This window comes from Euleptes europaea, chromosome 2, assembly GCF_029931775.1.
Source record: "Euleptes europaea isolate rEulEur1 chromosome 2, rEulEur1.hap1, whole genome shotgun sequence".
Taxonomy (NCBI): Eukaryota; Metazoa; Chordata; class Lepidosauria; order Squamata; family Sphaerodactylidae; genus Euleptes; species Euleptes europaea.
The window spans coordinates 134,557,267-134,618,214 of record NC_079313.1 but is presented as its reverse complement, the minus strand read 5'-3'; the positions used below and the strand labels follow the sequence as shown (position 1 = coordinate 134,618,214).

At 49.1% G+C, this 60,948-nt stretch overlaps 1 protein-coding gene across 1 annotated transcript; it reads right to left on the bottom strand.

Moving 5' to 3' along the window:
* Positions 1 to 216: 216 nt before the first annotated feature.
* ZNF512B (zinc finger protein 512B) lies at positions 217 to 32,925 on the bottom strand. The gene is made up of 18 exons (XM_056844762.1): positions 32,802 to 32,925; positions 32,027 to 32,106; positions 29,250 to 29,378; positions 25,297 to 25,475; positions 24,399 to 24,655; positions 23,677 to 23,748; positions 22,454 to 22,615; positions 19,656 to 19,780; positions 19,003 to 19,095; positions 16,892 to 16,993; positions 15,833 to 16,028; positions 15,670 to 15,684; positions 14,336 to 14,399; positions 13,603 to 13,804; positions 12,081 to 12,182; positions 7,156 to 7,218; positions 3,573 to 3,671; positions 217 to 510 (listed from the first exon to the last, which is right to left on the bottom strand). The coding sequence occupies exons 1-18, from the start codon at positions 32,923 to 32,925 to the stop codon at positions 217 to 219; spliced, it is 2,358 nt and encodes a 785-aa protein (XP_056700740.1).
* Positions 32,926 to 60,948: the final 28,023 nt, after the last annotated feature.

Genomic DNA, 60,948 nt, shown 5'->3' with positions numbered 1-60,948 from the left:
TGGGGAGAGATTTCAATGGAGGAATCAAATCCGCCAATCCTGTGAGTGTGTGTGTTTTCTTTTCCTCTTCCAGTGTGAAAAAAAACATCCACGATTACGCCTTAAAGTGGTTTTTCCATTGAAAAAAAAAAAGGGAGGAGCGGAGGGCAAACCAGGAGCCGCCCTCGCCTGGATACCCTGGGCTGTAAACCAATGGTCAGAGAGTCGTTCCACGGATTATTTCTCGGGCATCTTACTGGCTCCCCCTTTCTTGCTGTGGGGGGGCTTGCTGCCAGACTCTCTCCCGTCGGGGTTGCAGTCTGCGGTCTGCCACGACCCTGCCGTTTTCTTGTGGTTAGTCTTTTCCGCTGTGCTCTCTTTGCCTTTGCAGGAAGCTTCCGGGGGTCTCTCCTTCGGCTTTCGGCCCCTTTTCTTCCCGTCCGTGCTTTTCTTTTGCTCTTCGCCGTCGGGCGCCGTCTGCTCTTTGCTCTTTTTTTTCGGGACGGTCTCTGTAGAGGTTCGGAACCAGTTCTGGATTCCGAGGGGAAGGGGGAACGGAAACAGATATCTGAGTTAAAGCATCCTTAGAGCCTAAAGCGATATCAGTTGTAAGGGTGGGTGTGGAAAAGGGGCAGGAATCTGAACACCGTGACTGGGGTCAGTTTGGAAGTGTCCCCTGGGGAAAATGAGCTAATAAGCTTTAGAACTGGATGCTCCATCACATGTACAAACCACCCCACCACACACACAGGAAACGAGATACTAGACAGAAAGGTAGGGTTGCCAGGTCCCTCTTTGCTATCGGCGGGAGATTTTGGGGCGGAGCCTGAGGAGGGCGGGGTTTGGAAGGGGAAGGACTTCAATGCCATAGAGTCCAATGGCCAAAGCGGCCATTTTCTCCAGGTGAACTGATCTCTATCGGCTGGAGGTCAGTTGTAACAGCAGGAGATCTTCTGCTATTATCTGGAGGTTGGCAACCCTAGAGAAAGGCCTACTATGACATGCTTCTTTTCTATGAGTAGAAAGGTTCCCCACATAGGACAATATTCAAACATGTGCCCACGCTTACATGTTTAAATGCTATCCAACGGGTTCACAAATGCATTAACATCAAGGCCTCTATATCTAGTTTGTTGGCCCTTCTTCTGCTGGCCTCCGTATTGTCCCCCCTCCTGTTATATTGTTAATGTCAACTGAGGAGTAACCTGCTTTGAATATCCGGCAACACGAGTAGTGTTTACGCGCCGTCTGTAGTTTTGTAGTTTTAAATTGGGATTTTGTTGTTTTAAATTTAGATTTTGTGGTTAATTTTATCATTGATGTATTAATGCTTTTGTACAATGTTGCCCACCCTGAGCCGGCTTCGACAGGGGAGGATGGGCTATAAATCACAAAATAAATAAATACATAAACTGACTGGCTATTGCGTGAAACGTATCTGACAAAGGGAGATTTGTCCCTCGAATGATCATACCCTGAAAATTTTGCTGGTCTCTACGGTGCTATTGGACTAGAACAGAGGTCCCCAAACATTTTGAGTCATGGAGCACATTTCAGGAGAGAAATTAGTCACAGAGCACTAATTTTCACCGAGCACCTATATACGAAACCGAATGACAGTAGTATTTTTCTTTCCAATATCTTCACGGAGCACTAGGAGATGTTTCGCGGAGCACCAAGTGCTCCACGGAGCACAGTTTGGGAACCTCTGGACTAGAATACAGCTGTGAGAAACAGGATGCTGGACTAGATGGACCACCGGTCTGATCCAGCAGGTTCTTCTGATGTTCTTATGTTCATGGAAGTCTGAAGTTGTACAGTACAGGAATAGTTTTATTACGTGATCTATTGGGATATTTGGGGAGGGAGGGGGAAATGTCGTCTTCTCCTATAAGGAAATATGAGGTCTACCTATCAGAGCATTCTGTTTCCAAGAGTTTAGCCAGAGGCTTCTGAGAGCCCAGAAGCAGTTGATGGGAGCAACGGGACAGCGTTCCCCTGTACCCAGCGTTTGATATTTTATCTCTGTTTATAGATTGTTTTATTGAATGTTGTGAGCCCCCCAGAGCCCTGTGACCCAGGGGCGGGGCAGGGTATAAGCCTAAAAACAAGAAAACAAACAAACAAAATATTCAGAACAAGAAGTTGCAGGCCTGAGAAGAGGGAATCCATGCCTGGGAAATATCCCTTCCATCATACTATACTTTCTCAAAACAGGGGAAGAATTTTCTAACAGTTAGAGCGGTTCCTCAGTGGAACAGGCTTCCTCGGGAGGTGGTAAGTGCTCCTTCCCTGGAGGTTTTTAAGCAGAAGCTAGATGGCCATCTGTCAGCAATGCTGATTCTATTAGGCAGATGATGAGAGGGAGGGCGTCTTGGCCATCTTCTGGGGATGGAGTAGGGGTCACTGGGTGTGTGTGGAGGGGAGGTAGTTGTGAATTTCCTGCATTGTGCAGGCTGTTGGACTAGATGACCCTGGTGGACCCTTCCAACTCTATGATTCTATTATTCTAAATCGTGGCCTGGGGTTCAAATTCAGCCCGCAAGGGTTTCATCCAGCCCTCAAAGCACTTAACTATTTATCAGGTGTGTCCGCCTGCCAGAGGGCCGGTGTTCCCCAAAAAAGTGCAGCAGAAAGGCAGTGTGCCATTAAGAAAAACAGGCGAGAGGACACCATGTCTCTGCCCACTTTTGAGGGCTCTGAGTCGGATGCCATCTCCTCCTCTAGCAAGACTGGGAAAGATCTCGACATGGGATCTTGTGTCCATCGTGGATGAATCCTCTTTGGAGGGCAATGTGCTCATCTTCACATCTCTTTCAGGCCAGCAGTCCCATCAGTCACACCTCCCAAGAGGCGTTCTATTGACTTGCGCGTACCCCTACTGAGCCAAGCCTAGGGACAGCCCTGACTAAGAGTAGTAAGGTGATTTTCAAACTAGGCTCTGGGGAATCCTCTGAAGCTTATCAGGGGTTTCGCAAGCTCTGACAGATGAGCCTGCCTGATCAAAAGCTTGGCTGTCGCTACTATTCTTCTTCTGGAAGAAGAAGAAAAAGAAGAAGAGTTGGTTTTTATATGCTGACTTTCTCTACCACTTAAGGGAGAATCAAACAGGCTTACAATCACCTTCCCTTCCCCTCCCCACTACCCTGTGAGGTAGGTGGGGCAAAGAGAGCTCTAAGAGAGCTCTGACTAGCCCAAGGTCACCCAGCTGGCTTTGTGTGTAGGAGTGGGGGAACAAATCCAGTTCACCAGATTAGCCTCCGCCGCTCATGTGGAGGAGTGGGGAATCAAACCCGGTTCTCCAGATCAGACGCCACCGCTCTAAACCACCGCTCTTAACCACTACACAATGCTGGCTCATCAAGCAAGCTGATGTGCTGATCGACAGACGGTGCCCTGAAGGGAGAAAAATCTGAAAAACCCTCCAAGAGCACTACAAGAAAAGAACCAAACAAAGAGAACGGCACAAACCCAGCCGGTCCCAATCGAGCTCACCATGACTGCAATCACAACTCTCTAGTCCTCAAGAGGGGCTGGAGTAACTGACAGTGTTTCCGGCATAAAGTCCTCCGCCAGCAAAACCCGGCACTTACCTCCGAGTGGGTCTTAATGATGTGATACTTGACTCCACTTTCTGAGCTAAACTCCTTCTGACACAGAAGACATCGATATTTTCCCACCGAGTGGTCCCCCTGTAAAGAAAACACTTGTGCTGTAGCTTCCACTCTGGAAACTTAAGAGCTCATCTACACAAAACGCAGATGAGAGAGGAAAACTTGTTTTTGGACTGCGCTGCTACAGACAGCAGGTGAAGGAATCGTGTGCTTGAAAGCACCAATAGATGGATGGACAGACAGACAGATATCCTTGCACACAGAAATCTAGATCTCAGTGAGAAAGAAATCTAGCAGGTCAGAGGGAAGACAAAGTTAGAATCTATGTGCAGAAAGATTCCTCCCCATAGGTGAGCATTTAAACAGGTGTGCATATGCACGTATTTAAAGCAAGATCCGAGTCCAATACACAAACTCACAGAAGTCTGAAGTTGTACGGTCCAGAAATTATTTTATGACATGCCCTGCTGTTAGTGTAGATTAGACCGGCAGTTACCATAATAACCCATATGCAAACGTGATATCTTTTGAGCCTAGTGATATAGAGGTTCCATCTGCCGCGGAGATTTATCACAGGGTTGCTATGTTTGTGTGCGTGAGAGAGATGGGACTTCTGTCATGGATATACAGGCTGCTAGAGTCACCGCTGTATTGGCACAGTAGCACATGGATCGAGATATATTGAGATATATCAGTCCAGAATATCAATACTGCACAGTAAGAGCAAAGTGTGCATCCCTTGGGTTTATGCGTACCTGCGGGACTGTCTCTCCCAACAGACCCCTCAAAGAATGCTACGTTCAGCTGGGAACATCTTGCTGGTGGTCCCTGGCCCAAAGAGCACCTGGCTGTCCTCAACCAGAGTCGGAGCCTTTTTGGCTCTGGCCCCAGCCTAGTGGCTCTCTCTCTCTAGTGACTTGATGCAATTTCCCAGGACCTGCAATACCAATATGTTCCGCCAGGCCTACGGTTAAGGACAGTGATGGGTTTCCATCTAGCTGGCCTCCCTTCCTGTTCTTCAGTTATGATATTATTATTTACATGTTGCTTATTCCTAATCCTGATCCCTTTCTTATTCCTTCTTTTATTCCTTTCTTATTCCTTATTCCCTTCTTTTACTCCTTTGTTCCCCACTACTGTGATAGCTTTAAGGGTGCCGGTAGAATTTTTAACAGATACTGGAGAATTTCAATTGTAACTTATATGTTTTAATTGTTGGAATATGTTGTAAGAAGACGACAACTTGGTTTTTATATGCTGATTTTCTCTGCCTTTTTTAAGGAGTCTCAAAGCGGCTTACAATCTCCTTCTCTTCCTCTCCCCACAACAGACACCTTGTGAGGTAGGTGGGGCTGAGAGAGTTCGGAGAGAACTGTGACTGGCCCAAGGTCACCCAGCAGGCTTCATGTGGGGAAACCAACCCTGTTCACCAGATTAGAGTACATCGCTCATGCGGAGGAGTGGGGAATCAAACACGGTTTTCCAGATTACACTCCACTGCTCTTAACCCCTTCACCACGCTGGCTCATAGAATCATAGAGTTGGAAGGGGCATCTAGGGTCATCTAGTCCAACCGCCTGCACAATGCAGGAAAGTCATGCAGGCTCATACAGGAAAAGGCATCCCTTAAATTAAAGTGTTGTACATTCTAGTGCTGGTGCATTTCAAACCTTAGTAATCAAATTATCTTGTTTTGTTATTTGTTATTTGTTTTTACAATTATCCATTCCCTAATTTTAAGATCTATCCATCCACACCCACACCCACACCCCGTAAAGTCACATGATCATCTGACTTACGGCAACCCTGTAGGGTTTTCAAGGCAAGAGACATTCAGAGGTGGTTGCCATTGTCTGCCTCCACGTCACGACCCTGGTATTCCTTGGAGGTCTCCCATGCAAATACTAGCCAGGGTCGACCCTGCTTAGCTTCTGAGATCTGTCGAGATCAGGCTAGCCTGGGTTACGCAGGTCAGTGTGTGTGTGTACATATAAAATCTATTTTTACATTAAATATTGCTAGCAACACACACCACTCCCAGAAGTCAGCAAGTTCAATCAGTGATATAAACAATTGAGGTGAGCAGGGACTTTTTCTAATTTATGGCCAAGTCGGATCAATAAAGGCTTTCAGTAATTTCTCTTTTAGGTTGTTGAGCAGCTAATTAAAACACTTGATTTCTGCCATCCGTGACCTTGTGAAAAAACAAATGAGCTTTCAACTCTGCCCTGATCAACCAGGAAAGAGCATAATATATTCTCCATTGACAAGAATGTAATGGACGATCTCCCTGAAGGGATAAATGGCCAGATTTGTTTGCAACTGAATCTGTGGTATAGATTTGAAGCAAGAAGGTTTTTGTTGTATTGGGTGCATCTTTCTGGAGCAGCTGAACCAACAAATCGGCCACTCACTGGTCCTTCTGAAAATGCAGCAACGGTTACCAGCTCCAGCAGCTTTCAAAAAACCTATCTGGTAAATATTAGAGTTAAGCTGCTCTGACCCGGACGGCCAAGGTGAGCCAGATCTCATCAGATCTCAGATGCTAAGCAGGGTCGGCCCTTGTTAGTACTTGGATGGGCGACCACCAAGGAATAGGGCTAGCCAACTCTAAGTTGGGAAATTCCTGAAGTTTGGGGGTGGAGCCTAGAGGAAGGCAGCTATTTTGGGGACCTCCAAAGCAGCCATTTTCTCCAGGGGAACTGATCTTTGCAGTCTGGAGAGCAGCAGTGATTCCAAGAGATCTCCAGGCCCCACCTGGAGGTTGGCAACCAGACTAAGGAAATCCAGGGTGCTATGCAGAAGGAGGTCATGGCAAACCACCTTTGTTCACCTCTTGCCTTGAAAATCCTGGAGAGCCAGCGTGGGGTAGTGGTGAAGAGCGGTGGTTTGGAGCGGTGGACTCTGATCTGGAGAACCAGGTCTGATTCTCCACTCCTCCACATGAGTGGTGGAAACTATTCTGGTGAACCGGGTTTAATTCCCCACTTCTACACATGAAGCCAGCTGGGTGACCTTGGACTAGTCACACTCTCTCTGCCCCACCTATCTCACAGGGTGTCTGTTGTGGGGAGGGGAAGGGCAGGTGATTGTAAGCCGGTTTGAGCCAACTACAGCAGCATTGTCCTGCCTGTGTTCCACAGCACCCAATATATTCGGCATGCTCCTCTGATCCTGGAGAGAATAGGTATGCAGCATGACTAGTCTCCATTTTTACTAGTAGCCATGAATAGCCCTCTCCTCCATGGATTTGTCCACTCCCCTCTTAAAGCCTTCCAAGACAATCATGCTAGGAAAAGTTGAGGGCAGCAGGAAAAGAGGCAGACCCAACAAGAGATGGATTGACTCTATAAAGGAACCCACGCCCTCAATTTGCAAGGCTGTTAAGGATAGGACATTTTGGAGGGCACTGATTCATAGGGTCGCCATGAGTCGGAAGCGACTTGACGGCACTTCACACATACAATGCTCTTGGGGTGTGTGTGTACCAGGAGACCTATTCAAGACGACTCACTAAGTTAAAATTAAAAAAGGAAAAAAAAAACACCCTTGAGACTCTTACCTTGTTGCAGTTTGCGAGGTGGGCTTTTAAACCAGACACGCTGGAATAGATGGCGGCGCAGCACTGAGAAGGAAAACAGAAAGGCAGATGGTGAGTGGGGCTGGCCTGCCCCTCCTTCTCCCTCTGAGGAAGGGGTTCCCTGCATTTCCAAGACCGCATCCCCGCCATTCCCAGGAGGTCCCCTCTCATGTCGAGCGCCGTCTAATCAACACATGGCTATTTGATGGGCCATCCATCGGGATCTCGCCACATGCTTCTCATTAACGCTAATGGGAGTCGTGTGGCTTTGCCCCCGGTAGGCGAAATTTATCCTTAAACAGGTCTTTGAAATGCCTGCATTTGACAAGCGGTTACGGGAGGCCCCGCTGGGCGATTTTACGGCAGCACGGGGAGAGGCTGCTGCTCGAAGAGAGCCAGTGTAGTGTAGTGGTTAAGAGAGGTGGTTTGGAGCGGTGGACTCTGATCTGGAGAACCAAGTTTGATTCCCCCACTTCTCCAAATGAACGGCCGAGGCTAATCTGGTGAACTGGATTTGTTTCCCCACTCCTCCATATGAAGCCAGCTGGGTGACCTTTGGCTAGTCACAGCTCTCTCAGCCCCACCAACCTCACAGGGTGTCTGTTGTGGGGAAGGGAAGGGGAGGCAATTGTAAGCCACTTTGATTCTGCCTTAAGTGGTAGAGAAAGTCGGCATATAAAAACCAACTCTTCTTCGAAGGGAAAGCGGGCTGGATCATCGAGGCAAAGGCTCAGCCCATGCAAAATCCCGTGCCTTGTCAAAAAGCAGGTGGTCAAAACTCATTAGATCTCACATCTCACCCATTCCAAAAAGTACCCCCCACCCCCGGTTTTAAGATTCCTTCCATCCTTTCCATCTTCTTAACAAGCCGTTTCTGTAGATCAGGGGTGTCGAACTCAATTGTTACACGGGCCAGATATGACATAAATGTCCCTTGGTTGGGTTGGGCCATGCTTTGCCAGCCCAGGTCGAGAGTGGGGGGGGGGAGGCTGCCTTGGCTGGCTCGCAGGCCGCATAAGATAGCTCTCAAGGGGCCGGATCCGGCCTGTGAGCCTTATGTTTGACACCCCTGCTGTAGACCATAGATGGCTGACAAAAAAAACAAAAGGGGGAAGAAGAAGAGTTGGTTTTTATATGCCGACTTTCTCTACCTCTTAAGGAAGACTCAAAGCGGCATACAATCACCTTTCCTCCCCCTCCCCACAACAGACACCCTGTGAGGTAGGTGGGGCTGAGTGTGACTAGCCCAAGGTCACCCAGCTGGCTTCGTGTGCAGGAGTGGGGAAACAAATCCAGTTCACCAGATTAGCCTCCGCCGCTCATGTGGAGGAGTGGGGAATCGAACTCGGTTCTCCAGATCAGACGCCACCGCTCCAAACCACCGCTCTTAACCACTACGCCATGCTGGAAGGAAAGACCCAACCTAAACCAAAGCTGGGTACTCAAAGGTTGGGTGGAAAAAGACTCAATTATGTATAGAAATATATTTATTTTAAGGCGCTGAGATCTATATTAAAAACATTTTACAAAATTATATTAAAAGAAAAAACAAAAGGCGACTAATACAGGTTGACAAACTAAAACCACAATCCAGACGAGTTTCGGCCCCCTGGCCTTCATCAGTGGTCTAATAACATCACCTGTAATGCACACCAATACATATTACAACTGTACACCAGTATTATAGCAATATAACAACAACAACCCAGGTATGTCAGCAATGTTGATTCTATGACCTTAGGCAGATGATGAGAGAGGGGGCATCTTGGCCATCTTCTGGGCATGGGGTAGGGGTCACTGGGTGTGTGTGGGGGGGAGGTAGTTGGGAATTTCCTGCATTGTGCAAGGGGTTGGACTAGATGACTCTGCTGTTGCCTTCCAACTCCATGATTCTTTATATATGTAGGGATGTATTCCAATTTGTGCCCAATATATTCTATAACATTTAGAAAATTAAAGAACCTGCTGCAGTGGAATACTTTCTGCTTGTTCTTTTCTGAGCTGTGTTAGCCTTTCAGACAAGGTGTGATTACATGTACCAACCAGATAAACGGCTGAAGGGTGGCTAGGTAAGAAGGATGCCTCGCCCGTTGCCAGGTTGCCTGAGATAACAGCCGAGCGCCACGTCCCACCAGATGCTACAGGGCTGGCGGGGGGCACAGCTGGGAGAATGGAAGTAGCCATCGGGTCACCAACTGGTCATCCTCGCAGCAGATATCAAATCAAATGCTCATATTAGACGTGATATTTTTGAACGAGTCGGATCAGGGTTCCCCAGCTCTTGTTCCCCACAGTCAGGTAACGCCCGTGGGAAATTCATTTCCCCAGCACCCCAGGGGCCCCATTCTGGTAACAAATACTGCACGTGCAGCCCCCCAGCTGGGCAAATAATGCAGCCAGGGGCTGTTCTGGGTCAGGAAAACGGCACCCGGGGAGAGGCAGAAGCCCCTATGCCACACGCACCACGGTCCTGCTCCGAACTGGGGCACTGCAGCGCTTGGGAAATTAGTTCCCCACAGCTGCTGTCTGACAGTGAAGAATGAGAACTGGGTTGGGGGAACTCCAAACTGACTCTTTAAAAAAAAATCGAGCTGAAGGGAGAAGACATACACTGTAGAAACGCATGCAAAAATAGTTAGTGTGTTCCCTTTCCCCCCCCCCCCTCCTTGGTCAAATATGTGTCTGATCTGTTGGGAAGATTAAACGTGACGGCCCTCGAGCGAGTGGAAATCTAAGCATGCAAACAACTAATCAGAACTGCCTGCATGCACAAGACACTTGATTGAAATACCCAGCTCCTCTAATTGCGTCCCTTCGGCTTTAAAAATCAGCGCCGTCTTTCCCCTAATTACGACATATACACAAAATCCCTGCTGAAAAACGCCAGTAACTTCACCACAATACATAGGCTGGCAACATTGGGTTGACTGGCCAGAGCAACCTGCCATGGCTGAGGTGCGAATCGGTGTCAGAGAGAGGGTGGTTCGTCGCTTAGAGAGCCAACAACCCCCTGCCAAGGATGAACCCCAGGGTTGGATTGTGGAGAGTTTCCACACCGGGATGCGAAGTTAACTTGCTGGAGTGTAGCAGGGGGGAAACAAAAATCTCCGCTGATGTGTAGATTCAGGGCCACTTTAAATGTGGCTCAGTGGCTCAGTTTGTAGAGCCTCTGCTTGGCCTGCACAAGGTCCCAGGTTCAATCCCCGCCATCTCCAGTTATTGGGACCAGGCAAGTAGGTGATGGGAAAGACCTCTCCCTGAGACCCTGGAGAGCCGCTGCTGGTCTGAATAAACAATACTGACTTTGATGGACCGAGGGTCTGATTCAGTATAAGGCAGCTTCATGTGTTCACATCTAAACTTGTCATGTTAAAGAACGGAACGAGCATGTCTGCAAACACAGTCAAATCATGTAAGACGGTTTGCTTAGATATATGATCACAGTGGCAAGAGTGATAATTACATCGCTTTGGAAATCAGAAATAATCCCATCAATAAACAACTGGCTGGAGAAACTAGCTGTATATGCACTAATAGCCAAGCTGACAAATATTGTCAATAAAAGACCGATGGAAGAATTTCAAGAGAATTGGAAACCATATTACAAATACATGACTAATCAACCCCCGTGAAACAAGCTAATAGAAGGGAAGTTTTTGTTATTATACAAAGACGCTAAGTAGTTTATTAATTGTATCGTTTATTAATTGTAACCTATTAAAATGGAAAGTAGTGAATATCCTAAAAAAGGATATTACAGAGCTTGAGAAGGTGCAGAAAAGAGCAGCCAAAATGATTAGGGGACTAGAGCAACTGTCCTATGGGGAGCGGTTAAGTCGCTTAGGGCTGTTTAGCTTGGAAAGAAGGAGGCTAAGGGGAGACATGACAGAGGTCTATAAAATTATGCATGGTTTGGAGAGAGTGGACAGGGAGACCTTTTTCTCCCTCTCCCATAATACTAGAACACAGGGTCATCTGCTAAAGCTGGAGGGTGAGAGATTCAAAACAGATAAAAGGAAGTATTTTTTCACACAACGCATAGTTAAATTGTGGAACTCCCTGCCCCAGGATGTAGTGATGGCTGCCAGCTTGGAGGGCTTTAAGAGGGGAGTGGACATGTTCATGGAGGAGAGGGGTATTCATGGCTGTTAGTTAGAATGGATACTAGTCTTGCTGCTTACGTATTCTCTCTAGTATCAGAGGAGCATGTCTATTATTTTGGGTGCGGTGGAACAGGCAGAATTGTGCTACTGCAGTAGGTTGTGGGCTTCCTAGAGGCATCTGGTTGGCCACTGTGTGAACAGACTGCTGGACTTGATGGGCCTTGGTCTGATCCAGCAGGGCCTTTCTTATGTTCTTATGATATGTTTTTTCGATTTAAGAATATTATACTTGTACAATTAATTATTTGCTAGACATTACAGCAGACGAATCAGCAGTTGATATTCAAAGTATTAATAATTAAGCTTTACATGGTTAACTCTGCATGGGGGGATAATATTACAGAATGTAGTATGCTTATAGGGATATAAATGAAGATCTTGTTTTAGATATGTGTTAGATAAGGAGCCATGTTGATGAATATGGAGTGTATGTTGTAATGTTGTGTGTGTGTTGTTAGGTTGGAAATAATAAAAATTTAATTAAAAAAATAAAAGGGGCCCCCTCAAAAAGGGGGCTCCGCTTCTTGGCAGGGTGTGGACTGGGTTCTGGCCTTGGGTTGTTGACCCCAAACATCTCCTGCCCCACTCAGCAGTGCACAACGGTGCCCTCTTCGCCCACCATGTTGCGACACTGTTTTTTGCTACTGGGAGCAGGGCTGGTCAGGTGAGAGAAGCATGCCACTCTAAGACTGCTATCTCTACGCTCCTTCTCGCATCCTATATCCCAACCCTGCATGCACTTACATTATTAGGGCAGTTGATGTGACCTTTCTCCTTCACTTCATTTTTCCAGGTCTCTAGGAGACTCGGGTTCAACTTCGGAAGCCCCGGTCGGGTATAATTCAGCTGCCAAACGAGAAGTTGTTAATAAATTCGTCAAGAAAAAACAGTACCCACGCCACACCAACACTGCAACCAAATCCCAAAATAAAAAAAAAAGCATGTGACTAAGGGACAATACTCATAGATTTAATTATGTACCAACATTATAACTACCCATAGATACTGACTGAAATACGTCCAAAGTTCACCAGATTAGAGTCCGCAGCTCATGTGGAGGAGTGGGGACTCAAACCCGGTTCTCCAGATCAGACGCCACCGCTCCAAACCACCGCTCTTAACCACTACACCACGCTCGGGTGTCACATCCATGAACTGGGTGTCATATCCAAGCAGGAGTCTGGCTAGTGTGGAGCAGAAGAGGACCCTTCCGGAGTTTATGGCAGGGGTTTATGGCCTCTCCACCCGACCACTGGCGGCTGCCGACAAGCCGTCGCATTTCCTCCACAAGAAAACAGGCTTCAGAAATTCCCCCACAATTCAGCTATGCCACAGCTTCCCGGAGGAATTGCGGAAGCCCATGCTGTGGTTTAGAAACATTGAGAGGCATCATAATATCTCTATTAAGGCAGGGCCTTAGGCAGGGAACACGCGCGTCCTCCCATGTTGTTTTCCCGCGCAGCCTTTTATTGAGGGAAGGGCTCCGTAGCCAACTCTTATGAGACTGCGCTGAATTCTGCCAAGAACGGAGTGTAGTTAAGAGGTTGGAAGACGGGCTTCCAACTGACAGCTTTATTTAATCGGCTTTCAGTGGTTCAGATTCCTCTCTGCCCAGGAAAAACAACAACCCTCTTCCCCCCACCCCCTAAATTAACAGTCAAGAACAGTTTTCTGCAGACAGCCCCATCGCTCAAAGGTAGGGGACACGCTTGGCATGTTAAACATCTCTGGTTCAATCCTGGCATCTCCAGGCAAAGAGCTCATCTTCAAACGGTGGGGCCGATTGCACTGTAAGGCCATTTATGCAGGGTCAATTTTGATGCTCGCTCAAAGCTCTTTTTAAAAAGGCGACCTTTAAAACGCCTAGTCACAGTCCCTATGCAAAAGGAGAAATTCCACACACACACCCCACTTGCCTCCTCCTTCGTTTGCATAGCCATTGGCAATGGTCGTTTGCATAGCCATTGGCAATGGTCGTTTGCATAGCCATTGGCAATGGTCGTTTGCATAGCTAAGCCATGTTTGTGATTTTTCATGATTCCTTCAGTAAATGCTGCAGTGTGGGGGTGGAGCAAATACAAAAGGTCACGTTAAAGGGGCTCTTAAGAAATGCAAAGCAGGTATGTGCCAGCTTCACAGTCACTTCCTGAATGATGGTTCAGTGTGAAAAACTTGAAAAAAATATGCGGGGCACTTCAGCCTGGAACACGCTGCTAATTACCAAGCATAAATGGCCTAAGCGTGGTTTATTAATTTTTTCTCCTACTCGTTTTGTTTCAGGAACCAGGTCGTCCTTCATCCTCCGCTTGGTCCAGTCCCTGGCCAGCTCGTCTTCGGCTATCTCCTGCAGATGGAAGACGGCCACTTGAGCAGACGTGCGTCGGATCCTGCCGCTCGGAGTCCTCTCGAAATCTTCGACTGGGCTGACGTCCAGCTTCGTTTCAGGCGGTGCAGGAGGCTGAGGAGGCAGAAAAGGTTTCCAGCGGGTTACAAGAAGAAAAGCAGAACTGGTGACAAGGCGTCAAACACAACACACGTTTTTCCGCCCCACGAATTTTGAGGGGGAAAACTCGAACAAATGTTACATGTGAATAGCATCTCGAGAAAGACTGTCAACAGCTTCAGAAAAATATAAATTAAAATGCTTACAATTACCAGCCTTTAGTTTACCAAGATGTTCTTGTAGCTTTAGCAATTATATCACCATTAAAACCCACACCTCACTCAGAAGTGGCTTTGTTAAATTTATTTAGAAGGAAACAAGAAACTGGCACATAAATCTTTATTAAAAGCTATTTTGCTAGCAGCAAGATCAATCGTATCTCAGCTTTGGAACTGCACAACAAGAATTGCTATAGTGTTATATGGTTTAAAGGCGCTCTTGAAACTTTAAAGAGATATTGTGGATTTAAAATGGTAAATTGATGTGATTGTAATTGTGTTGGAATTGCTATGAGGCTCCTTAAGCCTGACTTGGTTGGGAAAGTAGCGGGCAGCTTCCTGCGGCCCCCTCGCGGCCCAGGGCATCCGCGGCTCCACCAGGACCTTCTGGGAGCGTCCCTCCTAACGCGGCGCCCACACATGAGGGGGGGTTGCGAGGGTAAGCCGTGCCTCTTGGGTCGATGGCGTCCTTCTCCCCTCGACCCTGCTCCCCGTTGCCGCGCACTGGCCTCCCAAGGGTCGGCCGCCAGGTAGGTGTGGTTGGACCGGGGGGGGGGGGGGGAGACACCAACCGACGACCCATGCAAAAAGCTTATTAAAGCAGTTTTTCCTGGCTTTTTATGGCAGGCATCACATTGGCTCCGTCTTTCTGTTGCCCTCAAGTCAGTGTCCTGGATGAGAGCCCAGGCAGCTCAACCATAGGGCTGTACCCTGTAGACCTGTTCAGCTAGCAGTGGCGCTTACCTCTCTGGCAACTCTCCTTTCAATCTCTCCCTCTTATCAAATTCAAAAGTGGCAGCTGCAGTTCCTTCTGCAGAGTCTCCCAAGCACTCGTCTCAGACTCCACCCATGCTGTGATTGTTATTTTTCTTAAAGCAATGGCAATATCACTCCTGCAGGTGACTGCCCAGTCTTTTTGTAGACTCCAAGTCTTGAACACCCAAAAATGAGTACAGCAAAAAAAGCTCTGTTATTGTGTTTTTCTTTTAAGGCAAAAGATGTGAATGTGTGAGTTGTTTTTTCTAAACTAAAACCTCAGTATTCAGGTTAAATTGCCGGGCTGGCACTTTGCAATAAATAAATGGGTTTTGGGTTGCAGTTTGGGCACTCAATCTCTAAAAGGTTCAGCCATCACTGCAATAGGCCATACAGATGACGAGAAACATGGTCTCTGCGAAGGGCCTTTTTCAGTTACCATACACAGGTGTACTAAGATGCAGTTTGAGAGAGAAATAAAGCCTGCCGCGGAACAAAGTAAGGCCAACTGAGTAAACATATGCAAATTAATTCATTTGCATGTTATTGATTGGCATGGTTTGCTTACAGTACACTACCAAATCTGAATACAGTTGGCACACAACATGTGAGAGGGCTCATTAATACAGATCTACTGGGTGCCTTTTGCAAGTTGCTCTCTCAGCGTCAGGTCCCCCATATACAAAACAACTCTCCTCTAAATGCATTCACTGTATGGTGTAGTGGGAGCCAGTGTGGTGTAGTGGTTAAGAGCAGTGGTTGGGAGTGTTGGGTTCTGATCTGGAGAACCAGGTTTGATTCCCCGCTCCTCCACATGAGCGGCGGAGGCTGATCTGGTGAACTGGAATTATTTCCCCACTTCTACACATGAAGCCAGCTGGGTGACCCTGGGCTAGTCACACTCACTCAGCCCCACCTACCTCACAGGGTGGTGCCTGTTGTGGGAAGGGGAAGGGAAGGTGATTGTAAGCCGGTTTGATTCTTCCTTAAGTGGTAGAGAAAGCTGGCATATAAATACCAACTCTTCTTCTTCTGTAGATTACAAGGTGTCACGCTAAAGAGTAAACATTAGCAATAATTGCTTGTGGGGGGGGGGTGTCTCACCGTTGACGGATGCTCCGACCTCACGTGGTAATCGTGCCCTGCCTTGGACTTGTAAACCTTCCCGCAATGGGGACATGTGAAGACGGGCTTCTCCAACTCCGAGGGCTGCTTCCCGCACCGCTTCTGGTGGTACTGGTACCCCATGAGGCTGGAGAAGGTCGCCGCGCAGCCCTGCAGAAACAAAGCCACAGGGAGGTGATGCGGGGCCTTTGTGGGAAAAGTTTAAGAAGCCCTGGTGTAGACAACTGGGGAAGTCAATGGCAAACCACCCCATTAATGTCACCCCATGGGCCAGTGACGTCACCCCATGGGCCAGGAATGACCCAGTGCTTGCACACAGGACTACCTTTACCTTTAAGATAATTTATAATATAATTTAATTTATAATTTAAGCAGCACCTCAGCTTTCTTTCTTTCATTGATAGCTGACAATCTGCCGCTGGAGGCAAGCCACCTCACCCAAATGGCAGGCCTTGTTGTGGCACCACCCCACAGGGAACCTGGATTATGGGCTGGAGCTAGGGTTGCCAAACTCCAGGTGGGGACTGGAGATCTCCTGACTAAAGAGATACGTTTTCCTGGGGAAAATGGCTGCTTTGGAGGGTGGACTCTAAAGGACCCATTGAGGTCCCTGTCCTCCCTAGGCTCCATCCCCAAATCTCCGGGAGTTTCCCAACCCGGAGATGGCAACCCTTTGCTGGAACCCATGCCTGTGCCAAGGCCCTGCTTGCAATTCATCCACACCTTTTGTGCTACGGAAGTGCAGGTTCGCCAGCAAGGGGCTAAGGTAGTCAAAATCCCAGGCTCGCCCCGGTGACCCAACATGTACCAACTGCACTCTGCGACTGAGCTAGCCAGAGAACTTTCCCTACGTTCTTTGGCTAGCTGAGTAGACCCCTATGTCTCTGCAGCTCGCTCAAGCAAGTGTAAGGATGTCGCTGCTGTCCTATTTGCCGGAAACGTCGACTGGTTAGGGAACAACGGCCAGTCGGCAAACACAGTTGGGAAGATGAGCAAAGAGTGAAAACAAATACCTCATTGGGGCATTTAAGTTTTCCCATCTGCTTTAGCACTCTCCTCAGCCTCTCTCGCTCTTCGAGTTCATTAAGGGGAGCGGCGGCTTCCACGGGAACAGGCTGGAGAGGAGGAACCGAGAGAGGCTGAAAATTAGCTACCCGCTCGTATCTTCCCTTGGCCAACTGCTTCCTCCCAAAGAGAAGCTCTCAAGAAACTCTTCCGCGATTACATTTGGCAGGACGGGCAAAAACCCTGATAGGGAGATAATGAATGGAAGGACGGCCGTCGGTGATATTGCTTTACAAAATGCAGGTCTGTTTCCACATCTCAAACCTCAATTGAATTTGATTTGTGGGCTTCTATTCAAGATTTAATTGCCCTTTTTCAATGGTTTTGCTGGGCAGTATGCTAAAGATCCCTTTTCCAGACCGGCTGTTTCCCTGCCCTCTTCAGTCAGTGGACTGCTTGGTACATATCCTTTTTTGCATTGTCCCTACGTATACTAACTTAGGCTAAAATGGATTTTACCATGTTTTAACAAACGGTCCACGTCTTCTCAAGCAACCTTGGAGCAAAAGGTTCAGTTCCTCTTAGAGGATTCTGACCCTCAGCATACTTATTTCGTTGCTCGTTTTTTGGAGGCTGCAGAGAAAAGACGAAGGGAGGTGCTTTTAGAGATGGATCTTATTTAAGTTTTATGGTTTTATTGTTCAAGACAACTGTTCAGGTCTAAGAACAGAGGAAAAGAAAGATTTGTGGGCTTCCTAGAAACACCTGGTTGGCCACTATGTAAACAGACTGCTGGGCTTGACGGACCTTGGTCTGATCCAGCATGGCCTTTCTTAAGTTCTTATGTTGATGCCTAGGAGGGGATTTCCGTGCCACTTTTTTCTCCTACTATGAGAATTCAGGGGCATCCAAAGAAGCTGACTGGCAGAAGATTGGGGATCTCTTTACAGAAAGTATAATTAACATGTGGAACTCACCACTGCAAGATGAGGTTATTGCCCCCCTTAGGTGGTTTTTGAAGGGGAATTAAACAAATTCATGGAGAAAAGGCCCTGATGGTAAAATGGATGCTCTACGTTCACAGCCAATATTCCTCTGAATGCCAGCTGCCAGAGGGCCAGAACAGGGGGTGGGACTTTAGCCTCCTTCTCTGCTTGTGGGTCGTTCAAGGCGCCTGGTTGTCCACTGTGGCAAAAAAGACCCTGGACTAGATGGATCTTCAGTCTCATTCAGCAGGGATCATCTGAAATTCTTATTAATGGTTTTATAACAAGGATAGCTAAATGAAACCTCCATGATTGGGGCAGTATACCCCACTGAGTACCAGACACCGTGACCAAGCATTAGAGGATGGCTATTTTGTTTTTCTTGAGAGCTTCCTAAGAGAAACCACTGTCAGGCAAGATGGACTGTGGTTTGATCCAGCACGGCTAATCTTATGCACTGTATAATTTTTTAAATTCCTGGCTCCTTCCATTTGCCTTGGGGCCATGCAGGGAAAGGACAGAGAGGGCTTAACCCTTCAGCCTCTGCTTGTTTTTGCTATTAAAAATATTAGCACTTCATTGTGCTAACACAAGGCAAATAGAGGTAGAATGAGACTGTCATCGGAGTTTTATAGACAGACACAACCTGCTATTTGAGAACTCAGATATTGAAAAGAGAAGGGAAATTCCCTACAGGAAGCAGCCAAGAACTGTGTTAACTGCATTTCTGTGTGAGGCCAGAAAAAGCACATAATTTTCCAGCTTTAGAAACGAGACTTTCTTTTCATTTCTTTAAAAAAAGAGAGAAGAAAGTGTCTAGCCTTTATGGTTGCAAAGGTCTAGCTGGATGTGTGTGGACAAGTGCCTGGTGAGATTTCAGCAGCCAGAGAGACTGCTGAAGGGCATTTCCAGTATTTGGGGTTGCAAGCTACAAAGGGCTGCCTGCCCCTCCCCTGACCCCCAAAAGCAGAATAAACAGCAATCGACACAAAACATATTATGCAAAATAAGATAAATCGGACAATACGTCAAATGGATGCAGGGTGCACAGTTCCATTTTTCGTGGTGAAGAATCTTAATTTTTCTTTTTAAACAAAATAGAAATTCAGAGGAGAAAGGGCCCGACCACTAACCTTGTTGACATGTTCTGCCATGGTGTGATAATTCAATCCTGCCTTGGATTTGAACTGCTTCTTACAATGTTGACACTTCAAGGCGTCTTGCAGCTGGAATAAAGCAAGGCAAGGATCAATGCCCGTACTTCAATCCAAAAGTCTGGACATTTGCCCCTTGTGGGTCAAAACCCAAACAGGGGAGACATGACAATGAAAAAGAAGAAGAGTTGGTTTTGACATGCCGACTTTCTCTACCACTTAAGGGAGAATCAAACCAGCTTACAATCACCTTCTCTTCCCCTCCCCACAGCAGACACCCTGTGAGGTAGGTGGGGCTGAGAGAGCTGTGACTAACCCAAGGTCACCCAGCTGGCTTCGTGTGTGGGAGTGGGGAAACCAACCCAGTTCACCAGATTAGCCTCCACCGCTCATGTGGAGGAGTGGGGAATCAAACCCGGTTCTCCAGAGTCCACCGCTCCAAACCACCACTCTTAACCACTACACCATGCTGGCTCTCAAAGGCAGGCTATGAAGGAAGTTAATTCATTAACTAATCTATTAATTTGTTGAGTAATGTAAAGCCCTCATGTTGAGACAGGGGTGGGAAGAACGGTACCCCCCCCCCAGCCACCTTTTAATCGTTTCTAATTCAGGCACGTGCAGCATCCTACTTTTTGGCAAACTTCCATGTGCTTCTTGAGACCGAGGACCGTTTTCCTGGTGATCATGCTGCAGGTCGGGCAGGCCACCTCTCCCTTCTCATTGATTGTCCGCTGCCACTGTTCCTCCGGGCTCACTGGAGAAGGGAGGAGACAGGCAACAGTTTTAGCCCAGGGATGTGTGTGTGGGGGGGGGGGGGAGAAGACTGCCGACCCATTTATTTATGAAGAAAACCCTCCACGCAAACATTTTCCCCTTTGAATCTACAGGATTAGAACCCAGAACTCGTACCATCCCTGTAACTACACAACCAAAACAGTATACACAGGGGAGAAGAAGGAGGAGGAGGAGGAGGAGGAGGAGGAGGAGGAGGAGGAGGAGGAGAAGGAGAAGGAGAAGGAGAAGGAGGAGGAGGAGGAGGAGGAGGAGGAGGAGGAGGAGGAGGAGGAGGAAGAGAAGAAGAAGGAGGAGGAGAAGGAGGAGGAGGAGAAGGAGGAGGAGGAGGAGGAGGAAGAGGAAGAGGAGAAGGTGGCTAACTGAAAGTCCCTCAATGCAAACTATAATCACATTCAAACAGCACTCTAACGATACAAGCAGCAGAAGCCGGTTGAAACACAACAAGTGACTAACGTGTGGAATTCGCTGCCAGAGGCTGTAGTGATCGTCGTGGGCACAGACGGCTTTAGAAGGAGACTAGAGCTGAAGAAATCTGAACAGCTTGCTTCAATCTGAAAGGATGCTCCTTAGCGTTTTTCAGCGGGCACTAAAATTTGTTTCCAGGCATTCCTTTCACCTGAATGTTCATTTATCAGAGCTAGATTCAAGTCCAGTAGCACCTTAGAGACCGACAAGGTTTTCGGGGTATAAGCTTTTGAGAGATGAAGGGAGCTTTGGCTCTCGAAAGCTCATACCCCAGAAATCTTGTTGGTCTCTAAGGTGGTACTGGGCTCAAATCTAGCTCTTCTCCTGCAGGCCAACATGGCTACAGGGTTTTAAAGAAGTTGGATGGCCATCTGTCTGCAATGCTGATTCTATAACCTTAAGCAGATGATGAGAGGGAGGGCATCTTGGCCATCTTCTGGACATGGAGTACGGGTCACTGGGGGTGTGTGGGCGGGGAGGTAGTTGTGGATTTCCTGCATTGTGCAGGGGGTTGGACTAGATGACCATGATGGTTCCTTCCAACTCTATGATTCTATACCCTCCTGAAAAAAGGGTTGCCAGCTCCAGTTTGGGAAATACCTGGAGATTTTGGAGGTGCATCCTGAGGAGGGCAGGGTTTGGGGAGGGACTTTGTGACAGATAAGGGGTTAATCTGCAGCAAGAGCTGACAGACCAAGAGTGGGCAGAGCCAGAGAGCTGACACTCTGAGCTCTGAGAGACAGAAAGCATTCGAAGCTTGGGACCCAGCCTGGATAGGAGGCTGTGAGATAGATTCGAAGCTTGGGACCCAGTCTGAGAGGAGGCTGTGAGATAGATTCGAAGCTTGGGACCCAGCCTGGATAGGAGGCTGTGAGATAGATTCGAAGCTTGGGACCCAGTCTGAGAGGAGGCTGTGAGATAGATTCGAAGCTTGGGACCCAGCCTGAGAGGAGGCTGTGAGATAGATTCGAAGCTTGGGACCCAGTCTGGATAGGAGGCTGTGAGATAGATTCGAAGCTTGGGACCCAGCCTGGATAGGAGGCTGTGAAAGGAGTTGAAGCTTTGGACCAGCCAGAGAGGGCTGTGTTGGATTGGAAGCTTGGTAGAAAGACTAAGAGGAAGCCAGACTGAACTCTGTGAACCTGAGGGGTTCTGTGAAAGCTGAAGTTATTGACACACGCAACCTGTGGTAGTGACAGGAGTGAGAACTGGGTTAGAGAGGGCCCATTCTCAAGTCACAAGGGGAATGAGTCTCTGAGGTAGAGCTATTCCGGTAGCAGGAAGGTGTGGAGGATTACAGCCACTGAGGTGGGGTAGTCAGAGAGAGAGCTAGGCTGGGGACAGAGATGAGAGTCTGAAGCTGAATGACAGAGACTGAGAGTCTGAAAGTCTGAATAATAGTTCTGAGGGATAGAACTAAGCTTGAAACTGAGAACTGAAGGAACTTGAGTGAAGAAAACATCTAAGCTATTTCTCTGAAGTAATCTTGAGTATATAAATCTGACTTGAGTTTTCCCTCCGATTTCTGCCTTTTCTTGAAAACCAATCTCTGTGAGTTCTCTTCGATAAACATCCCTGTCTTGTCGGTTTAAGTTAAAAAGCCTCTTGTCTCCTATTTCTCACTGAGGTAAATACTGGTGTGGGACTGGAGGAGAAGGAAAATAATATCCTCACAAATATACTCAGGCCAACGCTTTTCCCTCAGCATATACAGGCGGGCTGAGTGAGTGGGATACTGAAGTGGTTGAAAGGGGGGTGCGCAATAGACTTCAATGCCATAGAGTCCAATTGCCAAAGTGGCCATTTTCTCCAGGTGAACTGATCTCTATCAGCTGGAGATCAGTTGTAATAGCAGGAGATCTCCAGCCACCACCTGGAGGTTGGCACCCCTACTCCTGAACCTACCTTCACTTATCAGGAATCCCTTTCCATGCTTTCTAGCACTTTAACTCTCCTCTCTGTGTGTGCCTCTGGCGTTCCTCTTCACTGAAATGGCTTTCAAAGGGGGTTCGACAGATTCATGGAGGAGAGGTCGGTAAGTGGCTACTAGCCATGGCAACTAAAGGGAACCCCCAAGTTCAGAGGAACTAAACCTCTGAATACCAGTGCAGGGATGTTTCAACAGGGAATGCCCTGATCCCAAAAACCCTGCAGCAAAAAGGCCCACCTGTCGCTGAAGGTGCCGCTGGCATCGGGGCCGCCTCCTTTTTGGCGCTGGATCCCGGCAGTTTCTTTTTCAGCTCTTCGTTATTAATGCCACTGCTACTTAAGGCCGCCTCCAGTTTCTTCGCCCGGTGAGCTTTTGCCTTATCCTCGGCTTTTGCCAGTCCTGCAGAGGAGAAGAAGAAGAAGAGTTGGTTTTTTGCCTCGCTTTTCTCTACCTTGAAGGAGTCTCAAAACATTTTACAATTGCCTTCCCTTCCCCTCCCCACAACAGGCACCTTGTGAGGTAGGTGGGGCTGAGAGACTTCACAGTGAACTGTGACTAGCCCAAGATCACCCAGCAGGCTTCATGTGGAGGAGTGGGGGATCATAGAATCATAGAGTTGGAAGGGACCACTAGGGTCATCTAGTCCAACCCCCTGCACAATGCAGGAAATTCACAACTACCTCCCCCGCACACTCCCCTACTCAATGCCCAGAAGGTGGCCAAGTTGCCCTCCCTCCCATGAACTGCCTAAGATCATAGAATCAGCACTGCTGACAGAGGGCCATCAAGCCTCTGCTTAAAATCCTCCAGGGAAGGAGTGCTTACCACCTCCCGAGGAAGCCTGTTCCACTGAGGAACCATTCTAACTGTTAGAAAATTCTTCCTAATGTCTGGACGGAAACTCTTTTGATTTAATCTCAACCCGTTGGTTCTGGTCCGACCTTCTGGGGCAACAGAAAACAACTCAGCACCATCCTCTATGTGACAGCTCTGGTTCACCAGATTAGAGTCTGCCGCTCTTAACCTCTACGCCACATTGGATGGGTTTGGAAACTGACCAAAGTGAATCGAGAGCCTCCCGGCAGAGAGTTACTGTAAGCCCAGGGGCAGAAACTGAGCAATGAAGACACCCCCAGAGCAGATCTTGTTCCACAGCACCTCATATAATAGGCCTGCTTTTCTGATCCTGGAGAGAATACGGATGCATCATGACTAGTATTCATTTTCCTAGTAGCCATGGTTACCCCTCTCCTCCATGGACTTTGGTCTGACCCAACACAGCTCTTCTTTTCTTCCAATCTCCTCGATCCTCATCTTATTCTGAAACCGCTACGCCTGATTGTGCATCCCAAAACTCTCTTGAACAAGTCTGTGGCAAGTGAAATATGGCAAGTGGCATTTGCAAAAACCATCACACTGGAAGATTTTACAGGCCTGATCAAAAGTGGCCTCTGGTTTACCTTTCAGTCCGAACGTCCCCGAGATGGATGGCTGCTCCCCAGTAAACTTCTTAGGAGTTTTCTGTTTCCTTCCTAACTCGAAAAGGACAAATCAGAGATAAAAATTGGGTCAAACACCTGCATTGCTACTTCAGGGCAAACCACGTATCCAAGCCTCCCGGTGCCAATTAAGCCAATACGGAAATGTACGCCTGTTGCACCTCTTAATGAGTCACTGGCCTGGCTTTCAATCAGGAGGGATGTCTAGATGAGTGCATTATTCAGAAACACAGAAGAGGAGGAGAAGAAGAAGAGTTGGTTTTTATATGCCAACTTACTCTACCACTTCAGGGAGACTCAAACCGGCTTACAATCCCCTTCCCTCCCCCTCCCCACAACAGACACCCTGTGAGGTAGGTGGGGCTGAGAGACCTCTTAATAGAACTGTGACTAGCCCCCAAGGTCACCCAGCTGGCAGTGGGGAAACAAATCCAGTTCACCAGATTAGTGTCCGCCGCTCATGTGGAGGAGTGAGGAATCAAACCCGGTTTTCCAGATCAGAGTCCACAGCTCCAAACCACAGCTCTTAACCACTACGCCACACTGGCTTCTGCTTGTAAAATCTTGCACTCACACACTTAGAGTCAACCTGTTCAGGTGTAAGAGCAAAGTGCGCCTCCAAAGGTAATTTCAACAGTAGAATGGTGCCTCCAAACGCATGAGAAACAGTGCTCCAGCCTTACTGTGCTTCATTCTCTCGGGGTCTTCCTCCTGAACAATGGCATGCCGGCTCGCCTGCTGCTTGGAACTTCTGCCGCCTGACGGCTGCTTGGCCGGGGTCACCGCCCCCCCGCCGCCCCCCGCAGCCATGGCCGGGAACTCTTTCCCATCCTTCTTCACGGCAGCACACTCTCCGTTCTCGGGGCGCTGGAAGGCAACGGCCTTTTCTACCTTGGCCTGTTTGGGATGGACGGTGGGTGAAGGCGAACGCTCTGCAGCTCTAGGGCAAAGCACAGAGGGCTGATTTAGAGCAGGGTTAAGAAACCATAAGAACATGAGTGAAAAAGCCACGCTGGATCAGACCCAGGCCCATCAAGTCCAGCAGTCTGTTCACACAGTGGCCAACCAGGTGCCTCTAGGAAGCCCCCAAACAAGACGACTGCAGCAGCACCATCCTGCCTGTGTTCCACAGCACCTGATATAATAGGCATGCTCCTCTGATCCTGGAGAGAATAGGTATGCATCATGACTAGTATCCATTTTTACTAGTAGCCATGGATAGCCCTCTCCTCCATGAACACGTCCACTCCCCTCTTAAAGCCTTCCAAGTTGGCAGCCATCACCACATCCTGGGGCAGGGAGTTCCACAATTTAATTATGCATTGTATGAAAAAATACTTCCTTTTATCTGTTTGGAATCTCTCGCCCTCCAGCTTCAGCAGATGACCTCACGTTCTGGTATTATGAGTGGGAGAAAAGCTTCTCTCTCTCCGCTCTCTCCTTGCCTAATTTTATAGACCTCTATCATGTCTCCTCTTAACCGCCTTCTTTCCAAGCTAAACAACCGAAGCTTTTCGACCCCTCCTTCCACCCCGATCCAAATGGGGGCTTCCCTTCATCTCCGCCCAAGACCCCCAGTACCTTTTCTTGCTGCCCCCTTTGCTAGCCGCTTTGTGCACTTTGTGGTCTACCGGGGGGACGACGGCTGGCAACGGCCGATCCAGGTGGTTCCAGAGGCGGTGCTTTTCCAGCTGGGTTTTCGAAGTGAACGCCGCTTCACAGTACGGACAAGGGAAGGTCCGTTTCTCCAAGACAGGGCCCTGCGCGAGAGCGGAAAGAAGGACAAGGAGGTGGCATTGGAAGCAGAGGCAAAGTAGTGAATCTGTAGGGTTGCCAAGTCCCTCTTTGTAACCAGCAGGAGGTTTTTGGGGCAGAGCCTGAGGAGCGCGGGGTTTGAGGAGGGACTTCAATGCCATAAAGTCCAATTGCCAAAGCAGCCATTTTCTCCAGGGGAATTGATCTCTATCAGCTGGAGATCAGTTGTAATAGCAGGAGAGCTCCAGCTAGTGCCTGGAGGTTGGCAACTTTATTTTTTGGGCAAAGCTGAGGCAGGGCTTGCGATCACATCCCTTCTGGTTTACACCGGGAAGCATCGCAACGGGCCCTTTACCATTCACACGAGTGGCAATTGCCCACCAATCTAAGCAACCTGGCAACCCTAGACTTCAATGCCATAGAGTCCAATTGTCAAAGCGGCCACTTTCTCCAGGGGAACTGATCTCTTCTGGCTGGAGATCAGTTGTAATAGAGGGAGATCTCCAGCTAGTACCTGGAGGTTGGCAATCCTATGAATCTGGAAGTCTTCTAGCCTAAAGACAATGTCGTAAATACTCTTTGCGCTCTTAACCTTTAAGCCGCTACCACTCACCAAGCATGCAACATTAGCAACAAATATCCCCCAGCCACAAATAAAAAAATAGGGTATAAAAGCAGCACTCCAGACCAGATAAACTTTACTGCTGTAGACACATTTATGATTTATGCATGCAGTACACCCATCTCAGGCCTTCAACTCACTCTTTAATGTTAGGTTTGATTCCTTCTATATGCTGCTTTTTTAAGGGCCCGGGGGAGAAACTGAAGATCTGAGCAGTAGAAAATTATTCTTCTCTGCCGGCTGCCGCTGCCAGAGGGTGGAAGGGCCTGCCTAAAATTGCAAATGCCCTTCATTTCTGGGCTTGCCAACCTTCAGGTGGTGGCTGGTGAGCTCCTAGGGTTACAACTGATCACCAGGTAGGGTTGCCAACCTCCAGGTACTAGCTGGAGAGCGCCAGCTATTCCAACTGATCGCCAGCCGATAAGAGATCTGTTCACCTGGAGAAAATGGCCGCTTGGGCAATTGGGCTCTATGGCATTGAAGTCCCTCCCCTCCCCAAACCTCGCCCTCTTCAGGATCCCACAGGTAGCAAAGAGGAACCTGGCAACCCTATCACCAGGAGACAGAGCTCAGTTCACTTGGAGAAAATGGCCGCTTTGGAAGGTGGACTCTATGGCATTATATCCCACTGAAGTCCCTCCCCTCCCCAAACCCCACCCTCTTCAGGCTCCACCCAACCAAATTTCCAGGTATTTCCCCACCCAGAGCTGGCAACCCTATTTATTCCCCCTCACACCCAGTTCTGAATAACCCTACTTCAAATTTGCAGAGTGCTTTTAGGGTGAGGAGATGCTCTATAGCCCCAGTTAAGAATCATTGTGTTGGGCTCAACAAAAACCTCTAAATCTCTGTGCCACGGCAGTCTCAATTCTGTACCAAAATGCCAGAATTCTGCAACTGGATCAGATTTAGGCAAATTAAGCTCACATGTGTGCATTTGCTCTGGGAATGCTGACGCGTACCCACACAGAGACACACCAATGAATCCATTCCAAAATTAAGATATATATTTTGCTCGTTTGGCAGATGGCCCAGGCTAGCCTGATGTCATCAGATCTTGGAAGCTAAGCAGGGTCCGCCCTGGTTAGTACTTGGATGGGAGACCACCAAGAAGGTTCAGGATCTCTATGCTGAGGCAGGCAATGGCAAACCACCTCTATTCATCTGCCCTGACCCGGATGGCCCAGGATAGCCTGTTCTCGTCAGATCTCGGAGGCTAAGCAGGGTCGGACTCGGTTAGTACTTGGATGGGAGACCACCAAGTAAGTCCATGGTTGCTACGCAGAGGCAGGCAATGGCAAACCACCTCTGTTTGCCTCATGTGTCTTGGGACTGCCATAAGTTGGCTGCAACTTGACAGCACTTTACAAGCACTTCACCCAAGATGTGAAGAAGGCTGAATTCCACACTTGGGACTCATTTCTTCCCCCTCTTCCATCCAGTGTCCACATCACTTTGCCTAACACCTTGCAGGTAGAAGCAGGGGGGAGAGTTCCCTATTCTTGATCCTATTTTAAACATTCCTGTCCTGCTTTTCTTCTTATGTGATCTCAGACTCAACGCAGCTTTTTTGATGTCAGAAGAAGAAGAGTGGTTTTTATATGCCGACTTTCTCTGCCACTTAAGGAAGAATAAAACCAGTTTACAATCACCTTCCCTTCCCCTCCCCACAACAGACACCCTGTGAGGTAGGTGGGGCTGAGAGAGCTATGACAAGCCAAGGTCACCCAGCTGGCTTCATGTGTAGGAGTGGGGAAACCAACCCGGTTCACCAGATTAGCATCCACCGCTCATGTGGAGGAGTGGGGACTTAAACCAGGTTCTCCAGATTAGAGACCACCGCTCCATACCACCACTCTTAACCACTACACTACTCTGGCTCTAAGTAAACAACTAAGCAAAATAATATAAGCATACAACAACAACATTGGGAGACCTTTCGCAGAATGCAAGCTCTGACGGAAAAGGCACGGGCTGCAATTGGCCCCACACGGACACTGGAAACCCATGATTCTGTCCAAATCAGGATCCTGTGCCAGTTATTTTAAAGGGGGGGAAATACATGGGAATACATGAAATGCCCAAAGTTTCATTTGGTTCAACCTAATGAGTCATTGCCTAAACCACCTCACAGCAAGCTCTGACGGAAAAGGCACGGGCTGCAATTGATGCCAAGTGGGCTACCTTAAATTGGGGGATTGCCAGTGGGTGGCACCAGAAACTTGTAGTTGGCACATGGGGACATATGGGAACAGGCAGTCCTTCACACAGCTGGGTCCTAGCCCACAGAGGGCTTTAAAGAGCACAGGCGGTATTAAAGGACCAGACGGTATTCATCCTACAGTTCTTCAAGAACTCAAATGGGAATTGCTAAACTCCTAACAATGATATGTAACATGTCCCTTAGATCAGCCTCTGTACCAGAGGACTGGAGAATGGCCAATGGCAAATGTAACATCCATTTATTAAAAAGGTTCCAGGGGGGACCCAGGAAATTACAGGACAGTTACGGTAGCTTAGCGTCTGTTCCAGGTAAATTAATGGAAACCATTATTAAAGATAGAATTGTCAAGTGTATAGAACGGCAAGGCCTGCTGAGCAAAACCCAACATGGCTTCTGTAAAGGTAGAAGACAAAGAAGAAGAGTTGGTTTTTATATGCTGATTTTCTCTACCTTTTAAGGAGAATCAAACCAATTTACAAACACCTTCCCTTTCCCTCCCCACAATAGACACCTTGTGAGGTAGGTGGGGCTAGGAGAGTTCAGAGAGAACTGTGACTAGCCCAAGGTCACCCAGCAGGCTTCATGTGTAGGAGTGGGGAAACCAAACCGGTTCTCCAGATTAGAGTCCACCGCTTATTTGGAGGAGCGGGGAATCAAACCGAGTTCTCCAGGTTAGAGTCCGGAGCTCTTACCCACTACACCACGCTGGCTCTCAAAAATGGCTGCTGGGGAAAGGGGGGTATTACAGGTTTACTCTGAATTGAGGCTCCCTACAAGCTGGTATCTACGAAGAAAAGGTGCGCTGGAGATACGACAGTGCATCATCCAGCATCCCATCCGATTCAGCTCAAAGACAGACATATTCAGCATTGCACATAATATAACGGTAAATAAGGGTCACCAAAATGGAACACAAACCTCAGTTCTCCTTACCCCTTGACAGCGCTGATAGTGGTATTTTAGGCCGTAGATGCTGGGGAATTCCAGCCAACAGCTAGAGTTGGGGCATTTCACCCTGGAATGGGCTTTGAATTCCTCTTTCCACTGGTTCATCAGAGGCAGCTGAGAAAAAAAGGAGACATGAACATAACACATGACCCCAAAATATCCACTGAATTAGGAAGGGGAGATGGATAAAAAAAACTTCTAGGGGAGGATATGATAGAATCATAGAGATGGAAGGGACCACCAGGGTCATCTAGTCCAACCCCCTGTACAATGCAGGACATTCACAACCCCCCTTACACCTCCAGTGACCCCTACTTCATGCCCGGAAGATGGCAACAAAACCCCCTCCAGGATCCCTGGCCAATCTGAGCTGGAAGAAAATGGTTTCCTGACCCCAATGTGGCCATCGGCATTACTCTGGGCATGTATGAAAGGGCCACAAGAGCCAAACACTGACACAACCCTTCCTGCCCTCCTTCTTATGCTCTGCCTAACTTCACAGAATCAGCATTGCTGACAGATGGCCACCTATCCTCTGCTTAAAAACCTCCAAAGAAGGAGAGCTTACCACCTCCTGAGGAAGCCTGTTCCAATGAGGAACCGCTCTCACTGTCAGGAAGTCCTTCCTAATGTTAGGAATGGTTCATCCCAGTTAGGGTGGTTACATCTGAACACCAGTTTCCAGTCCGTGGGAAAAGCACGGGGAAGGTCGATTCAGTCACATCCCATTCTGCCCAGTCTCTGCAGCAGCCTACACCCATCTGGATGTGGTCCACGATGTATAGGCAAAATCAAGATGTTCATTCTCACGCACGCACACTGCAGGGATTAATCACTCCCATCTAAACAGCGCGCAGTCATTAAAATCCGTCTGATGCCCATTGAATGAATCAGATGCCGCTGCCGTCATCCAGCTTGCTTACAGCTCCCCTGCCTTTTGGACAGCTGGCCCCGAACACAATCTGTCTGCCCTCTCTCCTTCTTTACCTCTCCTGGTGGGCAGTTAAAGGAATCTCAAAGCATGTGATGGAAAAGGCCTCCCCGTGTCTTGAGATCATGGCCAGCCACAGCCAGAGTAAGCAATAGTGAGTTAGGTGGGCCACGGTTCTGAGGGGCCGTGGCTCAGTGGTAGAGCATCTGCTTGGCATGCAGAAGGTCCCAGGTTCAATCCCCGGCATCTCCAGTTAAAGGGACTAGGCAGGTAGGTGATGTGAAAGACCTTTCTCTGCCTGAGACCCTGGAGAGCTGCTGCCAGTCTGAGTAGACAATACTGACTTTGATGGACCAAGGGTCTGATTCAGTAGAAGGTAGCTTCATGTGTTCATGTGTCCAATACCTGGATGGGAGACCACCAAGGAAGACGGGGGTCGCTACACAAAAGCAATAGCAAACCACCTCTGAATGTCTCTTGCCTTGGAAACTCTATGGCAGGGGTGTTGAACTCATTTGTTATGAGGGTGGGATATGACATAAATGTCACTTGGTTGGGCCAGGCCATGCCTCACCAGCCCAGATTGAGAGTGAGGGGGGGGGGATGGCTGCCACGGCTGGCTTGCAGGCTGGATAAGAGCTCTCAAGCGGCGTTATGTTTGATACTCCTACTCTACAGGGTGTCCATAGGTCACCTGCAGCTTGAAGCTGCCTTCTACTGAATCAGACCCTTGGTCCATCGAAGCCAGTATTGTCTACTCAGACTGGCAGCAGCTCTCCAGGGTCTCAGGCTCAGGTCTTTCACATCACCTACTCGCCTAGACCCTTTAACTGGAGATGCTGGGGATTGAACCTGCGACCTTCTGCATGCCAAGCAGATGCTCTGCCACTGAGCGGCGGCCCCTCTCCATGAACACCTCCTCAAGGCTCATGGCGGCTAAATAGGCAATGAGCGCATGCACCGAGTGAATAAGGAAATGCTCCAAATCCCTGCGACTCTGAAGAAGGAAAGGCAGAACGGAGCTTCTATGGGCAAGAAAGCATGGTCGCTTTAGCCTCCTTTATTCCCTGTTTCAGGCTGGATTCAGCCAGGATCGAACGTGTGCGTTTTGCCAAACGTGCGTTCGATCCTGGATAAATCCTGGCTGAAACAGGGAATAAAGGAGGCTAAAGCGACCATGCGTTTTTGCCCTGTGTCATTCAGAAAGGTATGCAATATTGAGCAAGCAGGGATGGAAGAGCCCGACAACCTTGCTGGCAGATCTGCACAAGCGACTTGCGGTGACATAAACCCAACAGAACTAAACAAGCCGCAAAAAACAAACAAACAAACAAAACGAGCCAAGTTCAGACCCAGAAGCCAGGTTCTGACCCACAAGTTTCCGTGCACACCAAAAACCACGTGCAAAATGCTGCCCTATCCAACAGCAGGTTGACTAAACTCTGCTATGAACACAAAGGAAGCTGCCTTATATTGAATCAGACCCTCAGTCCATCAAAGCCAGTATTGTCTACTCAGACCAGCAGCAGCTCTCCAGGGTCTCAGGGAGAAGTCCTTCGCATCACCTACCTGCCAGGTCCCTTTAACTGGAGACACCGGGGATTGAACCTGGGACCTTCTGCATGCCAAGCAGATGCTCTACCACTGAGCCACACAGCCCCTCCCCTCTGCTTTACTCAGAGGGGTCAGGCCGGCCTCTTCCCCACTTCTGATACACCAGTTCCTGTGTGTGCCGGTTATGACCCAGCCACCAACAACGTCCAGCCCCGCATCCTATCTCTCGCCTGCTCCCCAGTGACCAGAAAAGATTAAAGTAAATGTAAAACCTTACAGGAATATCCTTCAGGGCTTGGCTGTCTGCCTTGGGTCTTCCTTTCTTTTTGCCTTCTGTTTTATCATTCGTTGCATTTCCTGCAAATAGAGAGGAGAGGGGTAAATAATTTGGCTTAGATGGACTCATCTGTCAATTTAAGAACTGGTTGGCTATTCATTGATTTAAAGTCCATTCCGGCCAGGGATTGCAAAGTCTTGCAAAGAAGAAGAGTTGGTTTTTATATGCTGACTTTCTCTACCACTTAAGGAAGAATCAAACCGGCTTACAATCAGTTTCCCTCCCCCTCCCCACAGCAGACACCACGTTTTAAACATTCCTGTCCTGCTTTTCTTCTTAGGTGATCTCAGACTCAAAGCAGCTTTTTTGATGGAGGAGGAGGAGGAGGAGCAGGAGGAAGAAGAGGAAGAAGAAGAAGAGGAGGAGGAGGAGGAAGAAGAAAAAGAAAAGAAGAAAAAGAAGACAACTTGGTTTTTATCCGCTGATTTTCCCTACCTTTAAGGAGAATCAAACTGGCTTACAATCTCCTTCCCCTCCCCTCCCCACAACAGACACCTTGTGAGGTAGGTGGGGCTAAAAGAATTCATAGAAAACTGTTACTAGCCCAAGGTCACCCAGCAGGCTTCATGTGGAGGAGTGGGGGAACCGAACCCAGTTCACCAGATTAGGAGGAGGAGAAGAGAACAATGTTCTAAAAGCTGCTTTGTGTCCCAATGGGGGAGAAAAACAGGATATAAATAAATGAATGCATCGTCCTGAAGCCAAGCATCCTTACCAATCCGTGACTTCTCGTACGTCGGGCTGATCTTCATCTCCGTCTTATGGCTTTCTTTGTCAGCGTTGGCTTTGCTAGATCCAGCAATTTTTTTCCCTCCTCTATAGGAATATGAATCTGCCATTACTAAAAGCAAAAAGAGAGAAGAGCTGCTCAAACATACAAAAATACATTTTCTTAGAGGAATGCATCAGGAACAGGGTGACTTATTACACTCTCCCCCATGACAAGCCGCAGGGTCCTGCCTGTTTGGAACTTTGAATGTTCCCTCCTTGCAAGCAAAGAGAACTGGAGGGACTGGAAATCAGAACCCACTGACAGAACTCCGGACAAGGCAATTTTATAGGTATAATTACTGATTAACTGATTTATTTGCTTTATTCCCCTGTTGGTCCCCAATGGGAACCTAATTCGACTTACATTATTCTCCTCTCCTGCATTTTACCCTCACAACAACCCTGCAAAGCAGGTTGGGCTGATAATGTGTGATCACATGAAGCTGCCTTATACTGACTCAGACCCTTGGTCCATCAAAGGCAGTATTGTCTACTCAGACATGCAGTGGCTCTCCAGGGTCTCAGGCAGGGGTCTTTCACATCACCTACCTGCCTAGTCCCTTTAACTGGAGATGCCGAGGATTGAACCTGGGACCTTCTGCATGATAAGCAGATGCTCTGCCACTGAGCCATGGCCCCTCCCATGGCCCCTTCACATCACCTACTGCCAGATCATAGAATCATAGAGTTGGAAGGGACCACCAGGGTCATCTAGTCCCAGCACCTGCACAATGCAGGAAATTCACAACTACCTCCCCCTTTAACTGGAGATGCCGGGGATCGAACCTGGGACCTTCTGCATGCAAAGCAGATGCTCTGCCACTGAGCCCTGGCCTCTCCCCACAATGACTGGCCCAAGTTCACCCAGAGAGCTTCCACAGTAGAAGTTGTGGTTCGAACCTGGGTTTTCCAACACTCTGACCATTACACCACACTGATATGACATGGTCCATCAAAATCAGTATTGTCTACTCAGACCGGCAGCAGCTCTCCAGGGTCTCAGGTAGAGGTTTTTCACATCACCTACTTGCCTAGTCCTTTTAACTGGAGATACCGGGGAATGAACCTTCTACATGCCAACCAGATGCTCTACCACTGAGCCACAGTCCATTTGTTACACAGCTGTGTGTTTTTTTTTTAAATGGGCTCACTGAAATCCCAAACAGACAAAAGGATTCTCCTTTTTCATTTCCTTTCTTATTTTTCATTAAAAAGATACCAGGAGGGAAAGCGGTTTTTAATGGGAAGATCTCAGTGATAAATTTCCAATTTTCCTTATTAATGGGAAGCCATTATAAACAGAGAAGTGTGAATCTTATCTAAATTCTCAGTGTTAATAATTCAACTGGTCTTTCCTATAAATTACGAGCATCAAGGGAAACTCCCTCTGGAAGCCTTATTTTCCCCCTCTCTCAAAACTCCTATCAGCATCAACTAAAAATGCTGAAATAAGAAATTCAGTCTGTGGATTCTGAAGAAGCCAGGTCAGATCTATGAACTGCAGGGAAGGTTCTCCAATGCAGAACTTGGTAGCTTCTGCAGGGAGCTGAGAATCTCACGTTTTGCTAGGGAAATTAAGCAACATTCCCGGCCTTGTGGGTTAAACTGAACACCTGGATAACAGGGATAGTTGTGTCAGAAGAAGAAGAGTTGGTTTTTATATGCCGACTTTCTCCACCACTTAAGGGAGAATCAAACCAGCTTACAATCACCTTCCCTTCCCCTCCCCACAACAGACACCCTGTGAGACAGGTGAGGCCGAGAGGGTGTGACTAGCCCAAGGTCACCCAGCTGGCTTCGTGTGTAGGAGTGGGGAAACAAATCCAGTTCACCGGATTAGCCTCCGCCGCTCATGTACAGGAGTGGGGAATCAAACCCCGTTCTCCAGATCAGAGTCCGCCGCTCCAAACCACCGCTCTTAACCACTACACCACCCTGGCTCTCTTGGGGTTGAATTCAGTCAGCATGGTTCAGCATGACATGTGCTTATACCTCCAGGGTACACCCATGTGGAGGCCACGTGAACCTGTCTCATGCTGAAGGAACCGAGTTACTCAGTATTGTCTACCTGCATACCACACCACTCTCCAAGTCTTATGCAGAATCTTTTCCAGCTCTGTGACTTGAGATCCTTTTTAAGGGGCTTAGACACATTCAAAAAGACGGTACTACTAGGAAAAGTCAAAGGCAGCAGGAAAAGAGGAAGACCCAACAGAACGATTGACTCAATCAAGGAAGCCACGGCCTTCTGTTTGCCAGACCTGAGCAAGGCTGCTCACAATAGGAAGTTTGGGAGGTCAATCATTCACAGGATTGCCGTATAGGGTTGCCAGGTCCCTCTTTGCCACCGGCGGGAGGTTTTTGGGGCGGAGCCTGAAGAGGGCGGGGTTTGGGGAGGGGAGGGATTTCAATGCCATAGATTCCAATGGCCAAAGGGGCCATTTTCTCCAGGGGACCTGATCTCTATCGGCTGGAGATCAGTTGTAATAGCGGGAGAGCTCCAGCTACTACCTGGAGGTTGGCAACCCTATTGCCATAAATCGGAAGCGACTTGAAGGCACTTGACACACGCATAGACACGTTCATGGAGGACAGTCCTTGCAATGACTACTGGTGGTGGAAAGAGTCGTCAAGTCCCAGCCAACTTATGGCAACCCCACAGGGTTTTCGAGGCAAGAGATGAACAGAGGGTGGTTTGCCATTGCCTGCCTCCGAGTAGCAACCTTAGACTAGGGCCCTATTCAGATTACCACTCTAAACCGGAAGTCATTCGTGGTTGGCCCCTCTTGGAATAAAGCAAGTCAAAGATGGGTGTTCATACAGCTCATTTCAATCCGCCTATGAGCCGTCTCTAAAGCACCCTGGCTAGTTCAAACAGCCGTGTGATTGTTTTTCTGCCTTTTTTGCCGGTGCGTTCTTTTTTTTTTATAATATTTTTTTTATTTTTCTTAGCTCTATCACATACATTTCATTAACATTGTTAACATAATTCTCTCTGTATCTATAGCATATCTATATTATATAGATCACCTAAATTCTATTTTCTTACTTCCCCATCACCCTCCTCCATCTCTTACAGTCCCAGATATCCTCTTTACAATTAGTATCTAATTCATCATAGTTCATTATACAAAATTTTACTACAGCTTAATTTAATTACTTAATTTTCTTCTCCCTCTAAAAATGAGGTTTTTGCTATTTAGCAGTTGAATTAGAATAAGTTTTGCCGGTGCGTTCTTTTCGGGCTTTTTTTTTTTTAACATTCTGATTTGCGTCATTGCACTTTAACACAAATCTCAGAATGCTTTAAACAAAAAAAAAGGCCGGAGAAGAACACACCGGCAAAAAAGGCAGGGAAACGACCGTAGTCCTTCCCAACGCGCTCCAGGCAGCTCAAACAGCACAGTGGAGCGATTCAAAGCCGCAAGGAAGAACCGAAAACGGTTGCAAGCCGTTTTCATAAAAACCGGCTCAGCCTCGCTTTGTGAATGGGACACAAGCGGCTTTGTCTGAACTGATTAAATATATATATATATATATCCATTAGCAGCCAGGAGCCAAACTAGTTGTGTCTGAGCTGACCCAAAAAACCCATTAGCAACCTGCTGCTCAAATGGATTATAAAGGCAGTTTGAATAGGCCCTTACTCATTGGTCTCCCATCCAAGAACTAACCAGGGTGAACCCTGCTTAGCTTCAGAGATCCAATGCGATGGGACTAGCCTGGACCATCCAGGTCAGGGCCCAGCACGATGTAGTGGTTAAGAGCGGCGGACGCTCATCTGGAGAACCGGGTTCGAGTCCCCACTCCTCCACGCGGAGCCTGCTGGGTGACCTCGGGCCGGTCACGGCGCTCTCCTAACGCTCTCAGCCCACGCAGAGGCCGGCAATGGCAAACCACCTCCAAACGTCTCTTGCCTTGAAAACCCCATGGGGTCGCTGTAACTTGACAGCACACGCGCACACACCAATAGACACAGATTTATTTACTTTCTAATAACCCCACTGTGTGCATAACAGTGAGATTTTAATGCAAGCATGCTGTCATGGTGTCATGGAAAGCCTTCCTATGTCAGGGGTGGGGTGGGGTGGGGATCCATTCACGCCTCTTCAAAAACGAGGGCAACCGTCCACAAGACCCTACTTGTTCCCCTGGAGCGGCGTCGGCAGAAGCCCTGGCTCCGAATATTTCGTTGCCTCATCTTTCTAAGCTCACAAACGTGTGCCGTAGCCAAACATGGTCGGCTCTTCCTGAAAGCTCGCGTGTGTCATTTACTTGGTCCTAAGGAAAGATATTATGTGGACCTGTGTTCTGTTTTGCTTTTCGATTTTTACTTGGGGACCTGAGAGCCTTTTGAGGGGCTCAGGCGCATTCAAAAAGACAATAATGCTAGGAAAAGTCAAAGGCATCAGGGAAGACCCAACAGGACGACTGACTCAATCAAGGAAGCCACAGCCTTCTGTTCGCCACGTGCATAGGGGTTGCCAGGTCCCTTTTCACCATCGGCAAGAGGTTTTTGGGACGGAGCCTGAGGAGGTCGGGGTTTGGGGAGGGGAGGGACTTCAATGCCATAGAGTCCAATTGCCAAAGCGGCCATTTTCTCCAGGGGAACTGATATCGGCTGGAGATCAGTTGTAAAAGCGGGAGATCTCCAGCTACTACCTGGAGGTTGGCAAACCTACACATGCAGGCCGTCGTGCATGCCTGTTCATGGTGGCAAGACATACAGACTCTGTCCACCTACTGACATAGGTACTAACAACTTACTCCTGAGCAGCTGAGCTACGCCTTCCTTTTGTCCCTCCTCCAGTTAGGGTTATCAGACTCCAGGTGGGGCCTGGAGAGCTCCCAAAAGTACAATTGATCTCCAGACAATAGAAATCATTTCCTCTGGAGAAATTAGCCGCTTTGGAGGGTGGCCTCTATGGCATTATGCCCTGAGGAGGTCCCTCCCCTCCCCAAACCCCACCTTCCCCCAAAAAAGTCTCCAGGAATTCCCCAGCCCAGAGTTGGCATCGCTAGGGCAAGCAACTGGGCAACCACTGGACCAAATCTAGCCCAACGAAGGTTGCCAACTGGCGCACCAACCATACATGCATCTCTTCCAGCTTGCTGCTTTCCAGCTGAGCCAAACGTCTCTTTGCTACCACTTCAGATGTTGTTCACAAAATCACAAGGCTGGAAGAGACCACAAGGGCCATCCAGTCCAACCCCCCGCCATGCAGGATCCCACAATCAAAGCACTCCCGATAGATGGCCATCCAGCCTTTGCTTAAAGACCTCCAAAGATGGTCTTTGTTGGTCGCCTACATTTCTGAACAAGGAGATGGAAGCACCTGGAGGCCAATTTTGAGAACAGCCCTGTGCTCATCCAACAGCAAGGCACCACTGCTTGGTCTCGCTCCCCCATCTGCAAGAGAGGGATAACACCGCCCCCCTTGCCTACCCAAACTAAGCCTGTGTGACTTAAATGAATGCACATTCTTCCTATAAAGATAGTTTCAGGTGAGTAGCCGTGTTGGTCAGTAGCAGCAGAAGAAATTTTGATTTCAGGAGAACCTTAAAGACCAGCACATTTCCCCAGGGTATAAGCTTGAGACAAACTCACTTCATCAGATACACAGGAGAATGAAGATCCATCAGACCTTAATTCTTGTGAGCCTCTAAGGCCTGAACCAGACTCGCATCTTTATAACACATGAAGCTGCCTTATATTGAATCAGACCCTTGGTCCATCAAAGTCAGTATTGTCTACTCGGACCGGCAGCAGCTCTCCAGGGTCTCAGGCAGGGGTCTTTCACACCACCTTTAACTGGAGATGCCAGGGACTGAACCTAGACCTTCTGCATGCCAAGCAGATGCTCTACCACTGAGCCACAGCCCCTCCCCTAACCTGGTCCAGGGTTCTATCTTTATGTCAATTATTAACAGGGTTGCCAGCTCTGGGTTGGAATATTCCTGGAGATTTGGGGGTGGAGCCAATTTTGGGGAGGGGAGGGACCTCAGCAGGGTATAAGGCCATAAAGCCCACCTTCCAAAGCAGCCATTTTCTCCAGGTGAACTGAGCTTCGTAGCCTTGTAATTCTGGGAGAATCTGGAGGTTGGCAGCCCTAATTATTATCAAGGAAAAGCTCAAAAGCCACACGTAGGCCATCGTGCATGCCTGTCCGTGGCATACAGACTCTGTCCCCATCCTGTTCTCCACTGGCGGCCTGGTCTCCTCCAACCTCCTTTTGCATGATTCCAATGCCCAACACTTCCTGCCTCCTGCCTCAGTTCTAAGCACTAACCGCCGGGCTTTAGCAATCCCCGAGATATCAGAAAACAAAAATGTTCATAGCTAAAGAGGGCTTTCGTGAACCACCCCCACCCCCTGGTCTCCTTCCCCACTCCTTCTGCATTTTTTTTTGCTTCCAGTCAATTTCCTAGGTATTCTGTCTAATGTGGTCTCAGCAGAGAGCCAGCCAGTCAGATTGCTTGACATTATTAATTAATAGCCCAGTTGCTGCAAACGGTCACATTGATGGGCGGGGGGGGGGGAAGGGGAGTTAGGGCAGCCCCGGAAATATAATGAGCTTTTCGGTGCTGAAGAAGTGGTCAGCTTGAAAGGCTTTGGTTGCCTTTCTGGCTTGCGTTACAATCGGGCTGCGTGTGTCTGCCCATGTTTTAAATTCTAAACCAGGGGTGTCAAACATAAAGCCCGCGGGCCAGATCCGGCCCCTTGAGAGCTCTTATCCGGCCCGCGAGCCAGTCGAGGCATCCACACACACCCCGATCTGGGCTGGGGGAAAGACTTTCTAGACGACAGGGCCTGCTATGAGAAAGTTGGCAGCCATCACCACATTTTGGGGCAGGGAGTTTTACAATTTAACTATGCGTTGTGTGAAGAAATATTTCCTTTTATCAGTTTTAAATGTCTCACCCTCCAGCTTCAGCAGATGACCCCACATTCTAGTATTATGAGAGAGGGAGAAAAGCTTCTCCCTGTCCACTCTCTCCAAACCATGCTGATGAAAGATGAGCATTTATCGACCAGGTTCATGGAGGGAGACATGGTCCTTCAACAGTGAGGGTCCCAAGCCTTGAATTGCTTGAAAGAACCAACAGCGTAAACTGAACTCGGAAACCAACAGGAAGCCAAAAAAGATGTTTAAGAAGTAGTGTGATATGCTTGGATCAGCTAGCTCCTGTCAAATGTTGAGCTGCCGCATTTCGCGCTGACGGGAATGTCTGTGGTCTTCAAGGGCAGCCCTAAACGGAGCACACCACAGTAGTCAAGAGGATACAGCCACATGCCAGGCCAGGGGTTAATTACTTGAAAAGGAATATTGTGACACCTAACTGATGAAAACTTGAGAAATGAAAGGAGGTCAGTATACCGTCTCTGAACATGGTGAGCCAGGGATGGGTCGTAATGTTGGCTGTGGGGATCCCACTGCTGCTGCACAAACCAGGGCCAAAAACTAGCATATAACAGAGAAAAGGTCAGCTCTATCACTCTTGCACTAAGTCTGGTTCACACATGACGAATAATGCGCCAGAAGGCTGAAGTGCTAGAATGGACTTCACCACTGAGAGTGGTGGATTCCAGGTTCAATACCCTTGTGTACAAATACCTGTGGGGGAAGGTGCCGTCAAGTCGCAGCCGACTTATGGCGACCCCGTAGGGTTTTCAAGCCAAGAGACGAACAAAGGTGGTTTGCCATTGCCTGTCTCTGCGTGGCAACCTCGGTCTTTCTCAGTGGTCTCCCATCCAAGTACTAACCAGGGCTGACCCTGCTTAGCTTCAGAGATCTGATGAAATCGGGCTAGCCTGGGCCATCCAGGTCACAGCAAGAGACAAACAGAGGTGGTTTGCCATTGCCTGCCTCTGCATAGCGTCCCTAGACTTCCTTGGTGGTCTCCCATCCAAGTTCTCACCAGGGCCAACCTTGCTTAGCTTCTGAGATTTGACTAGATTGGGCTAGCCTGGGCCATCCAGGTCAGGGTAAATATCTCCTTGCAAAACAGAAAATCAGCAAAGTAGGATGAAAGATTCTACCGCCTCTCTTTGCCTGCTGTGTTGGTTTCCTATTTGTGGGGAGCATCCCAAAATGTGAACCTCCATGACTTTCCATTTCCATTTTGAAACGGTCCAGTCCACTTTACCAACTTAGCATTAATTGTAAAAATTCCAAAAACATTAAAAGCATTTGGAGGAAAAAACAGGGTTTGGGTTTGTTTGTTTGTTTGTTTGTTTGAAATATATATCTCCAGTTTTTTCAAATAAATCTTAACTTGGTTTCCTATTTTAACACCATAAAATGCATAATTATAAATTGCGTAGCACATAAATGTGTACTATCTGGCATATTCATTCATTCATTCATTCAAACATTTATATCCTGCCTTTCCTTGTGATTCAAGGCAGCTTACAATAATAATACCTCTGCCCATGTTCTCAGTGGTAGAACATCTGCTCAGTGGTGGAGCACAGTGGTAGAGCATCTGCTTGGCATGCAGAAGGTCCCAGGTTCAATCCCTGGCACCTCCAGTTAAAGGGACTAGGCAGCTAGGTGATGTGAAAGACCCCTGCCTGAGACCCTGGAGAGTATAAGGCAGCTTCATGTGTGTTCAATAGTTAAAAGCATTTTCAGTTTAAAATCAAAAATTAAACAGCAAACCCCAAATCTATTTAAGAAATTTCAAAGGCTTGGTTTTCCACGAGCCAAATTACTGTGCGCCTAATACCAAAGAGAAAGCCCTTAAACCCTCTGCTATCTTAGCACACGTATCATAGTTTTCACCATCTGAGAGGCAGGCAGAAATAGAAGTTGAAAATAGAAGCACACATTTTGTAGTAAATAAAAGGAAGTTGTGCTATCTGGGCAGAAACTGATGCAGTCAAATAGGACGATTAGCATATTTCAATATCAATTTAAGGCTACAACGTCGTAAACATTTGCACATTATCATCAATACCTATTACAGAAACTTAATTGTGGACAAAATTAGTCACATTTAAATACTAAACACATCCTTGGAAAGATGCGGTATATGTCTGCAGCACACACGGGAATTATCGCTATCTGATGTGGAAAATCTTTACACTCCACAATCTGAGTAGAGTAAAACCCTGTCTTTAAAAGTCTGTGATGCATTTTAAAGGAGATTTTTTTCCAGTGCTGGGGGGTGAGGAGGCCAGGGGAGGGGTGTTCCCCTAAATTTTCCAATGCTTTTTCTAGGCCTTCACATATTCCAGTCTAAACCCATTGAAATGAATGATTTAGACTGGAGTAACTCTCTTTAGGATTGCACTGTTAGTTAGAATTCTACTGCATTATTCCCACCTAGCAGTCTAAATCAAGCCCTAATTTTCTAACGACAGGAAGTTTTTAGAGATGGATTCTAGCATGAGATTGCCCACCTCCTCTGCAGTCTAAAGAGATGCAGGGAGCAATCCTGAACAGGTCTATTTAGAAGCAAGTCCCATTTCATTCAATGGGACTTACTCCCAGGAAAGTCTTAACATACAGAGCATGTTCTGCCTTAATTCTGCTGCATATATAGAACCTGAGTTTGGCTTGGAGAAGGGGAATGCTCTGCAGTAATTAGGAACTTACAAAAATGCAAATTGCACTTACTAATATAGTGAAATGTCCAGAGGTTGTTGAATGTCAGCATTCATACACTGGCAATCTCATAAGTATGTATATTCTGCCCTGACCTGGATGGTGCAGGCTAGCCTGATCTCGTCTGATCTCGGAAGCTAAGCAGGGTCAGCCCTGGTTAGTATATGGATGGGAGACCACCAAGGAATACCAGGATTGCTGTGCAGAGGAAGGCACTGGCAAACCACCTCTGTTACTCTCTTGCCATGAAAACCCCCAAAAGGGGTTGCCGTAAGTCGGCTGCGACTTGATGACACTTTACACACACACACACACACATGTATATTCTACTCTTGATGGACACACCAGAGAATCCAACCAATTCCATGAATGGGACCATCAACACTCATTGATGAGTTTTAGCACATACTGAACATTTCTTCGCGGCTGCTAGCCTACACAAGTGAATCTGAACACACATCCCATTATGAACTTTCACCATAACAAATATATATATTCTTTCCAGCTTTATCTCATGCATTAGGGATTGGTTTCAGAGGGGAAGAGGAAGAGGAGGAGGAGGAGTTAGTTTTTCAATGCCGACTTTCTCTACCACTTAAGGAAGAATCAAACCGGCTTACAAACACCTTCCCTTCCCCTCCCCACCACAGACACCCTGTGAGGTAGGTGGGGCTGAGAGAGCTCTAAGAGAGCTGTGACTAGCTCAAGGCCACCCAGCTGGCTTCATGTGGAGGAGTGGGGAAACCGGCCCGGTTCACCAGATTAGCCTCCGCTGCTCATGTGGAAGAGTTGGGAATCAAACCCGGTTCTCCAGATCAAACTCCACTGCTCCAAACCACCGCTCACTGGTGAAGTGGCAAGAAAAGGCAAGGTTAAGGACCCCTGGGGGAGGAAGGCGGCGTGGTATAGCCCGCTCTTGTCAGATCTCAGAAGCTAAGCAGGCTTGGTACTCCAAGCGAGACCACCAAGGAAGGTTCTGCAGAGGAAGGCAACGGCAAATTTCCTCTGTGTCTCACTAGCCTTGAAAGCCCCTTGCCAGGGCCACCAGAAGCAGTCTGCGACTTGACAGCACTTTACACCCACACAAGAACCCCTGGCCTCTGGCCTACTACTTCTACCTTAAAATCACCCCTTCCACTGCTGCATTAGTATTACCGAGCAGACACAAGATGTACTAAGCCAGTATTTTCCTTACACACTGAGGTACCATGGGATTTTTATGTTTCCCCCTAGATTAAGAACATAAGAAAGGCCCTGCTGGACCAGACCAAGGCCCATCAAGTCCAGCAGTCTGTTCACACAGTGGCCAACCAAGCGCCTCCAGGAAGCCCCCAAACAAGACAACTACAGCAGCATTGTCTTGCCTGTGTTCCACGGCACCCAATATAACAGGCACACTCCTCTGGTCCTGGAGAGAATAGGTCTGCATCATGACTAGTATCCATTTTGACTAGTCGCCATGGATAGCCCTCTCCTCCATGAACATGCCTACTCCCCTCTTAAAGCCTTCCAAGTTGGCAGCCATCACCACATCTTGGGGCAGGGAGTTCCACAATTTAACTATGCATTGTGTGAAGAAATACTTCCTTGTTTTGAATCTCTCACCCTCCAGCTTCAGCAGATGACCCTGCATTCTAGTATTATGAGAGAGGGGGAAAAGCTTCTCCCTGTCCGCTAATTTCATGTCTCCCCTTAACCGCCTTCTTTCCAAGCTAAACAGCTCTAACAGATTCCTGGTGATTTGTACATATCTCCTTCTTTCTCTACAAGACGTGTTCTTTTGTAACTTCCTTAGAACAATATTGCGGGACGTGGCCCTACTTGTCACATTTTTATCCCATCGATCCTCACAACAACCCTGTGAGGTGGAGTTAGCTGGGCAAAGACGACTGCCCAAAATCATCCAGTGAGCTTCATGGGTGAACGGGAATTTGAACCCAGGTCTGCCTGTTTCCAGCCTGGCACATCAAAGGCTACACCACGCTGGCCATCGACAGCTATATTCCTGGGCCCATGATATAAAGAAACAGATTAAATCAAAGCGACTCGTGTTCCCTTTCCTTTCTTCTGCAGAACTGGTCTTTTTTTAAAAAAGAAAAAAAGAAGAAACTGTACCATGTTTTGTGTGGAACAGATTTCCTGCATGGCAGTTTTAAAAAGATAAGCTCTAAAACTGGTCTAATTCAGCTCCAGCAGCTCCACTATAAATTTGTTTGTGCATTTGCTGATCTGGAGGTTGCATTTCCAGAGGATTAACAACCAACCACGGCACCGTGCTGCTAATGCACATGGGGGGGGGGGGATGCGAACAATGATAATTGCAAAGGATATTCAATGACATCGATCATTTCTGAATAGGACAGAAGCCTGAGCAACGTAGACCATGGAAACAAATGTTCGGCCCCACCAGAGGGGTCCGAGCCATTCCCACACATTTCTGGGCAGAGACCCCCAGCAATCCAGTAAGCAACCAACTTGGAACGTGTGGGCTGGTTCCCATTTTGCCACCTTCTCACAAGGAGGCCTCCGTCGACTCCCCGTTTTCTGCCTGTGAAATAAAAGCAAAACCCTTTCCAGATCCTCGAAAGCGTTTGAGATCGTAAACCGTTTCACAAATCAAACACGCTACATGACAAGACGGTTCTAAAGCACCAGGTATACATCTGGGAACATCCATCAAGCTATTGAACTCTGATGCAACTTGTCAACATGACCCTCGTGGTATCAAACCCCCCAAGTTCACACGGAAGGAAAAAAGAACAAGAAGGAGATCAAGAAGGAGGAGGAGGAGGAGTTGGTTTTTATATGCCAGCTTTCTCTACCACTTAAGGAAGAATCAAACTGGCTTACGATCACCTTCCCTTCCCCTCCCCACAACAGACACCCTGTGAGGTAGGTGGGGCTGAGAGAGTGGGACTAGCCCAAGGTCACCCAGATGGCTTCGTGTGTAGGAGTGGGGAAACAAATTCAGTTAACCAGATTAGCCTCCGCCGCTCATGTGGAGGAGTGGAGAATCAATCCCGGTTCTCCTGATCAGAGTCCACCACTCCAAACCACCGCTCTTAACCACTACACCACGCTGGCTCTCCGGGCCAGAAGCATCCTTGTAGGGGTTGCTTTCCTAGTTTTTCTGCCTTGTCCACTCCAAGGACTCAGCTCCCTTCATCACACTATAATATTATTTAGGGATACCATCAGTACAAGGACGGCCCAGACTAGCCTGATCTCGTCAGATCTTAGAAGCTCAGAGGGGTCAGCCCTGGGGAGGAGCCGTGGGTCAGTGGTAGAGCATCTGCTTGGCAAGCAGAAGTTCCCAGGTTAAATCCCCAGCACCTCCAGCTAAAGGGACCAGGCAAGTAGGTGATGTGAAAGACCTCTGCCTGAGACCCTGGAGAGCTGCTGCTGGTCTGAGTAGACAATACTGACTTCGATGGAACAAAGGTCTGATTCAGTAGAAGGCAGCTTCATGTGTTCAATACTTGGATGGGAGACCACCAAGGAAGACGGGGGTCTCTACACAAAAGCAGGCAGTAGCAAACCACCTCTGAATGTCTCTTGCCTTGGAAACTCTACGGCAGGGGTGTTGAACTCATTTGTTACAAGGGTTGGATATGGACACAAATGTCACTTGGTCGGGCTCACCAGCACAGATTGAGAGTTGCAGGGGGGGCTGCCTCGGCTGGTCCACAGGCCAGACAAGATCTCTCAAGGGGTCAGATCCGGCCCGCGGGCTTTACATTTGACACTCCTGCTCTACAGGGTTGACATAGGTTGCCTGCAGCTTGACCACATTTTCCACCAACCAAGGGTTCCATCCTCTCTCTGGACCTTTTAATGTTTTGCCCTGACTTGGACGGCCCAGGCCAGCCTGAGCTTGTCAGATTTTGGAAGCTAAGCAGGGCTGGCCCTGGTTTGTACTTGGATGGGAGACCATTGAGGAAGACGAAGGACGCTATGCAGAGGCACACAATAGCAAACCGCCTCTGAATGTCTCTTGCCTTAAAAACCCTACAGGGTCACCATAAATCAGCTGGGGCCTGATGGCACTTTCCACCACCAGTAGTCACTGTGACTTGACGGCACACAATTATTATCCCTGTCCTGGGTGACCCAGGCTAGCCAGATCTCACCAAACCTCAGAAGCTATGCAGGATCAGCCCTCGTTCGTACTTGGATGGGAGACCAAGTATCACCAAGGAAGACTGAAGTTGCTATGAAGACAGGCAATGGCAAACCACCTCCGAATGTCTCTTGCCTTGAAAACCCTACATGGTCGCCATAAATCAGCTGCAACTGGACGGCGCTTTCCTCCACCATCAGCAAAAGGAAAACACAATAAACTTACAAATAAGAGGTAACGAAAAGCCAGGGTGAATACAAGCAAATGTCAGGATGCATTTTGAGCAGTCACAACCAAAGGCCCGCTTCACTTTGCCTCCGGTCCCCAACCGTGAGCAGCCAACGGCCTAGAAGGAACTGACAAGAACTTCCGTGGCTAATCGACCTGCCTTCCACGAAGTTGCCACCAACAACTGAACTGCCATCAGCTCAGGTAACACTGCTGCTCCTCTGATCAACACCTGGTACTCATTCCTTCTTATAAGGCTGTCCAGTCAGCCAAGGCTACATAGAATCATAGAGTCGGAAGGGGTCATACAGACCATCGAACCCCCTTCTTAATGCAGGATCAGCCTAGAATATCCCTGACATGTGTTTGTCCAACCTCTGCTTTAAGATTGCCAGTGAGGGGGAGCTCACCATCTCCCTAGGAAACTGATTCCACTGTTGATCAACTCTGACTGTAACAATTTCCCCCTAATACTAATTTCTCCTACAGCTCAAGTCCCCCCACCCCAAAGGCTACTCCTCGTCTACAGAACAGCCTTCCTGAAGCCACAAGGAAGACTTCCGCTTGGCTGAGGTTCCGCCCGGCAGAGTTCTTCAGGAAGAGGATTTTAAGAAGAGGTTAGATGGCCATCTGTCAGCAATGCTGATTCTATAACCTTAAGCAGGTGATGAGAGGGAACACATCTTGGTCATCTTCTGGGCATGTAGTGGGGGTCACTGGGGGTGGAGGTACTTGTGAATTTTCTGTATTGTGCAGGGGGTTGGACTAGATGACCCTGGTGGTCCCTTCCAACTCTGTGATTCTATGAGGAGGGCTTTTTGATACCATTCCAATTTGCTGCCCTGACCTGGATGGCCCAGGCTAGCCCGATCTCATGAGATTCTCGGTAACTAAGCAGGGTGGGCCCTGGTTAGTACTTGGGTGGGAAGTCCAGGGTTGCTTCCCGGAGACAGGCAATGGCAAACCACTTCTGTTCATCTCTCGCCGCAAAAACCCATAACTCGGCTGCAACTTGATGGTGCTTTTCACAGACCCCTAATTGTTAGCTAGGTCTGTGTCTTCATTTGTATGGATTTTTTTTAATTGCATGCTATTTTTGCTGTCACAGCAACCCGCTCTGCAACCAGTTTTGGAGAAAGGAGGGCTTTAAAGGCTTTCAAGAAACAAATCGTGTTTGAAAAGGGGCTTTGGGGAAATGAGAGGCAGCACAGGGAAGCCGCATGGGAAAGTTCTTTAAAGAACAGCCCAAACCTACCAAAGTATACAGGGGGGAGGCCATCTTGCCTCCTAAGGCTGCATCCACACCCGCTTCTTTTCAAACTTTCCATTTCCAGACTCTCTAGACCTTGAAATCCAGACACACTGGGGAGGGAGGAAAGGGGGCTCAGCTCCCGTTGGGGCTGACAAGGGGCTACAGGAATTGCACCCCCCACCCTTTGTCCTTTGCTATGCTGAAGAAGAAGAGTTGGTTTTTATATGCCAACTTTCTCTACCACTTAAGGAAGAATCAAACCGGCTTACAATCACCTTCCCTTCCCCTCCCCACAACAGACACTCTGTGAGGTAGGTGGGGCTGAGAGAGCTGTGACTAGCCCAAGGTCACCCAGCTGGCTTTGCGTGTAGGAGCGGGGAAACACACCAGGTTGGCCCCCGCCACTCATGTGGAGGAGCGCTGAATCAAACCCGGTTCTCCAGATCAGAGTCCACCGCTCCAAACCACCGCTCTTAACCACTACACCATGCTGGCTGTCTGCTGCTGGTAGAAGTGCTGCAGGACAGAGAAGTCGGTGGAGGGTATCTGCTAGGCAGGGGCACAAAGCACCACACCGCCCTAGAGGGTCCAAATCACCCCTGGGGCCAACCATCCATGGCACAATCCAAGCACCGCCCGATCCAAACAGTTCGTTCCAGCATCCTCTCTGTGGCGTGGCCAGATGCTGGAATACCCTTCCTGGACAGCGCACGGCTTCGTCAATCGGCAGAGACCCAGACAGAGCGGTCTGATTTTCTGAGCGATTGGTCCTTATCTGGTCCAGATCCCCCCCCAATACTCTCCTTCCCTGGAGATTTTGAAGCAGAGGCTAGGTGGCCATCTGTCAGCAACGCTGATTCTGTGACCTTAGGCAGTTTATGAGAAGGAGGGCAGGAAGGGTCACGCCAGTGCTCAGCTCTTGTGCTCCTTTCTTGCCTGCCCAAGGTAACGTCGATGGCCACTTTGGGGTCAGGAAGCAACTTTCCTCCAGGCCAGATCGGCCCGGGATCCTGGAAGGGTTTTTGTTGCCATCATCTGGGCATGGAGTAGGGGTCACTGAGGGGTGTGGGGTGTGATAGTTGTGAATTTCCTGACTTGTGCAAGAGGTTGGATTATACCCTGATGGTCCCTTCCAACCGAATAATTCTATGATGCTCCTCAGTTTGCAAGACCTGAGCAAAGCAGATCATGAGAGGGAGGGCAGGAAGGGTTGCATCAGTGTTTGGTTCTCGTGGCTCCTTCCTACATACCCAGAGTAGTACCGATTGCCACTTTGGGGTCAGGCAGCAATTTTCCTCCAGGCTAGATTGGCCAGGGATCCTGGAGTGGTTTTTGTTGCCATCTTCTGGGCATGGAGTAGGGGTCACTGGAGGTGTGTGGAGGGGGAGGTAGCTGTGAATTTCCGGCATTCTGCAGGGGGTTGGACTAGATGACCCTGGCGGTCCCTTCCAACTCCATGGTTCAATTATTCTACTTGCTGCCCAGCCCCGATCCCCTGTCCGCACCAGGCCAAGTAACCTCCGGCGTCTCTTTGCGCTTCCCCTCTCAAATGCACCCTTGGCCTAAATCAACCTTGACCTCCGGTGCCCTCTGGCCTGCCGCTCCCGAAACCCGACCCCCAGGGCCAATCGGAAGCCCACCCCTCCCTCGGGCTGCAGGGGGGGGGAAACATCTGGGCCACTGGCTCAGGTGCGAATCACCTGCGCTCCACCCCCTCCCCTTGCTCCACTTTGACAACTGCGGGACAGCTGCCAACCCTGGCCGGGGGGAGGGGGGGTCACACCACCTGTCGCTGTAAGGGGCGAGGCTGCCCAGTTTGGGGAGGGGGCCGGAGGAGGCGGGGTAACCCATCTCCTCCCTCCCCCCCCAGCAGTTGATTACGCCAGATCTCGAACTCAGAACCTCCCTGCGATGGTCTTTCCCCTCTTTTTCATCCCCCTTCCTAGATTTCCCTGGCTCACTGCGGTTGGGGTTTCTTCCCCACACATTTCCCTCTTCCTCCTCCTCTTGTTCTGCTTGTTGTTTCCTCTCTCTCCACCCCACCTTTTTTGGGCTCCCGAAATAAATAATGAAACCAAAGCAAAGGGTGGCGATTGCAAACCCATTTTCTCTCTCTCTCTCTCTCTCCCCCCCCCCCCGTCTCTCCTTGCAGGGGAGAAAGCGAAGGGAGGCGGGAGGCGACAAGAGACCCCCCCCCCCCCGGGTGGATCCGGGCACCCACGAGCCCCAAACACGCACACCGGCACCCCCCAAAATTAATCTCATGAGATCTCATGATCCGCTTTGCAAACGGAGGAACATCACGGGGAAAAATTAAATTAAAAACGAGCGGACCGGGGGGGGGGCGGCTCTTTTTTTTTTTTTTGGCCCCAAAAATAAAAAAGTCAAAAAGAGGCCCGGGAAAATAAATAATTAACAGCCCCGGAAAAAAGCAGTGAAGCAAAATGGCGACTTTTTTATGCAGAAGGAGGAGAGAGAGGGAGAGAAGGAGGGATGGGAAAGAGAGAGGGAGAAGAGAGGAAGAGGGGAAGAGCAAGAATGTTGCCAGCGCCGCGCGGGGAGGAAGAGGAAGAGGAAGAGGAAGAGGAGGAGGAGGAGGAGGAGGAGGAGGAGGGGGGGGAGGCCGGCCCCGGGGCCACCGGGCGGGGTGAGCGGGAGCCCGGGGACGGCCGAGGGGCGGCGGGAGGGGCGGAGGGGGGGGTCTCCCTTACCTCGGGGGGCGGCCGGCGCGCTGCTCTCGCCGAGGGGACCCCGCCCGGGGCGCGCGCCAGCCCGCAGCAGAGCCGCGCCGCCGCCGCATGCGCGGAGACCCCCCCCCCGTCCTCCTCCTCCTCCTCCTCCTCTTCCTCCTCCTCTCTCTCTCTCTCCCGCCCGCTTTTCTCCGCCAGCCCCCCTTCTCCGGCTTCTCCTTCTTCCCCTCCCCCGCTTCTTCTTCTTCTCCTCCTCCTCCTCCTCGCTCGCTCCCTTTGACAGTTTTGCGGCCGCCGGAGAGGGAAGCCGCTTGCAACTCTCGCGGTATTATTTTAATGGGGGCGAAGGGCGGGGAGGGATCGCCGCCCCCTACCCCACCCCCAGGGTCCGAGGCCCGAGAGGTCGCGGGGACACCCTTGGCAGGTGCTGCGGGCCGGGGAGGACGGCTGGAGTCACACGTGAACCCAGGAAGCCGCCCACGGCTGAACCAGACTCCGGGTCCATCCAAGGATTGTCCACGGCTCTCCAGGGTCTCAGGCAGGGGTCTTTCCCATCGCCTACTTGCCTGGTCCCTTGAACTGGAGATGCCGGGGATTGAACCTGGGACCTTCTGCATGCCAAGCAGATGCTCTACAAGCTGAGCCACAGCCCCTCTCCCTGGCTCTCCAGGGTCTCAGGCGGAGGTCTTTCCCATCGCCTACCTGCCTAGTCCCTTGAACTGGAGATGCCGGGGATGGAACCTGGGACCTTCTGCATGCCAAGCAGGTGCTCTACCACCCCTTTCCGTGGCTCTCCAGAGTCTCAGGCAGGGGTCTTTCCCATCACCTACTTGCCTGGTCCCTTGAACTGGAGATGCCGGGGATTGAACCTGGGACCTTCTGCATGCCCAGCACAGGCTCTACCACTCAGCCACAGCCCCTCCCCCAAATGAAGCCGCCTTCTAGACCCTGGGTCCATCCAAGTCAGTATTGTCTGCTCAGACCGGCAGCGGCTCTCCAGGGTCTCAGGCAGGGGTCTTTCACATCACTTACCTGCCTGGTCCCTTTAACTGGAGGTGCCAGGGATTGAACCTGGGACCTTGTGCACGCCAAGCAGAGGCTCTACCACTGAGCCACAGCTCCTCTCTCTCTCTGGCTCTCCAGGGTCTCAGGCAGAGGTCTTTCCCATCACCTACTTGCCTAGTCCCTTGAACTGGAGATGCTGGGGATTGAACCTGGGACCTTCTGCATGCGAAGCAGAGGCTCTCCCACTGAGCCACAGCCCCTCTCTCTCCCTGGCTCTCCAGGGTCCCAGGCGGAGGTCATTCCCATCTCCTGCTTGCCTAGTCCCTTTAACTGGAGGTGCCAGGGACTGAACCTGGGACCTTCTGCATGCCAAGCAGATGCTCTACAAGCTGAGCCACAGCCCCTCTCCCTGGCTCTCCAGGGTCTCAGGCGGAGGTCTAGTCCCTTTAACTGGAGATGCCGGGGATTGAACCTGGGGCCTTCTGCATGCCAAGCAGAGGCTCTACCACTGAGCCTCGGCCCCTCCCAGGATTGTCAGATTGGATCTGGTTATGGCTCCCCCCCACACCATGGTGGCGGGAGGCTGGGGGAGGAGGGCAGCCAAGCTGGTTGGTCCAACAGCCGTCGGAGCTGTTTGCCCTGGGGAGCGGCTTGTGCTGGAGTTGGTGTGCAGGGGGGAGAGGAGGGGAAGGGGAGACACCCTTGGCAGTTGTTGCAGGGGGGATGGTGGAAGGGGGAGGACGGCTGGAGTCGGATTGAATCTGGTTATGGGTTTCCCCCCCTTGTCCCATCAGGTGTAAAGGGCCGTCAAGTCGCAGCTGGCCCCTTTTGGGGGTTTTCATGGCAAGAGACTAACAGAGGTGGTTCGCCAGTGCCTTCCTCTGCTCGGCAACCCTGGACTTCCTTGGTGGTCTCCCATCCAAGGACTAACCAGGGCTGACCCGGCTTAGCTTCCGAGATGTGACCAGATCAGACTAGCCTGGGTCATCCAAGTCAGGGCGCCTTGTCCCATTAGGGAGGTTCATCTGCAGCTCCATAGGATGTGCGCCTCGACGGTGGCAGGAGACTGGAGAAGAAGGAAATCCAAGTTTGTTGGTAGAACAGTCAGTGGTGGGGCTGCCAGGTCCCTCTTCACCACCAGCGGGAGGTTTTTGGGGCGGAGCCCAAGAAGGGCAGGGTTTAAGGATGGGACTTCAATGCCATAGAGTCCAGTGGCCCAAGCAGCCATTTTCTCCAGGCGTACTGCTCTCTATCGGCTGGAGATCAGTTGTGATAGCAGGGGATCTCCATCTAGTACCTGGAGGTTGGCAACCCTAGTCAGTGGGGCCATTCGCCATAGTGTGAACCGGCTTTAGCTTGAGTTGGGGCGCAGGCACAAAGGGGAGAGAGGTCGCGGGGGTGGGGTGGGTCGGGGGAGACACCCTTGGCAGGTGCTGCGGGTGGAGAAGGGGGAGAATGGCTGGAGTTGGATTGAATCCAGTTGTGGGGTTTTTTCCCCCTTGCCCTGTTAAGGGGTTCATCTGCTGTTCTGTAGGGCGTGCGCCTCGACGGTGGCAGGAGTCTGGGGAAGAAGGAAATCCAAATTGGTTGGTAAAACGGCCCATCTGGGCCGTTCACCGTAGCATGGACCAGCTTTTGCTTGAGTTGGTGTTCAAGCGCAAAGGGGAGAGAGGTCGTGGGGGTGGAATGGGGTCCGGGGAGACACCCTTGGCAGGGCTGCAGCCGGGGAAGGGGAAGAACAGCTGGAGTAGGACTGAATCTGGTTATGGGTTTTTTCTCCCTTGCCCCATTAGGGGGTTCATCTGCAGTTCCATAGGACGCACGCCTTGACGGTGGTAGGAGACTGGGGAAGAAGGAAATTAAAGTTTGGTGCATCTTTGCATTTAATCTATTTCCCCCCCCTTCCCCTATAGAGTGTTCATCTGCAGTTCCATAGGATGCGCACCTTGACAGTGGCAGAAGACTGGGGAAGGAGGAAATCAAACTTTTTTGCATCTTTAAACATGGGAGGAGCTGGGGAAGAATCCTTGCCACCAAAATTATTGTGGCACATTGCACCTTAGTTTAAGTTTGGCGTGCAGGCGCAACGGAGAGAGAGGTCGCGGGGCAGGTGGACACCCCTGGCAGGAAAGGGGTGAAAGGGGGAGAACGGCTTGAATTGAATGTAATCAGGGTTTTTTTTCCTTACCCCATAGTGGTCTGCATCCGTTTTATAGGACATGCGCCTTGACGGTGGCAGGAGACTGGGGAAAGAGGAAATCAAACTTTTTTTTGCAGCTTTAACGTTTTTTTCCCAAGAGGGGCTGGGGGAATTCCTGCCTCCAAGATTCTTCAGGCACCTTGCACATGGATCTTGAGTGGGTGTGTGGCACACCTAGAGAGTGAGTCGCACCATACAACCGGAGGAAGCGAAAGCAAAAACTTTGGCTTCTGGGAAAAGAAAGTATGAAAACCTGGCAAAGTTGGACACTGTTCAGCAAAAGCCGGTCACTCTACGGCGAATGGCTGTTTTACATGCCAGGTAGGGTTGCCAGCTCTGGGTTGTGAAATTCCTGGAGATTTGAGGGAGGGCAGGGTTTGGGGAGGGACCTCAGCAGGGTATAATGCCACAGAGACGGCCCTCCAAAGTAGCCATTTTCTCCAGGGGAGCTGATCTCTGGAGATTAGTTGTAATTGCAGGTCTCCAGGTCCCACCTGTAGGCTGGCAACCCTAAATCATAGGCCTGATGGCTTGGAAGTAAGCCCTAGTTCAAATGGACTTACTCCCAGGGAAGTGTAGCGTCTAGGCCTGAACATAAGAAAGGCTGTGCTGGATCAGACTAAGGCCCATCAAGTCCAGCAGTTTGTTCTCACAGTGGCCAACCAGGTGCCTCCAGGAAGCCACAAACAAGACAACTGCAGCAGCGTTATCATGCCTCTGTTCCCCAGCACCCAAGATAATAGGCATGCTCCTCTGATCCTGGAAAGAATCGGTATGCATCATGACCAATATCCATTTGGACTAGTAGCCATGAACATGTCCGCTCCTCCATGAACATGTCCACTCCCCTCTGAAAGCCTTCCAAGTTGGCAGCCATCACCACATCCTGGGGCAGGGAGTTCCACAATTTAATTATGTGTTGTGTGAAGAAGTACTTCCTTTTATCTGTTTTGCATCTCTCACCTGGGTCACGCATGCAGAGGCATGAGGGGTCAAAGCCCAGAGGTGGTACGGACAGTGGACTATACTGCAGACTGTGGATGGCGGAAGATCACACTAAATGCCACGGAGGAAAAGAGGCGGGCCTGTTTCCATTTGGCTTCCAGAGTTCAACTAGGGTTGCCAACCTCCAGGTGGTAGCTGGAGATATCCCAGAATTAAAACTGATCTTCAGACTACAGAGATCAGTTCCCCTGCAGATAGGGCTGCCAACCTCCAGGTGGTAGCTGGAGATCTCCTGCTATTACAACTGATCTCCAGGCGACAGAGATCAGTTCCCCTGGAGAAAATGGCTGCTTGTGAAGGTGTTCTCTATGGTACTATGCACCAATGAAATCCCTCCTCTCCCCAAACCCCACTCTCCTTAGGCTCCACCCCCAAAATCTCCAGGTATTTCCTAACCTGGAGCTGGCAACATTACCTGGAGAAGATGGCTGCTTTGGAGAGTGGACTCTATGGCATTCTACACTGCCGAGGTACCTCCCCTCCCCAAACCCCACCCTCCTCAGCTCCACATCCAGATCTGCAGTATTTCCAAACCCAGAGCTGGCAACCCTACCTGGAGATGGCTGCTTTTTTGGGGGGGTGTCTATAGCATTCTACCCTGCTAAAATCCCTCTCCTCCCCAAACCCCACCCTCCTCAGGCTCCACACCCAAATCTCCAGGCATTTCCCAACTTGGAGTTGGCAACCTTAAATTCAACGCTTTCCCGTTCCTATTACAACCAGGCCTTTCCTTCCTCTTGGCCAAGACGCTATCCCTAGACAGCTGAGTATGGCTCCTTAGAGCAGCTATATTGCTCCATTTTGCTTTGGTGTAGTGGTTAAGAACGGTGGTTTACAGCAGTGGAGAACCACCCCAGAGAACCGAGCTTTATTCCCCACTCCTCCACATGAGCGGCTGACGCTAATCTGGTGAACTGGATTTGTTTCCCCACTCCGACACACGAAGCCAGCTGGGTGACCTTGGGCTAGTCACAGCTCTCTCAGCCCCACCTACCTCACAGGGTGCCTGTTGTGGGGAGGGGAAGGGGATTGTAAGCCAGTTTGATTCTCCCTTAAGTGGTAGAGAAAGTTGGCATATAATAACCAGCTCCTCCTCCTCCTCTCCTCCTCCTCCTCTTCTTTGCCTGGAGATCAGTTATAAAAGCAGGAGATCTCCAGCCACCACCTGGAGGTTGGCAACCCTAAGTAGGGCCCATCAAGCAAGTATTTTGCTAGGGTGGCCTTGGGCTAGTCACAGCTCTCTTAGAGCTCTCTCAGCCCCACCAACCTCCCAGGGTGACTGTTGTGGGGAGGGGGAAGGGAAGGTGACTGTAAGCTGGTTTGAGTCTCCCTTAAGTGGTAGAAAAAGTCGGCATGTAAAAACCAACTCTTTTACACTGGCTACGAACCACTTCCGATCCCATGGAGAGGTGGAATAAATATATATTTTTTAAAGTTTTCTGGAGATGCAGTGCAGTGTCAGCTTTTCCAAGGGAGGCCCTGCGAGTGGAAGCGAGTCGCAAGCTCCATCTCCTGACCTGCAGCCTTTTCTTGCAAAATCTGCACAGATTGTATATTGTGATATTGTTTTGTCAACCGTCGTTCTTAGCAGATGATCATCAGGAATAGGCTTTTAAGTGCCTACGGGCCTCCAGGGCTGGCACAGAAAGCTTTATTACAATTAAAAAACCCACACAACTAAACTTAGGAAAGCTGATAGGAACAACTTAAGAAAGCTGAGAGGAAGAAAGTCGATTCGTTTGAAATGTGGTGTTGGAGGAGAGTGTTACGGATACCCTGGACAGTGGGAAAAAACAACAACAAATCAGTGGGTTCTAGATCAAACCAAGCCTGAACGGACCCTAGAAGCTAAAATGACTAAACTGAAGTGATTGTATTTTGTTCACATCATGAGATGACAAGAGTCACTGGAAAAGACAGTCATGCTAGGAAAGGTTGAGGGCAGCAGGAAAAGAGGAAGACCCAACAAGAGATGGGTTGACTATAAAGGAAGCCACCACCCTCAATTTGCAAGATCTGAGCAAGGCTGTCAAAGATCGAAGACTTTGATTCATAGGGTCGCCATGAGTCGGAAGTGACTTGACGGCCCTTAACACATAACACAAACTTACGAGCTGCATCTCGCTTACGGTACTTCAAAACTCCAATTGAATTTTATGCAGCTACTTGCAAGTGAATTGGTTAGGTGCTGCAGTGTAGACAAGAGCTGGCCAGCATGATCAGCATGACATACATCTGTTGATAGAGATGGCTATATTCCTGTTCAAACACAGACACGCACACTAGCATGTGTTGAAAGTAAACCGTGTCGGAGCTATACCGTTTCAGGCTGCAAACGGGATCACAGAATGCAGTGATTTCCCATGAAGAAAGTATTTTATCTCTGTACATTTGGTCACATTATGAGAAGACAAAGGTTCAAAGGTTTACCTGAGGTTCATTGCTGGCTGGCCCCACACTTTCCTGTTGGGAATCTCTGCACCAGCAGTCTCCAAGCTCAAATCAAGTCCCCGCCCCTTTAAATACTGCTTTGTAATTGGGTTACTTTGTAGAACTTACTGTGAGAGAAATCCCCCCCCCCCAACCGCTGCATAAAAAAGCATTTTAAGGACAAAAAACAAAAAAAAAGAGCAATTTAAAAGGGGGGGAGAAATCAAGCCTCAGTTTTAAAAAATATTTCTTCTGCTCAGAAAGAGTTCCCAGGAATCAGGAAGCATTTGAATCCCTGCCTCTTTACGTGCTGCTTTGTTATTGGCTGTGAGAGAAACCAAGCTTGCATGTCCCATGCTTTGCCTTATGCACGGAGATTTAACCTGGGCTGAGCTCAGGGGAGAGAGAAGAATCGGGTTAACAGAGGAATGGGAAGTCCCTTGGATTTGTGAGGGCTGGCAGCAAGGTCATCTCTAATGGATGGAAAACTCATGCATAACTCCAAGGAACAACCGATGCAGACCAGGGGTGAACGTGAGTAAAAGTACCCATGAATAAACAACGAAAAGTCACTGGAAAAGACAATAATGCTAGGAAAATCTGAAGGCAGCAGTTGGACTAAGACCAGGGAGATCTGTCAGAGCTGTCTATCACAGCTGTGACTAGCCCAAGGTCACCCAGCTGGCTTCATGTGTAGGAGTGGGGAAACAAGTCCAGTTCACCAGATTAGCCTCCGCCACTCAGGTGGAGGAGTGGGGAATCAAACCCAGTTCTCCAGATCAGACTCCACTGCTCCAAACCACCGCTCTTAACCTCTACACGACACTGGCTCTCAGGGGTCACTAGGGGTGTGAAGGAGATAGTTGTGAATTTCCTGCATTGTGCAGTGGGTTGGACTGGATGACCCTGGTGGTCCCTTCCAACTCTGATTCTCCAAATCTCCAGGAATGTCCCAAACTGGAGTTGGCAACCCTCAGTCCCAACCACCCCTTCACAGTATCATCTTTGATGGTATTCATCCCCATGGGCCAGGTACCTCAAGCGGGTCACAAAGCCCTACCGACTAGGTTTGTGAGACTTTATGAAAGACCTGAAATTAATGCGCACATGCAGAGGATTTTTCCAGCGCTCTGACTCTGGGCTTCTTCCTCACTCACACATGCTGAATGATGCACTTTCAATTCACTTTCAGTGCACTTTAGTGATTGTTCACAAGTGGATTTTGCCATTTCAAACAGTAAATACCAGTTGCAATGTGCATTGAAAATGGGTTGAAAGTGCATTATTCAGGGTGTGTGAAAGCACCCTTTCCCTTCCTAGGAGCCCAGAGGAGTATACAGAGGAGTATACATAGGCATATACAAACCTAGGAGCCCAGAGGAGTATACATAGGTCTTCTCTCTTATCTTCACTATAACCTTTTGAGATAGGTTGGATTGAGAAAGACAGACTAGCCCCAGGCCCCTAGTGGTAAATGTCATCACCAGATGAGGGAGGAGGGGCTGTGGCTCAGTGGTAGAGCATCTGCTTGGCATGCAGAAGGTCCCAGGTTCAATCCCCGGCATCTCCAGTTAAGGGGAGTAGGCAAGAAGGTGATGTGAAAGACCTCGGCGTGAGACCCTGGGAAGCTGCTGCTGGTCAGAGTACTGACTTTGGTGGACTAAGGGTCTGATTCAGCATAAGGCAGCTTCATACGTTCAAGCGTGGATTTGAACACAGATCTCCCTGGTCTTAGTCCAACTGCTACCCCATGCTGGCCCACTTCCCCATATAAATAGGAAATTGTGCTATGAAACACAGGCAGGATGCTGCTGCAGTCGTCTTGTTTGGGAGCTTCCTAGAGGCATCTGGTTGGCCACTGTGTGAACAGACCGCTGGACTTGATGGATCTTGGTCTGATCCAGCAGGGCTTTTCTGATGCTCTTATGTTCTTATGTCACTTGCTTTTTGGACCTAATGACAGGACTCATTACTAAGAAGCATTGCTTAACAAATGGGTCTGTCAGTACCATGATAGTCAATAGTGTTCCTGTGGAGTTGGTGAATTGAAACCCTAGGGCATGTACTTTTTTGTAAGAACTGGAATAAGGAGAGAACCAGGAGGATCATACCCATTCTAACAAAGAATAATCTTCCTTTAGAACTCTGGATCTTCCCTTTTCTCTTATCAGATCTAGAGATAGATACCGAGAAAATGTATCAGGTGGTAAAATACTTAACCCAAGTAATGGCTTTAAAACTGTCCTACTACTCTACTGTGTTTGATGAAGGGAGCTTCAACTCTTGAAAGCTTATCCCTGAAACTCTTGTGAACTTAGGCAGACCATGAGAGGGAGGGCAGGAAGGGATGAGTCAGTGCTCGGCTCTCGTGGCCCTTTCTTACATGCCCTGGGCAGTGCCAATCACCACTTTGGGGTCAGGAAGGAATTTTCCTCTGGGTCAGATTGGCCAGGGATCCTGGAAGTTTTTTGCCTTCCTCTGGGCATAAAGCAGGGGTCACTGGAGGACTGGGGGGAAAGTAGTTGGGAATTTCCTCCGGTGTGCAGGGGTTAGCCTAGATGATCCTTGAGGTCCCTTCCAGTTCTCTGTTTCTTGTTGGTCTCGAAAGTGCTACTGGACTCAAATCTAACTGTTCGACTTGCAGACCAACATGGCTACCCTCTGAAACTACTTCCATGAACACCAAACTCTGATCTCTCTCTCTCTCTCTCTCTCTCTCTCTCTCTCTCTCTCTCTCTCTCTCTCTCTCTCTCTCTCGCTTTCTACCTGGTGTTTTCTACAGGGGAAGACTTGCATAGTTTCCCTGCTGCGGACACGGCTGCGAATACATTGCAGCAGTGAAAGAGCTTTCACACAGCAGGTTTCCCAGGTAGTATTTTTTTTGTAAAAATCGGTGATTCAATATTGTTATATCAATATACCATTATACTAAAATATGCATCAGGTTTTCTGAGTTCCCAGTTGTCATTACAAGAAAAAGTAAGTCCCTAGCCCATCTCATTGTGGAGATATGCTTTTTCCATACATCTCCACAGGGCAAGGGGATAGACACTTTGTTTTATTTATTTTTTTAAATGAAAGCTGCGAATTCAGAGAACTGGATTCATATTTTGGTATACTGGTATCTCGCCAGCATGGTGTAGTGGTTAGGAGCAGCGGACTCTAATCTGGAGAACCAGGTTTGATTCCCCACTCCTCCACATGAGTGGCAGACTCTAATCTGGCGAACCGGGTTTGATTCCCCACTCCTCCACATGAGCAGCAGACACTAATCTGAAGACCCGGGTTTGATTCCCCACTCCTCCACATGAGCAGTGGAGTCTAATCTGGTGAACCACGTTTCATTCCCCACTCTTCCACATGCAGCCTGATGGGTGACCGTGGGCCAGTCACAGTTCTTTCCAAACTCAGCCCCACCTACTCACAAGGTGTCGGTTGTGGGGAGGGGAATGGAAGGCGACTGTAAGCTGGTTTGAGTCTCCCTTAAAAGGTAGAGAAAACCGGAGTATAAAAACCAATTCTTCTCCTTTTTCTCGCTATAACATTATTA

Coding starts and splice junctions, on each gene's coding strand:
- ZNF512B (XM_056844762.1), bottom strand. CDS start 32,925: ATGGCAGATTCATATTCCTATAGAGGAGGGAAAAAAATTGCTGGATCT. Junction 3,672..7,155: donor ACCTCGCAAACTGCAACAAG/GTAAGAGTCTCA, acceptor TTTTCTTTACAG/GGGGACCACTCGGTGGGAAA. Junction 511..3,572: donor TCATTAAGACCCACTCGGAG/GTAAGTGCCGGG, acceptor CTCGGAATCCAG/AACTGGTTCCGAACCTCTAC.